General features: G+C 42.8%; 1 protein-coding gene and 1 non-coding gene across 2 annotated transcripts; both read right to left on the bottom strand.

The window, feature by feature from the left end:
- Positions 1–25982: 25982 nt before the first annotated feature.
- LOC143032088 (small nucleolar RNA SNORD24) lies at positions 25983–26059 on the bottom strand. Its single transcript, XR_012967071.1, has one exon. It is a non-coding gene; the product is annotated as a small nucleolar RNA SNORD24 (small nucleolar RNA).
- Positions 26060–27087: 1028 nt separating this feature from the next.
- LOC143030232 (uncharacterized) lies at positions 27088–29596 on the bottom strand. Its single transcript, XM_076193392.1, has 6 exons — positions 29546–29596; positions 29226–29310; positions 28048–28125; positions 27817–27868; positions 27515–27546; positions 27088–27372 (listed from the first exon to the last, which is right to left on the bottom strand). Exons 1-6 carry the CDS (start codon positions 29594–29596, stop codon positions 27353–27355), a joined length of 318 nt encoding a protein of 105 aa, XP_076049507.1. The 3' UTR covers positions 27088–27352.
- Between the last annotated feature and the right edge of the window lie 42493 nt (positions 29597–72089).

The following is a 72089-nucleotide window of genomic DNA, read 5'->3' as shown; positions in this document are numbered from 1 at the left end:
AGGGGACGGGAGAGCGAGAGAGAGGGGGAGAAGAGAGGAAGGGGAGAGGAGAGGGAAGGGGGAGGAGAGGGAGGAGGGAGGGGAGGGGGAGGAGAGAGGGGAGGGGAGGGGAGGGGGAGGAGAGAGGGGAGAGGAGGGGAGGGGGAGGAGAGAGGGGAGGGGAGGGGAGGGGGAGGAGAGAGGGGAGGGGAGAGGACAGGAGAGGGGAGGGGAGAGGACAGGGGAGGGGAGAGGACAGGAGAGGGGAGGGGAGAGGACAGGAGAGGGGAGGGGAGAGGACAGGGGAGGGGAGGGGAGAGGACAGGAGGAGGGGGAGAGGACAGGAGGAGGGGGAGAGGACAGGAGGAGGGCGAGAGGACAGGAGAGGGGAGGGGGAGGGGAGAGGACAGGAGAGGGGAGGGGGAGGGGAGAGGACAGGAGACAGGAGGAGAGAGGGGAGAGGACAGGAGAGGGGAGAGGTGAGGGGAGAGGAGAGAGGGGAGGGGGAGGGGAGAGGAGAGAGGGGAGGGGGGAGAGGTGAGGAGAGGGGAGAGGGGAGGGACAGGAGAGGGGAGGGGAGAGGACAGGAGAGGGGAGGGGAGAGGACAGGAGAGGGGAGGGGAGAGGACAGGAGAGGGGAGGGGAGAGGACAGGAGAGGGGAGGGGAGAGGACAGGAGAGGGGAGGGGAGAGGACAGGAGAGGGGAGGGGAGAGGACAGGAGAGGGGAGGGGAGAGAAGAGGACAGGAGAAGGTAAAGGGAGCTCTCCTCCTCCTCCCCTCTCTTCTTTCCTCTCCTCTTCTCTCCTCCCGTCTCCTCTCGTATCTCCTCCCTCCTCCCCATTCTTCTTTTCTCTCCTCTTGTATCTCCTACCCTTTCGTCTCTCCTCTCGTGTCTCCTCCTCCCCTCTCGGAAGGAGGGAGGAGACGAGAGGAGAGATGACAGGAGAGGGGAGAGGACAGGAGAGGGCAGAGGACATGAGGGAGGAGGAGGAGAGGAGTGGAGAGAGGTCAGGAGAGGAGAGAGGTCAGGAGAGGAGAGAGGTCAGGAGAGGAGAGAGGTCAGGAGAGGAGAGAGGTCAGGAGAGGAGAGATGACATGAGAGGGGAGGAGAGGGGAGAGAGGATAGGGGAGAGGGGAGGAGAAAGGACAGGAGAGTGTCTCCTCTCTCCTCCCCTCCCGGGAGGAGAGGGGAGAGGAGACGAGAGGATAGGATAGGGGGGAGAGGGGAGGAGAGAAGACAGGAGAGGGGAGGAGAGTACACGAGAGGGGAGGATAGGACAGGAGTGGGGAGAGGGGAACAGAGACGACAGGAGAGGGGAGGAGAGGGGAGTAGAGAGGACAGACGAGAGGAGAGAGGCGGGGAGAGGGGAGTAGAGAGGACAGACGAGAGGAGAGAGGCGTGGAGAGGGGAGGGGAGGGGAGGAGAGAGGACAGGAGAGGGGAGGGGTTGGAGAGAAGAAAGGGCATAATAAAGGAGAGAGGGGAGAGGAAAGGAGAAGGGAGGAGAGAGAGGACAGGAGAGGGGAGGGGTTGGAGAGAAGAAAGGGCATAATAGAGGAGAGAGGGGAGAGGAAAAGAGAAGGGAGGAGAGAGAGGACAGGAGAGGGGAGAGGAGAGGAGGAGAGGACAGGAGAGGGGAGAGGAGACGTCAGAAGAGGAGAGGACAGGAGAGGGGAGGAGAGAGGACAGGAGAGGGGAGGGGTTGGAGAGAAGAAAGGGCATAATAGAGGAGAGAGGGGAGAGGAAAGGAGAAGGGAGGAGAGAGAGGACAGGAGAGGGGAGAGGAGACGTCAGAAGAGGAGACGTCAGAAGAGGAGAGGACAGGAGAGGGGAGGAGAGAGGACAGGAGAGGGGAGGAGAGAGGACAGGAGAGGGGAGGAGAGAGGACAGGAGAGGGGAGGAGAGAGGACAGGAGAGGGGAGGAGAGAGGACAGGAGAGGGGAGGAGAGAGGACAGGAGAGGGGAGGGGAGGAGACAGCACAGGGGAGAGGAGGGGAGATGACAGGGGAGGGGAAGAGAGAGGCCAGAAGGTAAAGGGGAGGAGAGAAGACAGGAGAGGGGTGGAGAGAGGACAGGAGGGGAGAGGTGAGGAGAGAGGACACGAGAGGGGAGAGGGGAGGATAGGACAGGAGTGGGGAGGGGAGGAGAAAGGACAGGAGAGGAGAGCAGAGACGAAAGGAGTGGGGAGAGGGGAGTAGAGAGGACAGACGAGAGGAGAGGAAAGGGGAGGGGAGGAGATAGGACAGAAGAGGAGAGAAGACAGGTGAGGGGAGGGGGCTGAAGAGAGGAGAGGGGAGGAGAGGACAAGGGAGGGGAGGGGAGGAGAGAGGACATGAGAGGGGAGGAGAGAGAGGAGTGGAGGGGAGGAGAGAGGACATGAGAGGGGAGGGGGGAGGAGAGAGGACATGAGAGGGGAGGGGGGAGGAGAAAGGACATGAGAGGGGAGGGGGGAGGAGAGAGGACATGAGAGGGGAGGGGTCGGAGAGAGGACATGAGAGGGGAGGGGGAGGAGAGAGGACATGAGAGGGGAGGGGGAGGAGAGAGGACATGAGAGGGGAGGGGGGAGGAGAGAGGACATGAGAGGGGAGGGGGGGGGAGGAGAGACGAGGACATGAGAGGGGAGGGGGGAGGAGAGAGGACATGAGAGGGGAGGGGGGAGGAGAGGAGATGAGAGGGGAGGGGGGAGGAGAGAGGTGAGGAGAGGGGAGGGGGAGAGAGGACATGAGAGGGGAGGGGGGGAGAGAGGACATGAGAGGGGAGGGGGGAGAGAGGACATGAGAGGGGAGGGGGGAGGAGAGAGGACATGAGAGGCGAGGGGGGAGGAGAGAGGACATGAGAGGGGAGGGGGGAGGAGAGAGGACATGAGAGGGGAGGGGGAGGAGAGAGGACATGAGAGGGGAGGGGGGAGGAGAGAGGACATGAGAGGGGAGGGGGGAGGAGAGAGGACATGAGAGGGGAGGGGGGAGGAGAGAGGACATGAGAGGGGAGGGGGGGAGAGAGGACACGAGAGGGGAGGGGGGGAGGGGGGAGAGAGGACATGAGAGGGGAGGGGGGGAGAGAGGACATGAGAGGGGAGGGGGGAGGAGAGAGGACATGAGAGGGGAGGGGGGAGGAGAGAGTAGATGAGAGTGGAGGGGAGGAGAGAGGACATGAGAGGGGAGGGGGGAGGAGAGAGGACATGAGAGGGGAGGGGGGAGGAGAGAGGACATGAGAGGGGAGGGGGAGGAGAGAGGACATGAGAGGGGAGGGGGGAGGAGAGAGGACATGAGAGGGGAGGGGGGAGGAGAGAGGACATGAGAGGGGAGGGGGGAGGAGAGAGGACATGAGAGGGGAGGGGGGAGGAGAGAGGACATGAGAGGGGAGGGGGGAGGAGAGAGGACATGAGAGGGGAGGAGAGAGGACATGAGAGGGGAGGGGGGAGGAGAGAGGACATGAGAGGGGAGGGGGGAGGAGAGAGGACATGAGAGGGGAGGGGGGAGGAGAGAGGACATGAGAGGGGAGGGGGGAGGAGAGAGGACATGAGAGGGGAGGGGGGAGGAGAGAGGACATGAGAGGGGAGGGGGGAGGAGAGAGGACATGAGAGGGGAGGGGGGAGGAGAGAGGACATGAGAGGGGAGGGGGGGAGGAGAGAGGACATGAGAGGGGAGGGGGGAGGAGAGAGGACATGAGAGGGGAGGGGGGAGGAGAGAGGAAAAGAGAGGGGAGGGGGGAGGAGAGAGGACAAGAGATACGAGGGGGGAGGAGAGAGAGGACATGAGAGGGGAGGGGGGAGGAGAGAGGACATGAGAGGGGAGGGGGGAGGAGAGAGGACATGAGAGGGGAGGGGGGAGGAGAGAGGACATGAGAGGGGAGGGGGAGGAGAGAGGACATGAGAGGGGAGGGGGGAGGAGAGAGGACATGAGAGGGGAGGGGGGAGGAGAGAGGACATGAGAGGGGAGGGGGGAGGAGAGAGGACATGAGAGGGGAGGGGGGAGGAGAGAGGACATGAGAGGGGAGGGGGGAGGAGAGAGGACATGAGAGGGGAGGGGGGAGGAGAGAGGACATGAGAGGGGAGGGGGGAGGAGAGAGGACATGAGAGGGGAGGGGGGAGGAGAGAGGACATGAGAGGGGAGGGGGGAGGAGAGAGGACATGAGAGGGGAGGGGGGAGGAGAGAGGACATGAGAGGGGAGGGGGGAGGAGAGAGGACATGAGAGGGGAGGGGGGAGGAGAGAGGACAGGAGAGGGGTGGGGGGAGGAGAGAGGACATGAGAGGGGAGGGGGGAGGAGAGAGGACATGAGAGGGGAGGGGGGGAGGAGAGAGGACATGAGAGGGGAGGGGGGAGGAGAGAGGACATGAGAGGGGGAGGGGGGAGGAGAGAGAGGACATGAGAGGGGAGGGGGGAGGAGAGAGGACATGAGAGGGGAGGGGGGAGGGGGGAGGAGAGAGAGGACATGAGAGGGGAGGGGGGAGGAGAGAGGACATGAGAGGGGAGGGGGGAGGAGAGAGGACATGAGAGGGGAGGGGGGAGGAGAGAGGACATGAGAGGGGAGGGGAGGAGAGAGGGGAGGGGAGGAGAGAGGACATGAGGGGGGAGGGGGGGAAGGGAGAGGACATGAGAGGGGAGTGGGGGAGGAGAGAGGACATGAGAGGGGAGGGGGGGAGGAGAGAGGACATGAGAGGGGAGGGGGGGAGGAGAGAGGACATGAGCGGGGAGGAGAGAGGACATGAGCGGGGAGGGGAGGAGAGAGGACATGAGAGGGGAGGGGGGAGGAGAGAGGACATGAGAGGGGAGGGGGGAGGAGAGAGGACACGAGAGGGGAGGGGGGGAGAGAGGACACGAGAGGGGAGGGGGGGAGAGAGGACATGAGAGGGGAGGGGGGAGAGAGGACATGAGAGGGGAGGGGGGAGGAGAGAGTAGATGAGAGTGGAGGGGAGGAGAGAGGACATGAGAGGGGAGGGGGGAGGAGAGAGGACATGAGAGGGGAGGGGGGAGGAGAGAGGACATGAGAGGGGAGGGGAGGAGAGAGTAGATGAGAGTGGAGGGGAGGAGAGAGGATATGAGTGTGGAGGGGAGGAGAGAGGACATGAGAGTGGAGGGGAGGAGAGGAGAGAGGACATGAGAGGGGAGGGGAGGAGAGGAGAGAGGACATGAGAGGGGAGGGGAGGAGAGGAGAGAGGACATGAGAGGGGAGGGGAGGAGAGAGGACATGAGAGGGGAGGGGAGGAGAGAGGACATGAGAGGAGAGAGGACATGAGAGGGGAGGGGAGGGGAGGAGAGAGGACATGAGAGGGGAGGGGAGGGGAGGACAGAGGACATGAGAGGGGAGGGGAGGAGAGAGGACATGAGAGGGGAGGGGAGGAGAGAGGACATGAGAGGGGAGGGGAGGAGAGAGGACATGAGAGTGGAGGGGAGGAGAGAGGACATGAGAGTGGAGGGGAGGAGAGAGGACATGGGAGGGGAGGAGAGAGGACATGAGAGGGGAGGAGAGAGGGACAGGGGAGGAGAGAGGACATGAGAGGGGAGGGGGGAGGAGAGAGGACATGAGAGGGGAGGGGGAAGGAGAGCGGATGAGAGGGGAGGAGAGGAGAGAGGACATGAGAGGGGAGGGGGGAGCAGAGAGGACAGGAAAGAAGAGAGGAGAGGGGAGCAGAGAGGACAGGAAAGAAGAGAGGAGAGGGGAGCAGAGAGGAGAGGGAAGAAGAGAGGAGAGGGGAGCAGAGAGGACAGGAAAGAAGAGAGGAGAGGGGAGCAGAGAGGACAGGAAAGAAGAGAGGAGAGGGGAGGAGAGAGGACATGAGAGTGGAGGGGAGGAGAGAGGACATGAGAGTGGAGGGGAGGAGAGAGGACATGAGAGGGGAGGAGAAAGGACGGGAGAGTGGAGAGGGGAGCAGAGAGGACAGGAAAGAAGAGAGGAGAGGGGAGCAGAGAGGACAGGAAAGAAGACAGGAGAGGGGAGCAGAGAGGACAGGAAAGAAGACAGGAGAGGGGAGCAGAGAGGACAGGAAAGAAGACAGGAGCGGGGAGAGGGTTGGAGAGAGGAAAGAACAGAGAAGAGAGTACAGGAGTGGGGAGAGGGGAGGAGAGTGGACAGGAAAGAAGACAGGAGAGGGCTGGACAGAGGAGAGGTCAGGAGAGAGGGGAGGAGGAGGGAGAGGGGAGGGGAGGAGAGAGGGAGAGGTGAGGAGAGGGGTGAGGAGGAGAGGGAGAGGAGGAAGGGAGAGGGGAGGGAGGGGAGGAGAGTGGAGGAGAGAGGATAAGGGAGAGTGGAGGAGAGAGGATAAGGGAGAGGGGAGGAGAAAGGACAGGAGAGGGGAGGAGAAAGGACAGGAGAGGGGAGGAGAAAGGACAGGAGAGGGGAGGAGAGAGGACAGGAAAGGGGAGGGGAGGAGAGAGGAAAGAACAGAGGAGAGGGGAGGGGAGGAGAGAGGAAAGAACAGAGGAGAGGGGAGGGTTGGAGAGAGGACAGGACAGGGGAGGGTTGGAGAGAGGACAGGACAGGAGAGGGGAGGAGAGAAAACAAGGGAGGGGTGGAGAGAGAGGACAGGGGAGGGGTGGAGAGGAAAGGAGAAAGGACAGGAGAGGAGAGAGGAGAAGACAGGAGAGGAGAGGGGAGGAGAGGAGAGGGGAGGAGAGGAGAGGGGAGGAGAGGAGAGGGGAGGAGAGGAGAGGGGAGGAGAGGAGAGGGGAGGAGAGGAGAGGGGAGGAGAGGAGAGGGGAGGAGAGAGAGGACAGGAGAGGGGAGGGGAGAGAGGACAGGAGAGGGGAGGGGAGGGGAGAGAGGACAGGAGAGGGGAGGGGAGAGAGGACAGGAGAGGGGAGGGGAGAGAGGACAGGAGAGGGGAGGGGAGAGAGGACAGGAGAGGGGAGGGGAGAGGAGAGAGGACAGGAGAGGGGATAGGAGAGAGGACAGGAGAGGGGATAGGAGAGAGGACAGGAGAGGGGTGGAGAGAGAGGACAGGAGAGGGGAGGAGAGAGAGGACAGGAGAGGGGAGGAGAGAGAGGACAGGAGAGGGGAGGAGAGAGAGGACAGGAGAGGGGAGGAGAGAGAGGACAGGAGAGGGGAGGAGAGAGAGGACAGGAGAGGGGAGGAGAGAGAGGACAGGAGAGGGGAGGAGAGAGAGGACAGGAGAGGGGAGGAGAGGACAGGGGAGGGGAGGAGAGAGAGGACAGGAGAGGGGAGGAGAGAGAGGACAGGGGAGGGGAGGAGAGGGGAGGAGAGAGAGGAGAGGGGAGGGGAGGAGAGGACAGGGGAGGGGAGGAGAGAGAGGACAGGGGAGGGGGAGGAGAGAGAGGACAGGAGAGGGAGGGGAGGAGAGAGAGGACAGGGGAGGGGAGGAGAGGACAGGGGAGGGGAGGAGAGAGGACAGGGGAGGGGAGGAGAGGAGAGGACAGGAGAGGGGAGGAGAGGGGAGGAGAGGAGAGGGGAGGACAGGAGAGGAGAGGGGAGGACAGGAGAGGACAGGAGAGGGGAGGACAGGAGAGGGGAGGAGAGGACAGGAGAGGGGAGGAGAGGACAGGAGAGGGGAGGAGAGAGAGGACAGGAGAGGGGAGGGGAGAGAGGACAGGAGAGGGGAGGGGAGAGAGGACAGGAGAGGGGAGGGGAGAGAGGACAGGAGAGGGGAAGAGAGAGAGGACAGGAGAGGGGAGGAGAGAGAGGACAGGAGAGGGGAGGAGAGAGAGGACAGGAGAGGGGAAGAGAGAAAGGACAGGGGAGGGGAGGAGAGAGAGGACAGGGGAGGGGAGGAGAGGACAGGGGAGGGGAGGAGAGAGGACAGGGGAGGGGAGGAGAGAGAGAGGACAGGGGAGGGGAGGAGAGAGAGAGAGGACAGGGGAGGGGAAGAGAGAGAGGACAGGGTAGGGGAAGAGAGAGAGAGAGGACAGGGGAGGGGAAGAGAGAGAGAGAGGACAGGGGGGGAAGAGAGAGAGAGAGGACAGGGGAGGGGAAGAGAGAGAGAGAGGACAGGGGAGGGGAAGAGAGAGAGAGAGGACAGGGGAGGGGAAGAGAGAGAGAGAGGACAGGGGAGGGGAAGAGAGAGAGAGAGGACAGGGGAGGGGAAGAGAGAGAGAGAGGACAGGGGAGGGGAGGAGAGAGAGGACAGGGGAGGGGAGGAGAGAGAGGACAGGAGAGGGGAGGAGAGAGAGGACAGGGGAGGGGAGGAGAGAGAGGACAGGAGAGGGGAGGAGAGAGAGGACAGGAGAGGGGAGGGGAGGAGTGAGGACAGGAGAGGGGAGGGGAGGAGTGAGGACAGGAGAGGGGAGGGAAGGAGTGAGGACAGGAGGGGAGAGAGGACATGAGAGGGGAGGGGAGGAGAGAGGGGAGGGGAGGAGAGAGGACAGGAGGGGGGAGGGGAGGAGAGAGGACAGGAGGGGAGGGGAGGGGAGGAGAGAGGACAGGAGGGGAGGGGAGGAGAGAGGACAGGAGGGGAGGGGAGGAGAGAGGACAGGAGGGGAGGGGAGGAGAGAGGACAGGAGGGGAGGGGAGGAGAGAGGACAGGAGGGGAGGGGAGGAGAGAGGACAGGAGGGGAGGGGAGGGGAGGAGAGAGGACAGGAGGGGAGGGGAGGGGAGGGGAGGGGAGGGGGAGGAGAGAGGGGAGGAGAGGGGAGGAGAGAGAGGACAGGAGAGGGAGGGGAGGAGAGGGGAGGAGAGGGGAGGGGAGGAGAGAGGACAGGACAGGAGAGGGGAGGAGAGAGGACAGGACAGGAGAGGGGAGGAGAGAGAGGACAGGAGGGGGGAGGAGAGAGGACAGGAGAGGGGATGAGAGAGGACAGGAGAGGGGAAGAGGGAGGGGAGGAGGGAGGAGAGGAGAGGGGAGGGGACGATAGAGGACAGGAGAGGAGAGGGGAGGAGGAGAGGACATGGACAGGGAGGGGAGGAGAGAGGACATGAGAGGAGAGGGGAGGACAGAGGAGAGGAGATGAGAGGGGAGGAGAGGAGAGAGGACAGGAGATGAGAGGGGAGGAGAGGAGAGAGGACAGGAAATGAGAGGGGAGGGGAGGAGAGAGGACAGGAAATGAGAGGGGAGGACAGGAGAGGGGAGAAGAGAGGACAGATGGGAGGAGAGAGGACAGGACAGGAGAGGGGAGGAGAGAGGACAGGACAGGAGAGGGGAGGAGAGAGGACAGGGCAGGAGAGGGGAGGAGGGAGGAGAGAGGACAGGACAGGAGAGGGGAGGAGAGAGGACAGGACAGGAGAGGGGAGGAGAGAGGACAGGACAGGAGAGGGGAGGAGAGAGGACAGGACAGGAGAGGGGAGGAGAAAGGACAGGAGAGTGGAGAGGGGAGGAGAGAGGACAGAGATGAAGGAGGTGGAGAAGACAAAGAAGAGGAAGATGGGACGAAAGAAGTATAAATGACTTCAAGTGACATTATGAATGCTGACCACTTTCACATGCGTACAAATCTACCTTGGCTGACTACCTCCCTCGTAAGGGGGACGAATCCTATTGTTATAGCAAAACACTATTCTCCCCCCTTATCAGGAAGGTGGGCCACCCAAAGCACAACCTAGTAAATACTATGTAACCACAGGTCACAAGAGACGAACAAAATCTCACCTCCAGGGACAAGCGTCGTTCTTCTGGACTGTACTGATGCACCTCGACTAGGAATTGGTAAACCTGGACCAAACCCTCACTTTCCTGAAGACAAAAAACAATGGCAGAGTTCTTCAACTGTAATTTCAAACAAGGATCTTCCACTAAAATATATGGCACACTCTCTTCTCTCTTAAAAAATAAATAAATAAATAAATGATAAATAAAAATAAACAAATAATGATACATACATACATACATATACCAAAAGCTTTTTCCCCTTTACAAGGGAGGTAGTAGCCAAAAGACAAAGGCATAGAAACCACTCCCACCCATTCCATCCCCAACATACTCCACCCCCATTCACCCTCCCTCCCTCCCTCTTATCTTGGCTCCTCCTGGATGAGGGGTCATCCCTGTATCTCCCCATCACCCACGGTCAGGAGCAATGCAGCAAGACACAGTACATCCATAGCAAGGGCACTGAATGATAATGATGAAAAATAAATAAAATAAAACAGACATAAATATATACTTATCTTCATCCTGACCCTGACCTGAAGCTTCAAAGATGCAGATTCCACGAACTTGTTTGCCTGTCCTAACAACTGCCTGTAGTCAATCACGTCTGGTGGCTTCTGATGGCTCTGTCAACCTGCGGAGGGCAGCTGACTCTCTCTGTCCTCTGTGGCTGCTGTCAGCAGTTGTTCGTCCTTACGGCAGAGAGTTAATCCTCGCTGGACAGATTCGAACTTACAAAACCGTTCTGAGACCCTCTGCCTTACCTTCATGGTCGTCATCACATGCTCCAACACACTGTGCTTCTGCAGAGAGGTGAAGGAGAGTTTGACCTCTTCAATATGAGTCAAATATTTGCACGCACGTCAGGTTGCCTGATGTATGACGATTCATCACAATACGCGCATTATAAAACATGTAGAAGGCACATGTAAAGTATGTTGTATTTATACATACATGTATAAATACATATACCAAAGGCTTTCCCCCCCCTTTTTCCTCCAGTCTCTCTCCCTTGATACTCACCTCCAATTTGCTGCCACATTCTCCCCTTGTACATCTCATCAACTTACTTTTACCCAAATTTACCTTCAACTTCCTTCTTTTGCACACCTTCCCAACTGTCACTAAATTCCTCATTCCCTCCTCTGATCCTGCTACAAGCACAGAAAAAGAAAAGACAAGGAGAAATCCCTTCAGGCTACATCAAATTATTAGTCACACACACACACAGGATGAGGAAATGATAAACAATTTCTAACTACACTAATAAGACCAAAACTTGAGTACACAGCAACACTATGGACACCCAGTACCAAAAAGAATATAAAAAATCAAAAAGAATACAAAGAGCAACCAAAAAACTGGCACCAACTATTTCCAAAATGACGTATGAACAAAGACTGTCCAAGTTAGAATTACCAACTCTGGAACAAAGAAGGGAAAGAGGAGACCTATTATCTATAGAATTATGAAGGAAATGGAAATCTTAGATAGATAAGTGATTTATTGAAATGGGACAATGGAAAAACAAGAGGCCATAAAAAGAAACTCAAAAATTAGCTTCCAACACACTGATAGATACCTGGAACAAGTCAAAGAAACTGTGTGTGCAAACACTATTCAAGATTTTAAGAAGAAACTTGATGCTGAAAGTTACAAAGACTGGTCACCACGAGCATAGCTTCCTTCCTGTATAATACAACTAGGTAAATACACACACACACACACACACACAAGAAACTAATGAGGAAGATAGAGTCAATAGGTGGTATCAGAGGAATATTATAGGAATGGATGAAAGGCTTCCTGACTGGGAGGAAAATACAAAGGATTACAAAGGCGGAGCATGCCGACAGGAGACCTTTTGGTCCATATCTAGGTCGGATGCAAAAAAAAATAATAATGAAAAAAAAAAAAACTATAATAATGTTTGCAACAAACAAAATACATAGATAAATGCATAGGTATAGTTGAATAACAAACAGGTAAACAGTAAATAATAATAAATTGACAACTAATAATAAATGAAAATCAAACAGACAAATGATAGCAAAACAAAAACAAATAATATAAAATAAATTATAATCATTACAGCATCTTGCTTAGGTGTTTATCTAAATGAGTCTTAAAGCTTCGAACTGAACTACATTGCACTACCTGTGCAGGAAGTTTATTCCATTCATTAACTACACGGTTGGAAAAGTTGTTTCTACCCACTTCCAAACTGAATCTATTTCCGGATAGTTTGAGACCATTGTTTCTTGTCTGATTCTCATTCTGTGTGAAAATGTTGTCACTTTTGATGTTGTCAATTCCCTTTAGAATCTTAAAGACCTGTATCAAGTCACCTCCGAGTCTACACTTTTTTAGGGAAAACAGCTTCATGTGCTTTAGTTGATTTTCGTATGATTTATTTTTGATATTTGGAATCAGTTTTGTGGCTCGACGTTGTACTTTTTCCAGTCTGTCAATGTCTTTAATGAGATTCCGTGACCATTCGGAAACAGCATATTCCAAATGTTAATGAGTGATGTACTTTTGAAATCAAAAGATCGCGCGATCAGTCCTAAAATCTTATTTTCTTTCTCAGAGGCTGAAATACACTGCTTGGATGATTTGAGGTCGTTACTGATAATTACGCCGAGATCTTTTTCACTATCCACTTTTGTTAATGAATTTCCAAATAACTTGTAATCGTACTTATTGTTGTTTTTACCTATGTGCATTACCTTGCATTTACTCGTGTTAAATTTCATTAGCCACTTTTCAGACCATTGCTGTAATTCCTCTAAATCTTCTTGAATATCTAACTGGTTTAAGTGATCATTTGCCATTCCGCAGAGTTTTGTATCGTCAGCAAATTTGGAAACAGTAGATTTTAGTCCATGATCTATATCATTTATATATACTATGAATAGAAGTGGCCCAAGAACGGAACCCTGAGGAACTCCACTTGTAACATTTTCCCATCTAGAAGTTTTCCATTTAAAACAATTCTGTTTTCGACCATTCAACCAACTGCTAATCCAACTTAATAGGCTACCACTTATTCCGTGTAAAGCTAATTTAGTAAGTCTAGATTTATTAAATCTATATTGTTTCTTTTGTCATAATCCGAGATAACTGTGTTGTAGAATTCGAGTAAGTGAGTCACGCAAGAACGTTTCCGTCTGAAACCATGCTGGCTATCATTTATCAAACGGTTACTTTCTAAATGATGTTCGATAGCATCTCTGATGATAGTTTCCATTATTTTTCCTATGATTGAAGTCAAACTTATAGGCCTATAGTTACTTGGTTTCTTTTTGTCACCTTTTTTGAATATGGGAGTAACGTTAGCTAGCTTCTATTCTCTTGGGACATCTCCGGATATGATGGATTTCTTGAAAATAATTTCTAATGGAACAACAATCTCATTTTTAATTTCCTTTAAGATTCTTGGATGCCAACAGTCAGGCCCTGGTGTTTTATTGACTTCGAATTTATTTATACACCTTTTAATTTTTTCTTTTGTTATATTTACCGTAGTGAGTAAGTTTACCCTAGACATTTCACAGGTTTCAGTTTTGAGTTCATTTTGAGGTGTTTCGTTTACGAATACCGAGCTAAAATAATTGTTTAAGATATTACACATTCCTTCATTTGAATATTCAAGTTGACCGTCAGCAGATAATAGTGGACCAATGTGATTCCTAACAACCTTTTTATCTCTAATGTAACTAGAATTCTTTGGGATTCTCTTTGGATTTATCAGCGATGTTCATTTCGTACAGTCATTTTCTTTTTCTTATCGTCTTTTTTAAATCTCTCTGTATTGATACATAACTTTCATAGTCATTAGATGCACCTGAGCACTTATATTTCTTATAAGCCTGTCTCCTTTTAGCAATACTTTTTTCAGTTTCTTTGTCGAGCCACTTTGGGCGAGCCTGATCTGGGGGACGTCTGTCTTTAAAAGGAATGTAAGTTTGAATCATCTTAGTGAGCGTATTTTGAAATATTTCCCACATTTGATCTACAGGTCTTTCGTTTAAATTTGCCTCCCAATCTGTAAGCTGAAGCTCCTGACGTAGTCCTATGAACTGAGCTTAACTGAAATTGGGTATTTTAGAAACACAAGTATCTATTCTAAAATTGTTTAGGAGTTTGAATCTAACTAGGTTGTGATCGCTATTTGTAACAGATTCACAGACTTCTACATCAGTTACCATGCTTTCGCGGCTAGTGATCAATAGATCGAGTAAGTTTCCATATCTTGTGGGCTCTTTTACATGCTGAATTAAGTAATTGTCACCAAGAAAATCAATCAAGCGACTACCTATATGGCCATGTTCAAGGGTCATCCAATCAATGTCAGTAAAATTTAAATCACACATTATCAATAAATCCCGGTTGCAGAAACTAGACACTTCTTGAAATAACAGTTTGTCGTCTGCTAATGATAATGTCTTTGGCCTACATACAGTATTACACCTATATTCATTTTTTGTCCATTTGATTGGGTTAGTTCAACCCACAAACTATCATATGCATCCTGTTTCACTTTCTCTAAAACACAAGCATGAACATTGTTTTTAACGTACAACAGAACACCCCCACCTTTCTTGTGGTTTCTATCCTGATGAAAGTGTTTAAATCCCGCAATATTAAATTCACCTTTGAACTCTGTACCATTTAACCATGTCTCAGTTATTCCTATCATATCAAGATTTTCGCTTTTGACATACGCCTGTATTTCTTGAAATTTGTTTCTGATACTACGAGCATTAAAGTACATGGTTTTAAGAAACTCGTGATTATTTCTTTTTGACACATTTTGAGTTTCAATATCATGTCTTACATTATCATTTTGTCTTTTATTTGTACCTTGCTCTGTATTATCATTTGGTCCTTCGTTGACATTCAATGCCTCTCATTTGGTCCTTCGTTGACCAAGGCTTGTTCCCCATTACCAGGGAGATAGCCAAAAAGAAAAAGGCATAAAATCATTCCCACCCATTCCATCCCTAAATACACTCCACTCCCCTCCACCCTCCCTCTTATCTTAGCACCTCCTGGATGACGGGTCATCCCTGCACCTTGTCCACTGCCCTGGGTCAGAAGCAGTGTCGCAAGAAACAGCACATCCACAGCAAGGCCGCTTCATAAGGCGGCGACCCCCCCTCTCCGTCCCCCCATGCATAAACGAGAAGAAAGCGAAAAATCCCTTCAGGCTGCATTAAAATTTGCTCACACATACTACCTCATCCCCATCCCCCCACCCATTCCACCTCATGCATCACAACATCATCCATATACAACCATTCTCCATTCACCCGTCTTCTGTCCTCTCCCGTCCTTCCTCAACAGACATTCCCCACTTTCCCAAAGCCCCCTTCACCACATCCATCCACCTCATCCTAGGACGTCCCCTCATGTTCACTCCCTCCACATCTGCCTTCCATACCTTTTTTACTAGTCTTCACTCATTTTTTCCATGTGTCCAAACCATCCTAATACTCTTTCATCAACCCTATCTCCCAACTCCCTTTCCACCCCTGTTCTCCTCCTCACCTCCTCATTTCTCGCTATCTAGCCTAGTAACCCCCATCATACATCTCGGACACCATCTCAAACACATTCAAACTCCTCTCTTCCTCTCTTATGTTCCAGGTTGCTGCCCCATATAGTGCTGTTGGCACAATCACTTCTTCATATAGTCTCATCTTAGCATCCATTCCCAAGTGTCTATTCCTCATTACACTTTTTAATCCACCAAGGCATTTACTTGTTCCTCTCAATCTACATTCTACCTCCACCTTCACTCCACCTTTTCCTGCCACATTTGTACCCAAGTATCTAAAACTATCCACTTCCTCCAGTTGCTCTACCTTAATGCTCACTTTCAGTCTACTGCCACTTTCACCCCTTGTACATCTCATCACCTTACTTTTACTCACATTTATCTTCAGCTTTCTTCTTTCACACACCCTCCCAAACTCTGTCATCAACTTCCTCAATCCCTCCTCCGATCCTGCCACAAGTGCAGTGTCGTCCGCAAACAACAGTTGGCTCACCTCCCACTTTTCTCCATTTTCTTTAACCATCTCCCCGTCTGGGGTATTGGCTGCTTGTTATTGTGGCAAAGTAGCATGCAGTTGATACTTTAGGGTCTATATGGGGCGCCCCTACGGACCAGAGCCACACATCATTTTGTCTATGATAAGAGGAAACTCTGTTCATAGAGAAATGATGACACTTTTATACTACGACTGTCCCTCCGTTATGCTGTCCCCCAACCCCTTGTTGCTGTCCTGTATCATTTCTCCAAGTATTCTCTTTCTGTGATGGGGGAATTCCCTGTGGTGGGGGAAAAGAATACTGCCACCAAGTATTCCCACTTGGATCGTATGAGGCGAGAAGAAAGGGACGGGGATTGGGACTAGGCATCCTTCTCCTTGTAGCCCCACAGGGCACATTCCTAAAAATAAAAGTGAAGGCATAAGAGGGTCTGGAAGGCCTCGGACCAGCACCCTAAGGTTTGGGTCTTTTAATGTGCGTGGATGTGGTACAGATGAGAGTAAAAGGGAAGAGATAGGTAGTATGTTTGTGAGAAGAAAGATGGATGTGTTGGCTTTGAGTGAGACAAAGTTGAAAGGGAAGGGTGAGTGTAAGTTTGGGAGTGTAAGTGGGAGGTTATCAGGAGTGAAGAGAGGGCGAGGGAGGGAAGGGGTGGCTATTCTAGTAAGTGAGGAGATAGGTAAACGGGTAGTGGAGTGGAAGAAGGTTTCCTCAAGGATAATGTGGATGAAGGTGAAACTGGGAAAGGAGATGTGGGTCTTTGTAAGTGCATATGGGCCTGGCAGTGAGAAGAGTGTAGAAGAAAGGGAGGCTTTTTGGATAGATTTAAATGAGTGCATAGAGGGTTTAGGAAGAAATGTCAATGTAATAGTACTGGGAGACCTTAATGCTAGGGTAGGAAATGGTCCAATTGGAGTGGTTGGGAAATGTGGAGTTCCAGGAAAGAATCGTGGTGGAGAGTTGATGGTGGAAATGTGTCTAGAGAGTTGATGATAGCAAATACAGTGTTTCGGAAGAAAGTCGAGCATAAGTAGACATGGGAGAGGGTGGTGGAGGGAAGGGTGGTAGATAGAGCGTTGATGGATTATGTAGTGGTAAATAGGACTATGATAGGAAGAGTTAAGGATGTACACGTGCTAAGGGGAGAGGGTGGGGAGTGTCACACACACATTTCCTTCTATTTCCTCCCATCCTCCTTGTTCCACACACCATCTTTGCACACCTTATGACTCCCTCCTTGAACCATCCCCATTCCTCCTCCACTCCTAGTTCTACTCTATCCTTTACTCTCTCCCACTCCTCTCTCAACTTCTTGTACTCATTCTCCTTTTTTTCCTCATTTAAGCAGTTCACTCTAAGTACCTCCCTACCTTCTGCCCTTTTCCTCTTTCTCCACCTATACTACACTCTCAATTTACCTTCCGCCAGGAAATTATCTGATATTCCCCCACTCTCTCCCCTTAGAACATGTACATCCTTAACTCTTCCTACCATACTCCTGGTCACCACTATATAGTCCATTAATGCTCTATTTACCACCCTTCCATCCACAACCCTCTCCCATGTGTATTTATGCTTGACTTTCTTCTTAAAGTATTTGCTATCATCAACTCTCTTTCAAGACACATCTCCACCATCAACTCTCCACTGCGATTTTTGCCTCTAACTCCATACTTTCCAATCACTTCATTGATTGGTTCATTTCCTACCCTAGCATTTAGGTCTCCCAATACAACTACATTGACATTTCTCACTAATCCCTCTATGCACTCATTTACATATACCCAAAATGCCTCCCTTTCCTCTATGTTCTCACTACCAGGCCCATATGCACTTACAAAAACCCACATCTCCTTTCCCAGCTTCACCTTCATCCACATCAACCTTGATGACACCTTCCACTTCACTACCCGCTTACTTATCTCTTCACTTACTAGTATAGCCATCCCTTCTCTCCCTCGTCCCCTCTTCACTCCTGAGTACCTCCCAGCTACACTCCAAAGCTCACAGTTGCCCTTTCCTTTCATTTTAGTTTCACTCAAAGCCAGTACATCCATCTTCCTTCTCACAAACATACTGTCTATCTCTTCCCTTTTACTCTCATCTGTACCACATCCACGTACATTAAAAGACCCAAACCTTAGGGTACTGGTTGGAAAACTTCCAGACCCTCTTATGCCTTTACTTTCTTTTTTAGGAATGTCCCCTTTCGGGGCTACAGGTAGTAGGACTCCTAATCCCATCCCCAGTCCCTTTTTTTATTTTATTTGATTTGATTTATGGAATTTTTGGCTCAAGGGCCAAGCGCCGGAGCCGTTAGGCCATTCAGTGCATATTTATCTTATGGATAAAATTCAAGTAAAACAGTTAAAACAATAAACATTCACGAACTCACATCAACAACATACACTCACAAGCATTCATATACACAATTTTAGAATTCATAAAATAAATTTGTGTCTTTTAAAAACTTTAAAACATTCTTCCCTAAAATTTCTTTAAAAGATAAATCTGTTAAAAAATTTGCCCTGCGCTTATTAGAGAATGCAGAGCACTGAACTAAAATGTGTTTAATTGTCAAAACTACTTGGCAAGTGGGACATTGGGGGGCCAGCCTTTCTGCTCCACTTGCCGTCAAAAATCTATGAGTGATGTAGGAATGGCCAATTCTTAATCTTGTCAAGACAATACTTGACCTGTCCATAGGAGGACACTTCCAAGGGTTCACCAAGGGGTGAATCTCTTTAAGTTTATAACTACCGTCCAGCCTTGTCCATTCTTCTTGCCACTTCCCCGTTGTGTAACAATGAATCACTTCTTTGAAGTCCGTATGTGGGACTTTAAGGTCTGTTACATGGCTGAGCCTAGTGGCGGCTTTGGCTGCAGCATCAGCCTGTTCATTTCCCGAGATACCCACATGGGACGGCACCCAGCAAAAGTTTACTTTTATCTTCTTTCTGTTGTTGATTAGAATTAACCAGTCCTGTATTTCTTGGATTAAAAAGTGAAGAGGCAAAAATGTATTTACAGATGTTAAAATGCTCATGGAGTCTGTAAAAATAACATTCTTGTTGCATGGAACAGAATTAAAAACAAATTTGAGGGCGTTGCTGACTGCCTGCAGTTCAGCCGTAAAAACAGAGCTAAAATGGGGCAATTTTCTCTTTAAAACTGTGCTATCACATACAAAAGCACAACCAACACCATCTTGGGATTTTGATCCATCTGTATAAAAAAAAAATTGAATCAACATGTACTGATAAATGTTCTAAAAATTCACTTTTTAGCTCTACAGCAGTTCTATTTTTCTTCTTTTAAAGAGGACATATTTCAGTGGGGCATTGGTTCCAAGGAGGGAATTTGGGAGGCGTGATCTCAGCAATTGTATTAGGAACAAGTCCTACCTTCTCTGTCCCAACTTCACATCTCACTTCTAAAGGTTTTGGCAGAGTACTTTTCCTTGGAGCTCTGTCTACCGGCTGCTTTACAAATTTGAAGTTTGGATTCTGTTTGGATGTCAAGACACGAGATATATATCTAAGGCTTAATTCCTCCCTGCGAATATAGAGGGGAGGAATTCCTGTGTCCACACACAAGCTATCCACTGGAGATGTTCTATAGGCTCCCGAACAGATCCGTAAAGCCATATTGTGGACTATATCAAGTTTCTTCAGTGAACTTTTACATGCCGATCCATAAATTTGACATCCGTAATCCATTTTGCTAAGGCACAATGTTTGGTAAAGCCTTATTAAAGTTACATGATCTGCTCCCCAGTTGAAACCAGACACTACCTTTAGTATATTAAGTCGCTGTTTAACAGTGTATACAACCTCGTTTATGTGATTTGTGAATGTCAACCTTTTATCCAAAACCAGACCCAAGTATCTTACTTCATCTTCATACGGTAATATGACACCCTCTAAGAATAGTGTTGGTATCTCTTCCTTGTGTCTTAGTCTGGAAAACCTTATGGTTTTGGTTTTTTCAGCAGAGAATCCGAAGCCCCTGCAATTAGCCCATGCTGTTGCTAAGTTAATAACCTCTTGAATCTTTTGGCCCGTTTCTAATGTTGTCGATTTGCTGCACACAATAGCGAAGTCATCAGCATAAGCCAATCCATGAACTCCTGTGGGAGCTTGTTCTAACAAACTATTAATGGCTATGCTGAAGAGTGTAGGACTCAGAACACTTCCTTGGGGAATCCCTTCCTCTTGAAGATATGCACAAGAGAAAGAAGAGCCCACTCTGACTTTTAGATAACGGTCAGACAAGAAGTCCTTTAAACAATTGAACATATTACCCCCGATACCCCACTCTGCAACTTGCTTCAGAATGCCTTCCCACCAGGTAGTATCGAAGGCATTTTTCAAGTCAAAAAACACACCAATGCTAGAGTTCTGAATTGCGAAAGCATTCTGAATCTCACGAGTGATAAAAAGTAAGGGGTCCAGAGTGCACTTATTTCTTCTAAATCCAAACTGTTGGTTAGATAGCAGATTTTTAGATTCCAAAAACCAAACTAAACGTGTATTAACCATTCTTTCATAGATCTTACAAATGCAGCTAGTGAGAGCAATAGGTCTGTAACTTTGTGGGTCATGAGAGTCTTTTCCTGCCTTTAAGATTCCTATGATGATTGAAGTCTTCCAAGATTTAGGAGAAGATCCAGAAGACCAAAATTTGTTCAGCACATTTAAAAGGAATTTCTTTGACGATATGGATAAGTGACCAACCATGGAATAAAGAATGTCATCCTCTCCAGGAGAGGTTGGGGTGGATAAAGATAAAGCATGATCCATTTCATCCATGGTGAAGAGAAGATTATATGCCTCCCAGTTCGTAATGGTAGGAGGAATAATCGTGGTCTTGGCTCTAATTCTTCTGAAATTATCTGAATAATGTAGTGGGTTTGAAATATCAGCATAATGTCTTCCAAAAGCCTCTGCTACTTCTCTTGTATCTGATATAAAGGAGTCATTTATCTTCAGAATGGGTAAAGGAGATGGAGTAAACTTTCCTTGTAATTTTCGAATCCTATTCCATACTAAGGTAGGGGAAGAGTCATATTTCAATTCACTAATATATTTAATGAAGGATTCCCTCCTTGCTTTCTTGAAGATTTTCGTCTGCTTTGCTTTAGCTCTTCTGTATGTTATCTTATTGACTAAACAAGGGTATCTCCGATATCTCTTATAGCTAGTTCTTGTAATTTTTCTGCTTAAAGCACATTCATCGTTCCACCAGGGGACTACTGGGTGTTGAGGTTTACCAGCTGTCCTAGGAATGGAAGAGAAAGCACCAGAAAGTATCATGTCTACCAGGTATATGCATCACAGTTACTACCAAAATCACTAGTCTTATAATTAATCTCTGTGGTTCTCCTAAATAATTCCCAATTAGCCTCACCTATCTTCCATTTAGGTAAGCAAGAGGAGGGAGTGTTCTTTAAGTATTTGATATGGATAGGCCAGTGGTCGCTACCATGTAAATCTTCATCTATTGACCAACTGTAGTCTAATCTTAAGGATGATGAACAAATAGTTAGGTCTGTAGCAGAACTTGAGTTGTGAAAGACATCAAACCTAGTTTTGGAACAGTCATTCATCAAAATGACATTGTTATTATCAATAAATTCTTCAATTATATTGCCCCAGGGGTCACACCTTGATTCACCCCATAGAGGATGCTTGGCGTTAAAGTCACCCATTAGATTAAAAGGCTCAGGGAGCTGGTCAACCAAGATTGTAGGTCATATAACTCAAACTGACGAGGGTGGTTATATATGTCTACGAGTCGATCTTCCAGTTCAGGTTCCAAATACAAAGAACACAAAGTGATCCATTTAGTGGTAAAGATTTGTACTATACAAGCCTGCAACACCAAATGTAGGTGGACACTTCTGTGGTTTACACATTTCTTAACAATGATACCAGTACCTCCATGGGCACGGCCCCCAATCATAGGAGGAGATCTGTAAAATTTATAATTAAGTCCAACATTAGGGGATAAATTGCCAAGCATAGTTTCTTGGAGACAAAAAACAGACATCATGTTCTTTAAAGAGAATCCCAACCTGCTCTTGATGAGAATCAAAAACCTTGAATATTCCATTGAATTATGGACATTATACCGTTTTCTTTTTCTTTTTTGGGTCTACTGGTCTGGTAGAAGTCTGGGAGAGAGGGGGTTTACAAGGTGGGTTCTTTTCTAATTTCTTTGCTTTCGCGGGTGGCACTTTGTCCCTTGCACATCTGCGGGAAGGATGGCCAAAACCATAGCAGTTGAAGCACTGAAGGGGACGGGGCTTAAACTGCTTCACATAAACAATCTCTTTTTCTATCTCTACATAATGAGGTAGATCTTCACCACAAAAACTTAGGATAATCATAGAAGAATGAGAAATTTTAGCAACGTTCCAAACATTAGTTGGGCACATTTCTAAAATTTCTTCTTCATCAAAGTCATACAGATCTCTATTAAAAATTGCCCCTTTGGCATAACTAAAGGTGTAGTGGGGTTTAACTTCCTTAATGTCAGATTTCTGTTTCAAGTTAAGCACCAAGGCAGCTTGTTCATAAGATTTTACAGGAATTAAGAAGGAATTTCTTCCAAATCATGATACCTGTGAGTTATTCAAATTACCAGAGCCAAGGTGACTCTTCAACAATCTTCTAAACTCGAACAAGTTAGCACGTTCTTTTGCAAGAGTGATAATGAGCCACTTAGGTGGATTGGGAGGTCTCTGCACACTTTCCTTCCTTTCCTCTACCGGGATTTCTGGATAAAAGATATTCAGATTGATTGGCACTCTAGCAACAAGTTGGGCTGAAGATTCATTCTTATTACAATTATTATAATCCAAGCAGGCAGCAGCTGCATCCTGATTAGAAAGAAATGAGATCCAGACTAGCCAAGCTTTAAAGTTGTCAGTTAGTTTAACCTCTTCAGTACGGGCCTTAAATCTCGCGGGCAGCAGCCAATGCCAGCCGTACGACGTGTCGTAATAATACTCTCATCATAAAATATAGTCACCGCTTATATTGATCGTTCTCTCTTTCACCCGTGAATTTTGAAAACCATAGAGAATGCGATTAAGGGCAGACTAGGGGAGAATTTAAAAAATAGGGGCGACTACAATAAATATAATCAAGACGCCGATATGGCAGCGTTGCATATTCAATTGCTCATGCTGCCTACATGTGCGGCACCATATGGAAGGGGTTAACTCTGATCTCTTTAATTTGTCCAAATTTACGGAACTTTTCATATAAGTCTGTATAACTCTTATCAAGAGAGACATTGTAAATGTAAGATTCTATGACTATTAGGGGCAGTAGTTGATTGATTGATTTGACCAAAGTCCCTTTTCAAGCCGGAGTTGTCAACTGGTGGTTTAATTTCTGTTGAGTCAATATTGTCAACATTAAGATTGGCAATCTTAGGAGAGGGATCGGGGGGTTTAGGAGGAGGATCAGGTAGTGGTGGAGGTTTAGAATATTCAGTTTGCACAGCTGCCATGAGGCCACACCATATATTAAGAAAGAAAGAGCAATGCATGGAAGAAGATACTGCAGTTGCCTGATGCCGCATGCAATAAAAGAAAAGTCTCTGCAGAGTCGGGAAGTTCCAGAAATGACTATTTACACATGCAGGGCCTCGGAGGTGAGTTAGAGACTTTGTCAACCCGGGGTTTGTCCTCTTTTGTTTAGTCCCATTTAGGATGGGTCCGGCGTAGTCACTCTGCATGTGTACTGGATAGGGAGAAAGGAAGTCAGCAGCCTAGTACCTACCTCACAAACATGCATTCCCCAGTCACTGGGCTTTCGGCCCTCGCAGGGAGTAGTGACCTCGCAGTATACATCCCCACTTGACTGGGTTCAGACATGTAGCTTGGAAGGCACCAAGATACCAGAACCTTCCTTAACAAGTATTAGAGAAAGATGGTGAAAAAGGAGAGTAGGGTAGCAAATATGAAGAATAGGGATAGGGAAATTCACAAAGGAAAAGGGTGAGGGACCCCCTATCTATTCACTACCCCAAAAACCTCATCCTAAAACAACTGTCATAGGATGAGGGCGGCAAATCCCAGGAGTATTCCAGTCCATAATCAAAGACAAGCTAGGGTCGTCAACAAAAAGACTCTTGGCTCAGTTTTCGTCTGGTAGCTTGGGGCTGACCTCTCCAGTATGGTTGCACCTGGCTGGCACAGCTCAGCCCGTCCTTACTACGCGGAAGCCCCCCCACTACATCAAAGTACTGGGCCTCGGAGGGGCTGTCCCCTTTTTTTGTCGCCTTCTACGACTAAAGTGGAAATACTCGGTGGCAGTATTCTTTTCCCCCACCACAGGGTAGGTAGGCGAAAAAAGGAAATGAATATTCAGAGAAATGGTACAGGACAGTAACAAGGGGTTGGGGGACAGCATAACGGAGGGACAGTTGTAGTATAAAAGTGTCATCATTTTTCTTTGTACAGAGTTTTCCTCTATCACAGGCAAAATGATGTGTGGCTCTGGTCCGTAGGGGCACCCCATATAGACCCTAAAGTATCAACTGCATGCTACTTTGCCACAATAACATGCAGCCAATACCCAAGACTGGTAATGGCTGCATGTATCTACAAAACAGGTTCATTCATACACCTCTTGTGCATGGACCTGTCAAATATATAAACTTCACTTACATGCAAACAAAGTTCTTAATGAAAATGTACTTTTGTTTTCAGTAATGAGGAATTATGTCCACAGCAGTTATTGAGACAGGGATAACAATCATCATTTCTTAAATACCTTTTGCATTAAATAGGGTCAAACTAACCTCTCTGGCAGCACCAACATCACTTCCACAACCTCCATGACAACAGTGTCCACTGGTGTTCCATGCAACCTCTACCACTTGCAAAATGTTGTGCTGAAGCGGGAAGTGGTCTTCCAGTATTAGGACCTGCAATAATTCAATAATGTAGCAAAAATTGTCAACAATTACAATGTCTTAACTAACAGTATAATCAGACAACACATTGGCCTTCATGGGATAAACCTCCGGTGGAAACCGCGAATGTGAAACAAAGTGCTTTCATCATACAATTGAAAACCTCCAATCCATACTAGTTTTTCAGCAGTACAACACCTGCAGAATACAGGTGTGCATTCATACAGCCCTCCAAAGAATTGACATTACTCAAACTTACCTACCAATGGAGAAGTCCAGTCCATTATGCACCACACATTGGGAGATTCATTTGAGGACCTAGCCAATATCGCCATGATTTATTTTGCCTAGCTCTTTGAACTACTTCCTAATACACACCTAAAATAAAGAAAATACGATGTACATAAACAATTTCAACCAGTTAAGAAGTTCAACAATTCCAGCTTCAGACAGCCTTATGGCAGGTAAGCACAATTCCCTGGATCCACAACAGTGGGTTCTGCCATTGCTAACTCTGTTGCAATCCTGGGGTTCACCCTAGAACTTCATCATTTAGGTCAACCGTGCAGCACAACCTCTTTAAATTATACATCTACCACCCCTTTCCCATTCTCAAACACCTACACTTCCCTGTTCACATGTTTAAACAGCAACACAACATGCATTCAAAGAGGTGGTCAACCTTGACAACACACTACTGTGGCCTAGGGTACAAATCTCCTGTAAGACACTTTGCAAGACTGATCATCACTCCCCCATCCCCAACTTCATTCAAACATTGCACATACAACCCTTAAAGCTTCACCAGTATTACCAAACAAGAGATTGTGTAGCAAGACTACTCACCCACAACAGGGTCCAACAGCCGAACTTGGCTCATCCTTGCTGGTCCACATGTGACAAATCACCTAACCTTCATCCACTGAAGATGTGGATAACCCGTCATGCAGACCTGATAGGCTCATCACAAGAGACACTACCATCTCCTACATTCAGGCAAAGCTAACTATAGCCCATCTCCCACCCACTGCCCTGGTTCAGCAGCAATGAGGTACATCCACAGCAAGGCTGCTTCAACTGGCAACATCCCCTCCATCTCATGCAGCAAATAAAGACAGGGATCCCCTCCCTAGTCATCCCCATCCTCCTATCCAAGTATCATCCATACACAGCCATTCTCCACTCACCCTTATCTCCTGCCCCCATTTACCTCATCCTCTATCATCCCCACAAGTTCACTCCATCCACAGCTTTCTACACCAATTCTTTCCACATGTCCAAACCATCCCAATACTTTCATCATCCCTATCTGCTCACTCTCCTCACCTCCAAGTAATCTTTTTCAAATCCTGGACAATTTCATCTGATGGGTGTTCCATCTTGTATCCTCAGCCTCTCACTATGTTCAGTCCTAGGAAAATAAAGATAAAACATTCAGCCCCATCTTTGGCTATCAAATTGTATGCTTATTAATTCCATTCAGAGATCTTGGTGGTTATACATCGTCATACAACTGTCAAGAGTAGCAAATACAGTGTCATCATTTTCGAAAAATCATTTTTGATTCCAATAACTTTGTGCCCTACCATAACGGGTTTGATGCTGGTGTGCTAATCCATCTTCATCCAAAATTAGTGTCCACACATTTATGCTGGTGTGCTAATCCATCTTCATCCGAAATTAGTGTCCACACATTTAGTGTTGCACCCATACAATTACAATTTTTTTTCCATCATTAACAGCCACTATCTGCAAGGTTTTAGCCAAATTATACCAATATTGAAAGCCAGCCCTGCTATGCATTCACATTTAACTTGTTCATTATTATTTACTTTCTCAAAATAAAACATTGGTGATGGCACATCTTTACTACAGTTCAAACACCAACCATCCATTGATTGATTGAAGTCTGGTCAAAATCAAACTCGTCCAAACACATTGGTTCAACAGCTGAGAGGAAAATAAAAACAAAGTAAGTCAATTCCAAAAGAAAGGGAAGTATATGAACCTTTATGAAAGCTGTCAGATTATAAATGGTTAATCATTATTCTCTCATTTAAGAGGTGTCTAGATTCTCATCATGATCATCAATACTCGACACTTTAGAATAGACACCTACCTCAATTGTGAGGCCAGCTTCAGCACTTGCCCAGGCAACTACCAGCACACTTCCACCTGAAAATTGGTAAAATCAAACATGTAAGGCACCATCGCCACACTTCTCCGGTCTGTTCTTGATTACGACATTCAGTCAAATGCCTCCGTCCACACCAAATGACATGCGGGTAAGCCTGTCTTAGGTCTCGTCATCTAACTCATCATTTATTAGGCCATTATCCCAAAATAAGTTATTTTGCCTTCATCTTTTCAAAGAAAAGAGAAGGAGAGAGGGAGGGGTGGTGAATGGGAATTGAGTGGGTGTGGATGAAATGTGTAGGAGAGGGATTATGCCTACCTCTTCTTTTATAGGGGGAAATGCCCTTGGCATCTTCTCAAAAACTTATCCCTAGAACAATAACAAATCTTACCTGTATTTGCATCCTGAATCCAGTATCTTTGGCATCTTCACTCATGCATGGACCTGTCAACAATTTAAAAAACATGCAAACAAATTTATTACTGAAAAATTATTACAACATTCAGTCAAATGCCTCCGTCCACACCAAACGACATGCGGGTATGCTTGTCTTAGGTCTCGTCATCTAACTCATCATTTACTATTTGGTTATTATCCCAACATTATTCTGCCTTGATTTTAAAAACCCAAAGACTACAACTAAAACGGCAAACTACTAACCAGCATTTGCATCCCCAAGAGGCAAATCCAACATCTGCTGAGCAGCTTCATTCATACATGGCTCGACCTGTCAACAATTAAATAACCTTACTTCCATGCCAACCAGTGTATTAGTTTCAGTAACAAGGAATTGTGTCCACAAGAGTTGTTGAGACAGGGATAACAATCATCATTTGAGAATCATATTTTGCAAATATAGTAAAACCAACCTTCCATCAGTGAGGCTACATGCCAGCATGAACTGTAAAGAAATTTCCATCTCAACAATGTCCATTGCACTTGGTAAACAGCAAAAGGTATTTCAAGTGATCACTTCCAACAGGAATCCCTGCTTTCAATAAGTAATGTAACAGCAATTGCCAACAATGACTATGTTTTAGCTGACAGCATAATCAGACAACACATTGACCTTCATGGGATCAACCTCCGGTGGAAACCGCGAATGTGAAACAAGACATTTTCATCATGAAGCTCATGAAAAAAATCATTCCATATATATATAATGCCTCACCTGAGCAATCTTTCAATCCTGTAATTGAGCCAGCACATAACTGCAGCAATCCCTGCAATCAAGAAGAAATGTAACAACAATTGCCAACAATGACAACGTTTTAACTGACAGCATAATCATACAACTCAATGACCTTCATGGGAACCTCCGGTGGAAACTGCGAATGTGATACAAGATATTTTCATCATGAAGCTCATGAAAACAACATCCCATATATATATAATGCCTCACCTGAGCAATCATCCTGTAATCGACTCAGCACACAATACTGCAGTATGACAAATTCCACAGACCAGTCTTCCAACATACCTGCAATCAGTAAATGATGTGATGCACTATTACAATTTTTTGATCGTAAGAGGGAACACAAGGGGGCAGGGTTGCCAATTAAATGAAACTGCCTTGCTGTGTATGTGATGCGTCTTTTGGCATTGCTTCTGACCCAGGGTAGTAGGAGAAATACAGGGATGACCCATAACCCAGAAGGAGCCACGAAAAGAGGGAGGGAGGGAGGGAGGGAGGGAGGGAGGGAGGGAGGGAGGGAGGGAGGGAGGGAGGGAGGGAGGGAGGGAGGGAGGGAGGGAGGGGTGGTTAATGGGAGGGGTGGTGAATGGGAGGGGTGGTGAATGGGAACGATATAGGGATGAAATGGGTGTTGAGAGTAGATTTATGCCCTTGACTTTGGCTACCTCCCTTGTATGGTACATACAAGAATGTACAAGGTCAATGGGCAGAATTCCACTCCCACCCATTTTATCCCCATCCACTCCACTCCCATTCACCACCCCTCCCTCCCTCCTTTTCTTGGGTCCTCCTGGATAGCAGGTCATCGCTGCATCTCGCCTAATGCCCTGGGTCATAAACAATGCAGTAAGACAGCCCACCAACAGCAATTAAGGCTCCTTCACTAAATCTGCAACACCCACCACCTCTGTCCCCTCATGCCCTTTGGGCTGCATCAAAACATCATTCACATTTAACCACTCCAATGCATCACAATCCACATCTCCACTCAATGGATAAATTTTCTACAGAACCCACAATGCAATACAAATAGCTTTCAAGCATCTTTTCAATATATCAATCTGGTCTTCATCTGAATTCTAGGCAATCCATCAATACATTAAGACACATCAAGTGCAACATGCAAGGCTTTAAAATCACAACCCTGGTGCATCCCTACATCCATCCAAGACAATTCAATCAGTCCGTTACCGATCCTCACGTTCACTAGTTATCAATCCTCCATTCCGTACAAAATCAATACAAATCCTCAATTCTGTACAAAATCAATACATTGTCCATTCCTCTCATTGCTTCTACTGACATTTCTCCATGCAGCTCCCAAGTTTGCTACAATCTAGCATGACCCAACTTTCTTACACTACGCTACTTTGACACACACTTACCCTTTGGCCACTGGTGTCCAAGATGAGCAAAATGGAACCACTTCACTTTGATCTCCAAGCCAAAAATATAATTGCAGAGACTGTCCTATCACTGAAATTAAGACAATGGTAATGTTAGAAAAAAAACTTTCTATAAATCACCAATCTTCTTGATCAAAATGTCAGATACCAATATTATTCCACATTTTTTTCAGAACAGGTCTGTGGTAAAAATCATCATTACAAAAACTCGCATTAACTTGTACACGCACCCTTTCCATTCTATTTCCCCCCCAATTGCTAACTATTCTCCCTAGTAACCATTCAATTGCACGCCTTACCAACAAGTCAACACACTTCCCATTTTCTTTGTGCAGGGGAACTACATCCATTACTCCACACTTCTCTATCCTAAGTACAAGTTCTCACCACCCATTACACAACTACACCCTTCCTCAGACACCTAACTGACAACTTCCCAGCCTTCAATGCTCTCACCTCAGTGCTACCCTCCTTTCCTACCAACTACTGCCACTAAACCACCTTATCCCCTTCTAAATCTAAGAACCCCATGATACTCTGTCCATCTCTCTTCACCGTCATACCTGTCCAACAACATCCTTTGCTTTCTCTCAACCCAGCTAACCCCTGTTCATTCTTCCCTCCTTTCCAAAAACAATTCAAATTCCTCACCAATCGCTCACCCTACTTCATTCTCAGACTCCATGTCCTCTAGTTTCACTTCCCTCATCTGTACATCTTGTATGTTATCTAGTTCTACTTCGACATCAAACTTTATATTCTTTTCTGCCACCACCACCAATTGCCTCTTAATCCTACCAACTGTGCCCTCCCACTTTCTAACTTAGTGTACTGTACTATCTCGAAATGTACCCATTCTTCATCTAGTTTCTCTTATCCTTCACAACTTCCCATATTTCTCTTATGGTTTGCCTGGTATTTTTCCCTCAGTTGCTCGCCAGCACTTTTCTGCACAACTTTTTCTCCAAGCAACCTGAAACAAACCTATGACAAATTGAGGCCACAGTACCAATACCTCACATAATACATTATATAATCTTGTCAGAATCCTTTTGACTTACTCTCACTGATATCAAGGGTTTAAATTATCATCATTTTTAGATGCATTGAAATTAAACCACAGCACAAGTACAAACCTTATTGCAGACTGAAGATTCACCACATTCTGAAAGGAAAAAATATGCAAGTGAAATTTGAGTGCAACTTTGATATTACAAGCAAATGGCCCAGTATTACAACCTACAGAACCCTTAGGAGGTATCACATCATGTAACTATTACAATTTAGGATTTGTTCAGTGGTATCAATAGGTATGGGACAACAATGGCCTTTGGCAAGAGGTGGTCCTGCAAGGAACTAGGAGTCACTCCCCTGCTACCTTCAACTTCTTCAGACTTGTCCCAAGATCTCTCATCAAATTGCTCTACATTTCTTCCACCTTTGAATGCAAGAGCTGACAGGTATCAAGAGCCCTCCTCCAACTAGCAACAAACAAATTTTGACTAATGTAACACTTCTTTCTGGTAATTAATGGAGGTTCCAAGGACCCACTGCCAGCTGCTTTGGGACTGCACAACCAAAATAGTTTTGGGAGATTTGGAAGATTTATGAAACTTTACTTACCCATGAGCTAATATGTGAGGGGAGAAAGGGTGGAGGATGAAAGCAGGTATGCACCTTTGATTTGGCTACCTACCCTATGTGGGGGAAAAAAATCTTGGCAGTGAGATTTCTATTCCATGCCTGAAGACTATTTCAAGTAAAGTTAGTGTAAACTGCAGATGGCTTCCCATTCTCATCACTTCAAACCTGCAGATTTCAATCTTCAAATTTTTACACATTCACTTCTGCAAAGGGATTTCTCCCTGTCTTCTCCTTTCCCACATGAGGGGGTGGAGAGGGGGGGTCGCCGAATTTATGAAGCGGCCTGGCTGTGAATGTGCTGTGTTTTGCGACACTGCTTCTGACCCAGGGCAGTGGACAGGATGCAGGGATGACCCGTCATCCAGGTGTCAAGATAGGAGGGAGGGTGGAGGGGAGTAGAATATATGGGAAATTAAATGGGTGGGAGTGATTTCTATGACTTTTTCTTTTTGGCTACCCCCTGTGTAAGGGAGAAAAAGCCTTTGGTATATGTATGTATGTGATTCTGCAACTTTACTAATGCTAAACTATATGATTGGCATCATTTAATCACATATGCTTGTCAATATTCTCCTCGTTTAAGGTCAAATCAGCTCAATATTCTATAAGCTTCACATATGCCTTACTTGCACCAAAGCTACTTTCCCTCCTTAGAATTAGGAGTGATGGGTTAAGCACACTTTCACAAATCCCATTTACCACTGCTTACGGATAAAGTTATCCTTCTGCCATCACTACTTGGGTTTAAGACAATGCATCAGAACCCTCCTCACCCATTTGATTCTTGCTGGCCAGTTCCCTGTGGAACTCTACACTCCTAGCATCTCCCAACTACAACCATTCTTACAACCTTATCTTACATTAACTCCTAGTACATGATGATGCTGACAATGTTGTAACGAGGTGCAATTGGGTATACAAGAATGCAAGCATCCGGTTTATATTTGTAGTTGTAGCTGAGGGACCCCCATATTCTGTAAACAAACTTCATTGTATTTTCTGGGGTTAACATACAGGATGAAAGAACGACTATTACATCTCCTTGTGGATGGAGGGCCATCCCTGTCCCCAAATCAGAAGCAATGCAGCAAGACCATCATTTCATCCAACAATGTCTCAATCTCAGGTCATGGCACATTTGATCTTGGTTGTCTAGAGCAGATTTTCTCATCCAGGGTTCCCCAGAACCCTAAGGTTCTGCAAAAGGTCCTTAAGGGTTCCGCGAGAACAAGACATAACCTAATGCACTATTTTTTTTATTTAATTTCATAAACAAAGGTTTTTCCCCCTTACAAGGGAGGTAGCCAAAAAGAAGAGGCAGAAAAATCATTCCCACCCATTCCATCCCTAAATACACTCCACTCCCCTCCACCCTCCCTCTTATCTTAGCACCTCCTGGATGACAGGTCATCCCTGCACCCTGTCCACTGCCCTGGGTCAGAGGCAGTGTCGTAGGTCAGAGCACATCCACAGCAAGTCTGCTTCATTAAATCAGCATCCCCCTCTCCGTCCCTCCATGTAGAAAAGGAGAAGACGGGGAGAAATCCCTTCGGGCTGCGTCAAATTTTGCTCACACACACTACCTCATCCCCCATCCCCCTGCCCATTCCACCTCATGCATCACAACATCATCCATATACAACCATTCTCCATTCACCCGTCTTCTGTCCTCTCCCGTCCTTCCTCAACAGACATTCCCCTCTTCCCCAAAGTCCCCTTCACCCCATCCATCCATCTCATCCTAGGACATCCCCCTTCATGTTCACTCCCTCCACATCTGCCTTTCATACCTCTTTTACTAGTCTTTCTTCACTCATTCTTTCCATGTGTCCAAACCATCCCAATACTCTTTCATCAACCCTATCTCCCAACTCCCTTTCCACCCCTGTTCTCCCCCTCACCTCCTCATTTCTCACTCTATCTAGCCTAGTAACCCTCATCATACTTCTCAGACACCTCATCTCAAACACATTCAAACTCCTTCTCTCTTCCTCTCTTATGTTCCATGTTTCTGTCCCATACAGTGCTGTTGGCACAATCACTCCTTCATACAGTCTCCTCTTAGCATCCATTCCCAAATGCCTATTCCTCATTACACTTCTTAATCCACCAAGGCATTTACTTGCTTCTCTCAATCTACATTCTACCTCCACCTGCATTCCACCTTTTCCTGCCACATTCACATCCAAGTATCTAAAACTATCCACTTCCTCCAGTCACTCTCCCTTAATGCTCACTTCCAGTCTGCTGCCATTTTCACCCCATGTACATCTCATCACCTTATTTTACCCCCATTTATATGATTCAACAGACACAACATTCTTGGTTATTGTAATAATGTAATATAGACATCACCTGATCTAACCTATTATTACAATGAAAAAATTAGAAAGATATGATACTTTTGGGGGGGGGCACAGGGATTCTTTGAGACGTAATTTATTTTAAAGGTTATGCGAGGGTAAAAAGGTCGAGAAATGCTGGTCTAGAGTATACTTCTCTTCCATGCCAAGGAACCAACAATCAGTACATTTACATTTAGTATAGTCACTCTGGGATATGCTTGCCTTGATGACATGTAGGAGTCCCAGGTTCTGCTCAGACCTGCAAAGATTTCAAATGTCAAATTTCCTACACATTTGCAAAAAAAATTTAGTAAAACACTTAACTCAGGTTAAGAATTTAGCATCATGTTATCAGACATATGCTTGTCAATATTCTCATCATGTAAAATTTGGATCAAGCATTTTCAAGCTGATCCGTATGTGACACTACATTATGGCCCGTGTGCATGTGACGTGTATGGCAGGCATGTGTATGTGAAAGCCTATCTCAATTGGGAGAGAAGAGAACGTAAGCACAAGAGTTAGGTAAGAAGAAATGGCTGGAAAAAAAAGAAGAAAAAAAAATGCACTTAGCCTATCAAAAGAAAGTTTCTGCACAAAAAGGAAGTGAAAATTAATATGCATCTCCCTAAGTGGGGGAGGGGGTGATGAAGGGAGAACACATACATATACCAACAGTCTTTCCCCCTTACAAGAGAGGTAGCCAAAAACAAAGGCACAAAATCCACTCACACCATGTTTGACAAGAATTATGCAAGAAAAATATTTAATAGACTGAATAATTTGAAAACTTGCATTGCCACCACCATAGCTGTTGCCTCATGTATCATTGTAAAACCCACTTCAGGTAGTAATTGTCCTCATTCCCATACTTCTGTGGAATAAAATTTGTATTTCTATACCTATTGTATTTGTGTGGAATGGTTTCTATGCCACAGACAGAAGAGGGGAGAGATGGCTGACAAAAGGCAAGAAATACTGATCTTGGGCCTAGGCAATAGCTTTGTAATGCAGATCAAAACTCACCTGATGCTCTGTCCATTGCAATATCAACCATTCCCCTTTCAACTTGCTAACAAAAATGCCTTTTTTCTATTTAAAATCTGCAAAAATAAAGTAAAATCAGTACACATGGGTCAAATGAACTCTAGTACACAATGTTCATCTTCGGTCAGAAAGACTAATCAATCACCAGCAAAAGTTAAGTTAGGGGCGAAACTTTGTCATCAAAATTTAAAATAAAATTCACATAATCAATACATGCTTACTCTACCTCAAACATTGCAGCAGCTACATGCATTCCCCTCTGAAAATAAATAAATCCTAAAATAAACAAGATAATCATGAAACCAAATATGAAAAGTTTTTAACACTATTCCCAGCGAGCAAACCTTGGCCGAAACAATTAATCATGTAAGCAGTAGTATGAGCGTATATTCTCACCATTTCTAAACCCACTGTGTTTTTTTTTCTGTTAGAGCCATATCTTGGCTTAATATCCACACTCCTCTAGTATTCAAGGTCCCGCTGGGCACCTGCAAAGAAAGGAACTGGATTATTATTGGCACAAGCTGACCAATCATTACCAGTGAAACATGTTCTTCAGTTAAGAGTAATGGCTTCATAAACATTCAGACCTCTAAGGAAGGTATTAGGTCATCATATCACCTTACTACTCATCTGGGAGGAAAATGGCTTACTTTTCATATGGTTTGCAGCATCCACTCTTCTTTTAACATGTTGCATGGCCAGTCTCACTTCAACCACAAGTCGACAGTACATCATCACCCTGACGAGAAAATTAATGGTTATGCATTACCAAGACATGTATGGGTGGACAGTAGATGTGTGCTTGCATGTGCATGCCAGTGTGTACACACTTTTGCATTTGTGTAATAGTATACTCAAGAGGAGCACTGCACAGTAGGTCCTGTCTTGCTCTCTTTAATTGTTGTACCTTGCTTCAGCTTAGTTCCCAATTTATGTAGAGACAGGGACAGCCAACAATAGTGGATTGTTGTTGGTGGGTGTGTAGTGTGACAAATCACATCAGTCTGCCACAGTAGACATGTTTGCTAATCGGTAACCAGAGGCAACAATGCAACTGGGGCATAAGAGTAGCACAATAGTCTTTGATACACCTTTGCACCAGCATGGCACACAATCCAAGCCAGTGACTGTGGGATCAATTTCAATATTCCATAGTTTACTTGCTATCTGACACTTTGAAGCTCCTATCCACTGCAACAATACTTATGTAAATACATATACCAAGAGCTTCCCCCCACCCCCTTACAAGGGAGGTAGCCAAAGTCAAAAGACAATTACACTCCACTCCCATTGACCACCCCTCACTCCTCCTGGATGATTGGTCATCCCTGCATCTTGCACCCTACCCTGTCAGAAGCAATGCAGCAAGACATAGCACATCCACATCAAAGCCGCTTTCTTTTAACCAGCAAACCCCACCTCTTGCCATCCTCTCATGCAGAAGTGGAGAAGATTGGGAGAAATCCCTTCATGCATCATCAAAATATCATCCACACAACCACTCCCCAACCCTCCCCCCCACTATGCATCACAGCGTCCATGTACAATCAAAATCCCCTCAACCCTATCTTGTCTTCTCCCTTCCTTCAACATTCTTAAGGGGGTACGCGACACCTGGAGGTCATTTTCTAAACTATTTATAGTAAAGAGCTGAAACTTCTCAGGTAAATAGGTATCCATGTTGCCTACATTTTAGGTGAAACAGAATGATGTATGTACACATGTACGTATACCAGTAGCAACATTTAAAAGTGTACAGCACCATAATACGTGGACCAATTTGTTTTATATTTTGGCTATGATTAGTCAGTAGGTACACCTAGGGCCGGTCATTGAGTAATTGAACAATTTCCTTTATACTTTTGCATACAGGCATTTCAATTTTAATGTTCGGCAAAAATCGTGAAAAATAAAAAAAATTGCGTCTTGTTTCCATTATTACTCCGAACTATTTCATCCTATTCAAAATATTTGAACGATCGTCCTTAGCAGTTACTAAAAGTAATATTCCCTGTAAGTTTCATCTAAATCTGATGTATTTTAGATTTTTTATGATTAAAAAAAGTAAAAAAACATCGAACGGAGATATGGCAACTTGAAATATAAATATATCTGTAACTTGCTTATAGTTTCACCAATTTGACTGATTTTTTCATGGCATAATTCTTATTATATAATGAGTAAGTACAGTAAAAATTATCAACATATTTTAATTATAAGTACTTTAAATACTGAAAAACTAAAGTATAAGTATGTCACAGTAGTGACGACGCACAGACGACACCATCATATAATTTGCTTTTTTGTACCTTTGGCAGTTTCTTCATATGAAACCTCTCTGCTGGGGGTCTTCAGGGTATCTAAATCATTGGAAAGAGGTTTATTTTCCAGCATTGGGCGCCTTCTCTTTCCTCATCAGATTCCCCTCACCAATCTATGTTGGTAGGGCACCCCCTCCAGCATCATATGATGTCCCTTCTCTCTTCTTCCTGTATAGCCTTGATCTTTTTCCTCTTGCTTTCTTCTTTGGATTTAATCTTCCTCTTTGAATTGTTTAGTCTAATGTTGTCCTTTACCTCTGTCACTGTCACAGAGGTGCAAGTGAGGGCAGTGGTGGAGTGAGAGGTGGTGAGGTCTTGGCTAGTCGTCTTTGACTGCTTGCCATCTTTAACTGCTGTTTTTTTTTTTGTCATTGTGATGTTCTTTTGTTCTTTTTGCTACCCATGATGACTGTACTAAAGAGTAATATGTGCTAGCTAAAGTAATAGATTGCAATGAGAGCTCATGAGACATGCGCATTTTCCTTCTCAGAGCTAGCCGGGAACTAACGCTTAGCTTCGCACAAAGTTGGCAAAACTTCTCCCTCTACCTTCCTCCCTTCCCCTCCACAATCGTACTTGCCGTTCATACACTGGGCGAGCGTAAATTCAATCAAATTTCAACGTTATTCGGTGAGCCTGAAGGTCCTAAGTGGCACGCCTCCCTCTAGTGTGGGTTGCGCCTTTAACTCTGTCCCTTTAAACCTCACCCAAGACCTTTAAATTGCGCGCGGCTGGAAAATTATTTGTCGGGATTTATTTCTAAGTGGTATACGAACATTTTGAACACAGTTTTGAAAAATGCCATATCTTGACCAAATTCACCCCCCCCCCCAGGTGTTGCATACCCCCTTAAAGCTCCTTGATGGAAATTTAAAAAATTTGACCTCCCAAAATTAAGTTACTTCAACCTCACTACTCATGAATTTCACAAGCACCACCAAAAGCATAAACCTATGGAATTTCAGTCTTCAACCATAGAGATACCCATAATAATCTATTACCCAACCAAGCACAACTGAAAAATGAAGTACAATACCTGATAATGAACCTGCTGTTTGTGACCACTGCAACATGTCATCCACCACTCCTTAGCCAAAATACTTTTTTGCCATTCACATTCAAGGCAAATTCCACTGCAAATGAAATAAAGTTAGTTAACATGGGTCAAATAAATCCAATTACACAATGCTACTTCACGTCAGAAAGACTAATCAATCACCAGCTAAAGTAAGATAGGGGCGAAAATCTATCATCATTTTGACACTAATACAAGATTGTGACTATTAACCTTACATACCTCATTATTGCAGCAACAGCAATGTGTGCCTCAATCATTTCCATCTGCAAATGAAAAAGTTGACATAAATTGCAAGCTTTAAACAAGAAATTAATTACAATCTCCAAACAACTAAGAACTGTAAATTTCCACAACCTGGTTTCCAACAATCAACAGAACATCCTTTACAAAAGAGAATAGAATAACAGGATGAAAAGTGGTGGTGAAGGGCATTATTATTAGTTTTCAGGTGGTGGAAATACTGATGAAACTGATGATCTAGTCCATACAAAAAAAATGACTGACCCAGCTAACTCCACAACTAATTACTAGTTTGTCAATGTCAATTTTGTTCATAACCATCTATCAAACTAACCCATCCATGATGCACAAGTCCAGTGTTCACAGGCGAGCCCCACTGCCTTTTATCTTGCAGACCAGCTCCCCACATTGAGTTCACAGGATTTGTGCTGCAATATAAAACAAAAAAGATAGCATTGCTATCACAATGCAAAAGCAGAGTTCTAATTTCACCACTCGTCACTCAGACAGCCTTGTGGCAGGTAAGCACAATTCCCTGGATCCACAACAGTGGGTTCTGCCATTGCTGACTCTGTTGAGATCCAAAGATTCACACACAAAATACATCATCCTTAGCCATCTATGTCTTCATAACAAGATAAAACTCACCCAATTATGATTATCAATTGAACTGTAACTGCAGGAGAAAACGCTTTCAATTGAATGACCCAAGAATTTTTTTTTTCATAAATCCCACTAGCAGCCACAATGTTCATCTGAAAAAAAGAGGGGCAACTTAATACACTAGAAAATTGCCAACACATCAGCAAGTGTGTATATCAGAAGCCTCTTAGAAGGGTAGTCAAGAAAAAGCACAACCTACCAAACAATTCAGCAACCCCCACCTTGATTTTAAGTATCTTTGGTACCACTTTGATATGACAACGCCTACATAGGCATCATGCGTTGTGAGTGCGTACATGAGAATGCTGGCATCGACATTTTTATTAAATACATTTTAGTAGTTTCACACAAGTTACCCCCGGATTCTGTGAACTGGTTTGATCACATTTTCTGTTTATCATTACTCATGGTAAAAGAACGAGTAAAACAGCAGGACTTTATATTTCATTATGTGATACACAGGCTGAATGGTCCCCAGTGTAGATATCAATCTTTCAACCACATTAACTTTTCACTTTATTTCCATGTCATCACAATCGAGACTGACATATGCGGAAACTGATACGTAGAGAAGCCAAGGACTTGAACTCTGCTCAGACGTACCAAGTGAACAGGGACTAACCATTGCGCCATCAATCTCTCTTGATGGCACAGTGGTTAGAGTCACTGTTCACTTGGTACGTCTGAGCCGAGTTTGAGTCCTTGGCTTCTCTACGTATCAGTTTCCGCATATGTCTCCATCGAGCTCATTGTCAGTCTTGATCGTGATGGCATGGAATTACAGTGAAAAGTTAATATGGTTGAAAGAAGTGGTCAAGAGAACCCATCTGCCACACTATCTCCACTGAGAGAAATGCAACGAGGTACCCCTCCCACAGCGAGACAACATTCACAATACAGGTAGTCGTCGACTTACAACCGAGTTCGGTTCCGACAGACAGGTCGTAAGTCGATCTGGACGCAAGACGGACTTTATATTTATATATTGTATATATTACCATTTAAATATTATTTTTGTTACTGTATATATATGTATTGTATATCATATTTAGCATACTGAGATAATCTTAGCATCTTTGAACTATGTTATATAGTATTTTTTAACCTTTTTATAATTTCATCTGATTTTCTTTGGGAAACGTAGCCTAGGCCTAAGCATACTGAATAAAATCCTATCATCACCTATGATATTTTGTACTGTATTTTTTTACATTTTCATAATTTTATCATCAGACTTTCTTTAGGAAACATATGCATACTGAATAAAATCCTATTATCTTTGAGCTACGTTGTTTAATATTCATTAATATTTTTATAATTGTCTTTAGGAAACGTAGCCTAGGCCTACGTATACTGAATAAAGTCCTGTCATCTTTGCCCTACAAATACTTTTTTGTTGGTTAAATCAAAATCATTGTACTGTATAGTTTACATCTTATCAATTGCAAAACATTAGAAATACACAATGCAAGGCAAAATTAGGAAAAAATTATTTCAAAACACATTCTTTTCGTTTACGTACTGTACCAAAAATATTTTTATCGACACCAGACTAGGCATAAACAAAGTTTACTGTTTCATTTTATTAACTGCAAAACATAAAAATACACAATGCAAGGCAAAATTAGGAAAAAAATTATTTCAAAACACATTCTTTTTGTTTACGTACTGTACCGAAAATATTGCAAAACAGAAATACAAAATGCTGTACCGAACATATTGTTATCGACAACAGACTAGGCATAAAAAAGTTTTATTGTTACATCTTATTAATTGCAAAACATATAAATATAAAATGCAAGGCAAAATTGGGATCCTCTCTTTGTCTTTCAAAATTATCGACACTGTAGAATGTGATAACTGAAGTTCACGTGCTATCACATTTACTTTCTTCCCTCCTTCACAATGTTTTATCACTTTAATTTTCATGTCAAGATCAAGAGCCTTTCTTTGTTTCTTGGCAGGCTTGGAAATATCGAAAGATAATTTTCTTTTAGACATCTTGATGGGGGTTTGAAGCACAAAAAATCTAAAGAATGAATGAAGTCAGAAATACCACATGCTCCTGAATGAGAGGGAAGCTGACGCTGCCGGCAGCCAGCCAAAACTATCATACTCGGGTCTCGCGGCGTGCAAAGTAATTGCAATTCTATTACTCTATTGAATGTTAAATATTGTTGCACTATCTCGTGGTCGTAAAGTCGATCAGTCGTAAGTCGACGACTACCTGTATAGCAACTCCTCCCACCTGCACAAATTAGTAATTTCCTTCCACCCATTCATAATCTCTCACCCCTACTAGTTAACTCCCTTGTATTTTAAATCTTACTCCATATCAACAAAACCTTTACATCCATCCTCAAATACCTACATTTCTATAACATTTTTCATCCATACCAAGACATTGTTTGCTCTACAAATTGCTTCAATAGCCGCCTTGAACTTCATTAAATATTCAAGCCCCATAAACCAGACCGATTAGAAAAATTTGGAAGGTTATGATGTATCGGTGCAACTTGCTAGCTGAATGTGGTACGTGGGGAACAGTTGCCTGTTTTAAGCATTCCCAAAGTGAAAGCCAAAGTTGTTCTTCAGTAGTATAGGAGTTTGACATATAGACAAGGCAGCAGTTAATTCAGTCTTGCAAGACCAAGCTTCATCAAGCATCCATTCCTACATTCACTGCCAAATGCATCCCCAACACTTACACCCCTCATCTCAAACATGCAACACTCACCTCGTCTGCGATTACTGTAGAGAGCACCGACCCTTTCAACAGAACCTGCAAAAACAAAATACTGTAAACCAAATATATCCTGTATGGTATTGAGAATACAATCATTCGGTCAGAGATCCGTAACTAAGCATCACTTAGATCAGTTTCGGGAAAAAAGTCTCATCATTGACTAAAGTAGGCACTCTCACCATCAGATACAACTTACCAAGTCTTCAGACTGGTGGGATAATTTCAGCATCATTTGCAAAGTACGAATGCCAAAACTGGATTGCTACCTGTAATCAATACAGAAAAACGTTAAAATTCAGATTCAATAACTACAGGAATAATCATGCAAAGATTTCTTTGGTCAATGCAGACAAAATCATCAGTGAAAAGGGTGTCCGGACATTTAGTCATACAAAGGCTTTTCTCCCTTACTCTAGCCTTACCCAGTCAATACACCATCTTCCTTGAATGAATTGTGGGCAGCGTCCACTGGTTACCTAGGGCAACAGATTAATTGACCATTTAACATTAGAAAGTTAATACTGTTCATCTCCAGTACGTGAAAAACTGGGTACAAGTCGGAATACCAAGCCTAAACCAACACAAATGGTCTGGGGGAGGGAGGGTGAAGAGCAACAAGAGAAACATTGATTACCACATTGCATCCTTATTTCGTCACTGCCAATATCCTTTCGGAATCTTCCACTTTCATACATCCACTTTGTCCAACAGCTGGTGGTTGTTCTTTACCAAGACTTACTTCAAATACTATACAGAAGACCTGATCTATGAAATAAATTCTTGAAAATATTCTTGAATATTGTGATACTATTCCCATTTCCAATCTTGTTGCTAAAATGATGCTGTGGAAAATTATAACTCTGATCATGGAAGGATGGTGTGGTAGAGCTTTTAGTCATCCAGCTAAATCTTTCTGGCATTGACATCCTGCTCACCAACACCCCTGCAAATGTCCGATGCTTTGTTGTGTTGTGTAACCGTACATCGGAACGACAGAAAATAAACAATACAGCATGGCTTGATCAAGTAAACCCCCTCATGTTTATTGACATTATTCATAATTACAGCAAATTTTGATTTTGTAACTTGTTTGAATTTTAATCTTTTGTTATCATACAAGATACTTGTAAGGAACATTCTTTTATGTCATTTCCAAGTTCACGTAGTTCTGTGCATTCCATGACATGGTGTTATAATGATTGGCATTTATTTTCGTGACACTTTAATGCAATCTCACCAGTATTTTTATCATATCTATTCCCAGCTGTCAAATAGGTTCGAACAGTAATACTCGGAAATTTGAGAAGGCGAGAGAGAAACACACGTCACACCAACTAAGATGCGTTTATTCGGAATAACACAGGCTGAATCTAGCTTACACAAAAATTGAATTATAAAAATTGTAACTTTCCTGAGTGGGGAGAGAGGCTGAAGTCTCCTGCTTGGGAAGCAGACAGGTCTCTCTTGTCCTTCGACGACGACGAGCGTCGGAAAAGAAGTGCCTCCCAGGTTCTCCATGCCCTTCCTATGCACGTCCGGGAGGGTGAGGAAGAGTGGGTGGTGGTGATCTGCGCATGCGCACAGCAGTAGTGACCCCGTATAGTTGGCAGCACTGTAGGCTAAGCATGACCTCAGATTCGTTCGGCCTGGGGTCAGGTGCTGAGCGCGCCAACCAACTCCAAGCTCCATCTCGGGCCAAATCACGTGGTCAGCAGTGGACGAAACGTCCTCGCTGACATATACAACCATCCTCCATTCACCCCTGTCTTCTGTCCTCTCCCATTCTTCCTCGACAGACATTCACCTCTTCCCCAAAGCCGTCAATTCTAGTTGCGGTAAAGCAATTATGGTTTTGTTCTTCAATGGAGCAACCCGGGCTTTTGAGGTCAAAATAACCAATTGCTTTCCATTAGTAAGATAACTGATTGCACCATAGGCTAAGGTGCTAGCATCAACAAATACATGTAATATCACTTTATCAATGTTACCACAGGATATGCGTCGGAACTTGAAAGAGGGTAGCTCCTTAATTTCCTTGGCCAATTCATTCCACCTTTCCAGATAGGAAGTAGGTAAACATGAATCCCATCCCACCTTTTCTGTCCATGCTTCTTGATTAAATAGTTTTCCTTGAATAAGAATGGGGGAACAAAGTCCTAAGGGATCAAAACAAGCGGATACCAGCAAAAGTTGGTGTTTGGTCACATATGACAATGACGTAAACCTACATTCCTTTAAGGATGGTGTGTCATTAATAATGTCCCATTCTAGACCCAATACTATGACTAGGTCCGTAGGGGGAGAGACCAAAGTATTGTCCTTTTGGATTCATTCTCCTAACATTTCCGAGTTGCTGTTCCATTGGGCTAGAGACATGCCAGCAATAATTAGCTCCTTGTTAGCTGCTTCATATATCTTTACTATTTCCGTCTCACTATTCGTCATCCCCATCAAATTGTCTACATAGAAGGAAGAGGACAATAATTCTGCACAAGGTGATTTGGAAAGTTTGAAGTGATGTCTCAAAGTCATTTGTAACAGGAAGAGGCTACATGTGGCTCCAAATAACACAGATGCAAAACGATAAGTTTTGATTTTGCTACTATCATCCTGAGGGTTTGCTGGCCACAAGAACCTTGTGAAATCTCTATGATTAGGTTGCAGACCTATACGTAGAAAGGGCTTTTCAATATCTGCTACAAATGCAAACTGGTTGATCCTGAACTTGATTAGGGCATCACCTAATTTTTCTGTAAGTGAGGGACCAGTTAACAAACAATTGTTCACCGAGGCATTTGTCCTTGAACTTTTGGCACTGCAATTGTACACAATCCGTAAAGAGGTGGTTGCAGATTCCTTGTGTACCACATGATGAGGTAGATAATGAGTATTAGTGCTCACTATTGGATCAAGAACTTCTTCAATAACTCCGGCTTTTAATTGTTCCATGATAATGTTGTGATAACATTGTAGTAGCTCCGGTTGATTTTTAAATCTTTTCCTTTGATGATGCATTTGCCCTAAGGCAAGTCCATAGTTATGGGGGAAGAATGGATGGTTCGTCTTAAAGGGAAGTTCCACCCAGTATTTTCCTTCCATATGCTTTAAAGTTCCTTCATAATGTTTGAATGCCTTTACATCATTTGGGGATTCTTGGTTCGTGTTAATGCCCATGACATCTAAATCCCACAATTTATGTATGGGATTACAATCAGTCACTACTGCCTCGCATACAGTGCGTGGTTCACTCACCTGCGGGGTCAACAGGTTGACCGAGCAGGATGCAGGAGTTTCATCTCTGTGATCAGGTATGATACTGTAGATCAAGTGCCCACCTGGGGACTGCATAAGATCCACTTTATTCACAGTAGTCGTCCCATACAAGAAAAGTCCGATGAAATCTACTCCTATCAATAGTTGGATATTATCTATCACATCGGAGTATATATCCTTATCTGCCAATTGAATGCCTAATTGCTCTAACTTATTGGCAGTTGTCGTCCCATACAAGAAACGTCCGATGAAATCTACTCCTATCAATAGTTGGATATTATCTATCACATCGGAGTATATATCCTTATCCGCCAATTGAATGCCTAATTGCTCTAACTTATTGGCAGTTGTCAGTAAACAAGAGAGTTTAGATATAGGCAGAGAAATTAGATAATGTAATGCATTAAGAAATCGCGAAGTAAATGACTTAATGGAAGAAATCATTGATTTAAAACTGGATTACCGAGCTGTACACAGGGAACTGATTACATTGCACAAGAGTAATGAGCAAACGATTAAAGAATTAAGTGACCTAAAGAGTGAAATTGAAGTTCTTAAGAGAGAAAATGATAAGCTGAAAAAGGCCAAAGAGCAGTTGCAAGTAGTGACCGGAAAAAGTGGCAGAGTCAATCAAAGAAACAGACCTCATTGAAATAAAAAATCAATGGAAACAAGAACAAGAAAATCATGAAGTCTTTTGCTGATGATACCAAATTACTCAAGAGATTACGAACAGAAGAAGATTGCAGACCGCTGCAAGATGACCTGGAAAAAATATGGGAATGGAGTCGGAGATATGAGATGAACTTCAACATTAAATAATGTAGCATAATGGAATTTGGAAAAAGTAAAAATAGAGTTTCAGGACAATATCAAATTAGAAACGAAGTAGTCAAAAAAGTCAACTCAGAAAGGGACCTAGGAGTAACCATCTCAAGTGACTTGACACCTGATAAACATGTAAATAAATTATTTGGAGAGACTTGTAACTTATTAAGATCAATGAAAGTGGCCTTCGACTACATAGATGAGATGGTCAAAAAATAGTTGTTACACCTATAAGACCGAAATTAGAATATACTGTAACAATGTGGGCACATAGCACAAAGAACATAAAAAATTAGAAATAATCCAAAGGGCAGCGACAAAAATGGCACCTACACTGTCAAATCTGACATATGAACAAAGATTGAAGAATTTACATTTGTCAACACTAGAACAGAGATTTATTGACCATATTCAGAATTATGAAAGGGATGGAAATTCTTGATAGACGACTTATTAAAGTGGGACAGAAGAGAAACAAGAGGACATGAAAAGAATCTAAGGACAGTTACTGAAGAGACCTGAAGGAAAAAAAAAAATTGCTTCCCACATAGAGTAATCGATGTCTGGAACAAACTGAACAGAGAAACAGTGAATGCCAGAACTATACATGATTTTAAGAATAAATTGGATGTGGAAAGATACAAAAACGGGTCACTACAAGCATAGTTCTCGTCCCATATAATACAACTAGGTAAATACATTTAAACTTTTCCTCTCTTATGTTCCATGTTTTTCCCCCATACAGTGCTGTCAGCACAATCACTCCCTCATGCAATCTCCTCTTAGCATCCATTTCCAAATGTCTATTTCTCATTACATTTTTTAATTCACCAAGGCATTTACTTGCTTCTTTCAATCTACATTCTACCTTCGCTTCCATTCCTCTCTTTCCTGCCACATTTGCACCCTAGTATCTAAACTAGATACGGGCACAAATTAAAAAAGGAAATGTATCCCTTAAATTCTTGTTTCATATGAAAGACCATTTCATTAGAAACAAAACATTTTTTTTTTCTAAATAGCTTGAAAAATAAGGGAGATGCAATTTCTTAATTATTTTTCTATTCTAATTTTTTGGCTAAACTTTACCATAACAAACTGAGAATTATGGGTGGTAATTTGTAAAGATTTTGGTAAAGAAATACACAAACTAAACCACTGGTCCAATTTGGAATACATGAATATTATGGGTCAACAAATCATCTGAGTATGTCAAAAACAATGTGAAACATCTCCATCACACCAAATTTGCCTTTTCATGGCAACTATCAAGTTCTCAATTCAGAGATGATCATCAGTACAATCCAAACCCCAAGCCCAATTGACGTACAACTTGGCATGTGAAGGTTTCATGGGTCAACAATCACCTGAACATGTCAAAAATAATGTAGGATCTTCCTTTTATACCATTCTTACTAGCACCTCTCATGTTGCCATGGCAACTGTTGTCAGTTTAGAGATAATCATCCATAAAATCCAAACCCCTGGCATAACTGACATGCAACTTGGCATATAAAGGTTTTATGGGTCAACAAATCACCTGAGCATGTCAAAAATAATGCAGGACCTTCCTTTTATAATATTCTTACTAACACCTATCATGCTGCCATGGCAACTGTTGTCAATTTAGAAATAGTCATTAATAAATTCCAAACCCCTGGCCCAATTGACATGCAACTTGGCATGTGAAGGTTTCATGGGTCAACAAATCACCTGAGCATGTCAAAAATAATGTGGGGGACCTTCCTTTTACACTATTCTTACTAATACCTTTCATGCTGCCATGTTAACTATTGTCAGTGAAGAAACAATCATCTATAAAATCCAACCCCCTGGCCAATTTGACATGCAACTTGGCATGTGAAGGTTTTATGGGTGAACAAATCATCAGAGAATATCAAAAACAATGTAGGACCTTCCTTTTATACTATTCTTAATAACACCTTTCATGTTGCCATGGCAACTATTGTCAAGTTAAAGATAATCATCCATTAAATCCAAACTGCTGCCCCAAATGACACAATTTGGCATGTAAAAGTTTCATGGGTCAAAAAATCAACTGAGCATGTAAAAAAGAATGTAAGGCATCTACATAATACCAAATTTGTATTTTCATAGCAACAATTAAGTTGTCTATTTAGAAATAATCATCCATTAAATCCATCCCGCTGCCCCAATTGACATGCAACTTGACATGTGAAAGTTTTACGGATCAACAAATCACCTGAGCATGTCAAAAACAATGCAGGACCTTCCTTTTATAATATTTTTACCAACATCTATCATGTTGTCATGGCAACTATTGTCAATTTAGAGTTAATCATCCATAAAATCCAAACCCTTAGCCCAATTGACATGCAACTTGGCACATGAAAGTTTTATGGGTCAACAAATCACCTGAGCATGTTAAAAACAATGTAGGACCTTCCTTTTATACTATTCTTACTAACACCTATCATGTAACATGTTCCATCAATGTAATGTATGTGCAATGTAATGTTTGTGCAGCTAAAAGAACTCTACCAACACATTAAAAAGTGCCTATATAGGTGCCTTAGCCCTTACCCTTAGATTGCCTCTCGGTACACTAACCAGTCAGTACCGCAACTATCCTAAGACCTAACTTAAATTTACGTTGAAATCAGTGAATTATTTGTTACACCATCTTACTGAACTAGAAAAATTAATAGTACTTTTACTTTCAAAGGAGTTTTGTTTAATCATGTTATCTATAATCATGGCAATCTGAATAAACAGCCTTATTTCAACAGCTCATACCTATTATCATGAAACCATAGTCTTGAAACTTCTCATGGTCATGGACATGGTCCATGACATGGAATACTGACCATATTATTAATAGTTATTTCATATGCTTGCTATCATAGCTATAGCTGGCTATGTAATAGACATAGCATAGCCTGTCCATCTTAGAATTCATACCATAACAATGTATTATTTGTGAACTACACCGTCTACGACTACTACGCGTAGTATCTCCGCCATGTCATACGTTACCAAACAGGACTAAGTATCAAAAAATATGCCTACATGTTGACGATTTAAGGGAGCATTGGAGGTGCTTTTAGGTGAGCGTGTCATAAAAGTTGTTCAATTTCTCTGGTGAACTTATATATATTTACCTTTTACAATTGAGAATTATTGCATACTAAATTGTTTTAGTAATATGGATATGTTATGCGTAGTTGATATTTTTCCTTTCTTTTTTTATGATAGTATCTGTGATAATGGAAGTATCCATAGGCATAGATAATCAGCCTACTATGTAGGAAATGAAAGATTAGAGTCTTGGGAACAACTTCCATAAAGCAAATTTCCTCTCACTCTAGCTTTTTTTTTTTCCTTATTTATCTAAGTACTCAAAACTTTTGTGAAAATCTGCTAGGATAAATCAGGGTTCCCACATAAAATTGAAAACTAAATTCCAGGACTTTTCCAGGATATTCCAGGATAAAAATCATCAAATTTCCAGGACTTTGAGCGGAATATCTGAAACAATTTTCAAATACAAACTGATCTTTCTGGCCTCCTCCACCCCTTACAGCCAGCCGATTCCACTCACTTTATTACACTATGCAGTCTTCCTCTGTTAGATTACAATATATATATATATATATATATATATATATATATATATATATATATATATATATATATATATATATATATATATATATATATATATATATATATATATATATATATATATCAGAGTATCAGGTATAATTCATTCTTTGCTCTTTCTTGAAAATAGTCACTCCATTGATTTCAGTTTCTGCTTAAGGTCTTGTAGTTTCTTTTCCAGTTTGAGATTTTCATCCGCCTTCTCAGAAACTTTCAGTCTGAAAGCATTGGACTTAGCCAGCAAAGTGAAGTCATGCTCTGTTTCTGCCTTCTTTGCCAGCTGGTCTGCTTCCTTGGTCATTGACTCCATACTATCTTTCAAGAGCTTCCTCTTTTTCTCTGCTGACTGGATATCCTCTTGTATATCCTCTTTGAGGATTTCTCATTATCTGTCTGTGACTTCTTCTGATCCGCGAGGTACTGTTGGTATCTCATCCTCGATGCCCTGACATGCCTTTTCAGTCTGGGAGTGAAGGGTAACTCAGTGAAGTGCTGGCCCGTGGCTTGGATACTGTCATAGAATGTACGAAGAGTTACAATAGTCTTCTCCTGCATGTTCTGAACCAGGAGGTCCTTGTTCACAGAATAACCCCTTTCTACTGATGCCTGACCATGGGAGACTGTGAGAAGCATCTTGAAAACAGACCAGAGCTTGCTGTACTTGTGGTCTTTAAAGTACTGGCCCAGAAATATGTCCAGCCTCTCACTATCTGGGGTGAAGTTCTTGAAATCTGCTGCATGTTCCTGCCTCATCTCACTGCCAAACGCCTTGTACTGAGCAAGGAGCTCATCGCACTCTTCCCCGGACAGCCTGTGGGCATTCAGAAGCATCTGGAGGATTTTCTGGAACTTCGTCGCCGCACCTGTAGAAGGAGCAACTAGTTTATCTGGAGCCAGTGCAGAGAGATATCGAACCAGGGACAGTTTCAAGGGACTCTTGTCCAACATCTTGGATGTGAGCTCTGATAGCAGTGTCACACACTCATTCTTGAATGCCAGGACCTTCAAATCACTGACCAGTTTCTTCTCAGCAGCTTTCTTCACAGACTCTCGAGCAGCAAATCCCAGATCTACAAGTTTTGGCAGCATCTGGTTCTTCTGGTCCTTGGGGTCCAGGTTGGCCAGTTTCTGCATGGTGTCTGCTTTGTCCAGAACTTCTTTTTTGATGAAACGTCCCATGAGCGCAACAACCACTTCCTTTAGCTTCTGTCCCAAGAACGGTGCCATGGGTGCATCTGTTTGAAACCTCTGAAGGAATGGCTGGAGTTGTTTAGCTACAGAGATGAAGAATTGTAGCTTTGCGACGGAGAGTGGGTCCTCACAGGCAGCTTTCACTGATGCAAATGAGGCAGTGCTAGGGGCCTTCTTGGGGTCTTTGAAGGATGCCACAAATTTCTCCACGTTGGGCCACATCTGCAACGCACGCTCTGCAACCTTTGCATCCTCAACCCATCTGTGCTGGCAAAATTGCAATGGGTACAGCTTGCTCCCTGTGATAGTGGTGAAATCCTCTCTTCTTGCGGGGGTATCATGGAAGAGCTGCCACAGAGACCTTAGCAGGTTTCCAATCTTCCATCCAGTCTCGTTGGCCCCTTTCTGCAAGCTTCCGTGGACAGTGTGGAGTCCACAGCTTCCGATGTTCAGAAGTTCTGGGAGATCCTGTGTTTTGCACTCCTGTTGCAGGTCATTGAAAAATTTCCAATTGACGTTAGGTCCATCCATTGACACCTGAAGCAGACGCTTGGGATCTAATTGTTGTGTCCCTTCCTTGAAGTTGTAGAGTAGGTCGCTTGCTCGAGCATGCCCCAAGAACTGTGACCCAAAGTACCTTACACTGACCTGACCAGAATCATTGTCCCAGTAACGGACTATGAAGTCCATTTGTTCATTCTGTGAAACAGGGTTCATGCACTCATCAAAGGATACGGTATAGCACTCCGCACTTCTGACTTTCTCCACTAGCAGATCATGGAAATATGGAGACAGGCCAAAACAAACTAGATAAGCATACTTTGTAGCACCACATGAGAAAGTTTTGGCAATTTGGCTGTCCGGAAACATTCTTGGGAACAACATGCCCACATCAGATGATGTATTGAATGAGTAGTTGCTCATAACAAGCTTCAGAGCCCAGAGAACCTCTGTGTGGAGGGCAGCATCTGACACAACAGCTGCAACCTCTGATCTTTATGGAGCTGTACTTGTACTAGCAACTGGTGCACTGGAGGTGACATTGGCTGCAGCATCATCTGCCTTTTCGTCTTGCTTCTTTCCAAAGAAGTTGCGGATTGCTGATGGGTTTTGCCTTGACTGGCTGATCCTGTTATGCAAGTTGCTTTTCATGTGACTTCTCAGAGCGGAAACTCCCATGTTTGCTATGTCAAAACGCTTCTTGCAAAGTTTGCAGTATGCTTTGGTGTCATCCTTGGGGTCTTCCTTGACCCATGCTGAAAACAGTGGATCCTCCACCCAGAGTGGATTGAAATGACATTTCTTGGATGCCATACTACTGCAAAAAGAAAAATTAATGTTAAAACCCAGACATGCATCTTCAACGCTATAAAAGGCGAGACATAATTGCTTGTCAACTTCATTACTATATCTGCCTCCTATGTATACATAACTACAAATAATTTCTAATTCCCATGAAAAAGCTTATTGCAATTTCAGTTCAACATACAAATTTCTAATTCTCACTTGAGAATGAAAACTTTGCCAATCATGTCCCTTTTGCTTCTTTCCTTTTTTATTTAAATCGCTCACCTCAGAAAAAGCCTGAAAAGTTCAGGCAAGCTAGAAATCAATGATGTCTCGCCTGATGTATTTGTACAACCACCACAGACAGTACAAAGACTAGAAACTGGAAGAATGCCATAGCCATGTGATAGGTGCAGACACTGCACACTAGAATATTGAGCACAACCAACATCCATGCAACACTGAATTCAAGGACTTTCAATGACTTTTTTAGCTGGTAGTCCTAATTCCAGGACCACTTGATTTTTGGCAGAATTTCAGGACTTTTCCATGACTTTCCAGGATCACTTTTTTTTCCAGGACTTTCCAGAATTTTCAAGGACCATAGGAAAAATAAAGGAAACTGTAACTTACTTTTTTTTTGTTTCATTTATCCGAAACAAAAAAAAAAGTAAGTTACAGTTTCCTTTATTTTTCCTATGGAAATCAAAGAATTACTATTTCTCTTCACAAATTTGAAAGAATGAATAAAATCAGACAAATAGAAACAGAGATTATCTATCTAAATAACAAAAAAGTCAACTTTTCAGGAGAGACATTTAAAGTTTAAAGGGATGCCGCACAGAATTTAAGTTATATTTTCCTTTATTCTTTTTTTATTACCAAATTAAAGTTACTATTTCTCTTCACCCCTCCCACAGTTATTGTTGGTAGAATAATGAATATCGGTTATTGGTTATTGATTATTAGTAGAACAAATGAAATATTTATTTGATGTGCAAGAGTGAAATACTTGCCAGATGTCGCCAGTAAGTTATCTATTTTATTTTATAAGAACAGAAACGGAATTGAGATGTAATTTTTGGTCGAAGTGTTACCACTATTGTAGAGAATCTTTTGAAATGCTTATCTGTTGGAAGAATAAGAAACAAAAAAATGATACGATCACATGCATGAATAGCATGAGAATATGACGTCACCCTGCTTTTGCACTTCGACAGTTACTACAGTCTCTCCTTTTAGCATCGTTCTGTGGGTTTAGTCAAACTGCCAGATACCTCCATATCAAGCTGCTACATATCTCCATAGATATTAATTGCAGAAAAAAAAAAAAAAAAAAAAAAAAAAAAAAAAAAAATTGGCTATCGAAATTTTGACTTATTTCAAATGCTTTTTATGCAATGGGGTTGCCAGAGGTTGCCAAAAATTTATCTATTTTATCTTATATATAAGAAAAGAAACGGAACTGAGCTCTAATATTTGGTTTGAGTGTTACCACCATCATGGAGAACCTATTGAAATGTTTATCTAAAATTCGTTAATTTTCCTGAATTTTTTTAGTTTTTGCGTCCATGGCTCCCTTAAGCACAGCTATCTCATTACAAACGATCTTGAAGTTGTTCATTTCTGAGAGAAAATAGGCTAAAAAATATGAATATATATAAATATTAATATATAGGTGCCTCATCTTTAGAAATTTACTTAAAAAACTAATTTGCATTGGCTAATAGCCAAATTTGCATTTAATTCGGTGATTTTTTTTTTTAAGAAATGGGCATACACTTGCAGAACAGCAAGACAATTTGATAATTTTGCACATGAGCTGAATGCTACAAGCATTCAAACTGATGTCTACCCATTCAAACAGGTCGCAAATGATGGCTGTGTAAACATTACATCCATGATGGTGGCACCAGCCACAGATTCGTTCGTACTTCATCTAAAGCTATCCACTTCCACCAGTCTCACTTCCAATTTGCTGCCATCCTCTCCCCTTGTACATCTAATCACCTTACTCTTACCCACATTTATCTTCAACTTTCATCTTTTGCACACCTTCCCAAACTACATCACCAGCTCCCTCCTCTGATCCTGATACAAGTGCAGTGTCATCCGCAAACAATAGCCGACTTATCTCCCACTTTTCTCCATTTTCTTTAAACATCTCAAATCCCTGACCCATTACCCTTGCATTCACCTCTCGCACCACCCCATCCATGTATGAATTGAACAGCCAGGGTGACATAACACATCCCTGATGAAGTCCCACCAAACCACTCACACTCTCCATTTCTACCAAACCTAACATGTCCCACTGCTCTCATAAAAAAATCTTGACTGTTCTTAAATGCTTTCCTCCTATCCCATATATCTGCAAAACTTCCCACAGTGCCTTCCTGTCTACCCTATCATAAGCCTTTTCCAGATCCATAAAAGCCCAAAAACCATCCTTACCTTTTCCTATAGCATTTTCACATATCTGTCTTACCACAAAAACCTGATCTACGCAACCCCTACCTGTCCTAAACCCAAACTGTTCCTCACCAATTACTCCCTCTATTCCTCTCCTAATCCTTTCAATCAAGACCATCCCATAAACCTTCCCAACTACACTTGACAAACTGATCCCTCTGAAACAGCTACACTCACATTTGTCCCCTTTCCCCTTGTAAAGTGGAACTTTACAGGCACTCCTCCAGCACTCTAACCTCTCTTAAACATTAGATAACCTCAACAGCAAGTTACCATCCACCATCACGGTATCCTCTTTTTTTTTTTTTTCTTTTTTTTAATACAACAATGAACCACTCACTAATCCAGCACATGGACCTCATATGGATACACTTCAAGCCTGGCAGTGGTCGAGTACAGACCTACTATGAACAGAGGTGAAGAGGAAATGAGCATAGCCAAGTGACCAGTGGTATGGGTAAGAAACAACGAACGACACCAGGATGAGAACATGTAGCAGTATAAGGAGCAAGAACAATAAAATGGTGAAAGAAAGCAACAAGAACAATGGAATAGAGAAAGAAGACCAAAACTATACTTCCCTGCACCTGATGCAGAACTAAATCTGGAAAAAGAAAATCAAGTGGACCCTAAGGCAATTCAAAAGACATCATCAATAATAAGTGTTGTTTAAGGAAGGGAAGAATAGACCATACATCACAGTTAAAGACAGTCATGCAGTGGAACATTTAACAACCAAGGGTTTGAAAATATAAAGATGGTGGTTCCAGACAACTGAAACTTACAAAATTTATAATTTTCCTGTTTATGTACATCATAATGATTATTTGGATGATGAGTAATTTGTATGAATTAAACAATCATTAAAACTGAAAGGGAATTGGTGAAGAAACCGCAACTTATCGCACTCATGAAGGACCAGTGACTGACAAAATATTTGTAGTGTTTAGGGTACAATAAAATTTATATTTACAAAGAGGAACCTGTAATATGCTACAAATGTAACAAAAAGGGGACATAAGTCATGGAAATGCAGTGAAAGCTTTAGGTGTGGTTATTGTGGTGAAAGACACGAGTCAAAAGTATGCGTTGATAAAATTAACGAAAACAATCATAACACCATGATGCTGCAACTGTGGAGGCCTGCACAATGCAAATCAATTATGTCCTGAACGACACCAGGTAGAGTCCCAAAGAAAAACTTGTACCTCAGAACTAGGTTGAAAACAGTCATTTCATTCAAATTCCAAGTATACCTGTAAATGTTAGGGGAAATAGGGCTAGAGTAGCAGCACTTAAGAGCAAACAACCATTAGAACAAAATGCAGTAACTCCCCATTTACATGGAAAGGAATATGGGATGTTGAAAGTCTCAAGAATGAAATAGACTGTTTGAAAGAGGCAATATCTGAAATCAATCAAAGCTCTGGTAAATACAAACAAGTAAACTTGAATACCCATTGTTAATGATAAAATGAGAAAAACACAAACGACAACTCTGTGTTATAAGATCAATCAGATGTGGAGATGATTATCTTAAAAAAATTGTAGACAAAATAAATAATGGTGAAAAAATTGCACTCTGATGAATGCTTAAGCCAAAAACATGTCTAGAATTATAAATAATTATGATGTAACAAACTGATGTGTCCCCGATTTGACAAAAGAGCTCGTCTGCCCTTGGAACAATGAACCTTGATATTGAAAGAGAACAGATTACAAGTAATGTGAATATGAGAGCTCACAGTTACATCAGATATTCCTTTGTAAAGTTTCAATGTACCCAAAATTTAATGTAATACATTTTTACTGTGATGGGCCTGTTGTTGGTGAAAAAGCTGAATGTGGTATTGTGATTAGGGAATTCTTTGAATATTGTGCTCTGATGAATGCTTAAGCCAAAAAGCTGAATGTGGTATTGTGATTGGCTGAATGTGGTATTGTGATTAGGGAATTCTTTGAATATTGCGCTCTGATGAATGCTTATGCCAAAAACATGTGTAGAATTATAAATAATCATAACATAAACTAATGTGTCCCCGATTTGACAATGAGCTTGTCTGCCATTGGAACAATGAACCTCGATATTGAAAGAGAACAGATTACAAGTAATATGAATATGATAGCTCACAGTTACATCCGATATTCCTTTGTAAAATTTCAATGTACCCAAAATTTAATGTAATACATATTTACTGTGATGGGTCTGTTGTTGGTGAAAGAGCTGAATGTATTGTGATTAGGAAATTCTTTGAATATTGTACAAGTAATGAAGATAGATATTCCAAAAGAATAGAAAGTACAAACTCCAGCACCACTGCAGAAAATTGCTACATAAATTGGTAACAATAGGAGGCATACATGGAAAACTATTGAATTGGATGGAGGATTTCCTACATGGAAGAAAAATGAGAGTAGTGCTCAAAGACGATGATTTAAAATGGGAAGAAACGAGTTGTGGTGTCCCACAGGGGTCAGTACTAGCTCCGATAATGTTTGCTATATATATAAATGACATGGACTAAAGTATTGAATGTTACATGAACTTCTTTGCGGATGATGCAAAGTTATTAAATAGAATAAACTCCGAAATAGACTGTGACTCATTACAGAGTGATCTGTACAAAGACTCAGAGTGGAGCAAGAGATAGGAAGTAGAATTCAACATCAATAAATGCATAATAATCAAATTTGGGATAAACAAGAATAGGATATCAGGACAGTATAAAATTGATCGAAAAAAGTAAAGAGAGTAAATTCTGAAAGGAACCTAGGAGTAATCCTCACCATAGACATGTCGTCAGATAAATAAATAAAATAGTTGAAGAAACATAAAATTTGTCGAGATCAATAAAGGTGGCCTTTAAAAACCTGGATAACAAAATCATTAAAAAAAATATTACAAACACTGATATGGTCACCCAGTACAAAAAAGAATATATGAAAATTTGAAAGAATCCAAAGAGCAATGACAAAGATGGACCCAACACTTTCAAACCTGATATATGAACAAAGACTGGCCGTACTGGAATTGCCGACCCTAGAACAAAAAAGACAACAAAGGGACCAACTAACCATCTACAGAATTATGAAAGGAAAAGAATGCCTTGATAGAGAGGACTTATTAAAGTGGGACAGAAGAAAAACAAAAGGACATACAATGAAACTCAAAGGAAAACTACAGAGGAGACCTAAAAAAGAACAGCTTCCCACACAGTGATAGATATATGAAACAAATTGGATGAAAAAACAGTGTGTGCAAACACATTACAAGAAGTTAAGAACAAACTTGATCTTGCAAGATACAAAAATGGGTCACCATTAGCATAGCTCCCCTTCCTGTACAATACAATTAGCTACAACTAGGTAAATACACGCAATTAATGAAAGTTTAAAACTAACGTCCAACAGAGGCAAATCATTATATTCATTTGTAGATAGAGTGCATTACTTGCACTTAATCAAAAAATTCCTTAAGTGATGACAGCCTTGTTTTTAAGTGTAATAATAAGTTAGCTAGGTCAACATGAAAATGGAATTCATGATATTTGAGCTGAAGTAGTTCTCATGGGATGCAAAAAGTCGCTATGAGTATAATGCAATTTGAATTATCCATCTAGCTGTCCTTGTTCTCGAGATATTGCATTTTGAATGGAATTAAATCGGGCCTATTTTCTCCCCGGAAATCGGGCCGAAACGTGCGGTCTGACGAATCGCCGATCGAACGTAAACAATGACGGTTTTTGCTGACAGGCACAATTTTATATAAAAAATTAGCATATGGTTGCATTATTTGACATATTTTCTTTAAGATGTGTGATTTCCATGTAACTTGATCATAGAATTACGTTTTTATCCTCTGCAAAATTACCCACCACAGCTACGAATACCTTCAAATTACATGAAAATCACACATTTTAAAGAAAATAGTTTGAATAATTCAACTATATGCAAGCTATTACACTAATAACACAATAGTAACAAACTTAATAGTGTAGTTTGATCCATACCACCAGTGATCATAGATAGCGGGCAGGACGAATCGTAGCTGTGGTCCGTAATATTACGGAGGATAAAAACGTAACTTCTCTTTGATCAAATTACATGAAAATCACACATTTTAAAGAAAATAGTTCAAATAATTCAACTATAAGTCTATTACGCTAATAACATAATCGTAAGAAACTTAATAGAGTGAAGTTTGATAAGATGGCGGGTTGATGTTGATGTTGTTATCCGATAATCCGACCCGATAGAAAAAAAAAACTAATTAATACCTCAGATTTCTCAGCTCTACCGTAACACGCTGCCTTTATTTTGGTATTAGAATAATCCGCGATACTAGTAGTTTTTCTTTATTATGGTCAGTTGCCACAACCGTAAATATGTTAGCTCATCTTTTACGTTGAAACATATGCCAATTTTCGATTTACTGCTGAATGCAGGCCGCCATGTTTATCTTATGTTTTTATTGACCGACATGTAACTGATGGTGTGAATGTTTGAAATTTACTACGATCGTAGTAAATACACTCGCACAACATTTTTATTAATTAACTTTCCCGCGGTATATAAATTTGGCCGTTTGAATGGCGTGCGCATAAAATGACGCGCTATTGTGCTCGTCATCGACGGTGGCGCCTCTGGTGGTGTTTGACCTACCTAAATAAGTTAATCAAGTACATGAAATCCATTAAAATCAATCTAACTTTTGTATGGATATCAATATCATTGCACTTTGGAATATATATGAATGATGTTGCTGACAATTTGGCCAAACAAGGAACAGAGAAAGGCATCATTGATATCAAAAGTGTCCCAAGTAAGGGAGGAATAAAACTGAAAAACGAGATAACAAGGAGACACTTGGGACCAGTCTCTCTATTACCGACCAAACACAACCAAGGGTAGTTTTTGCTCAAATGCACAATTTCATGTAAAAAAAATTAGTATATGGTTGAGCAAAAACCGTCCTTGGTCGGGTTTGGTCGGTTATGGTCAGTTATTATTGAGACACATTGGGACCTAGTCTAGGTCCCAAAATTTTACTTCCTTTTGTTATTTTTTTTTTCTAGGTCCAAGAAAAAAAATAACAAAATGAAGTAAAATTTTGTTACAACTTGCACTATTGACTATATATGCAACTGAAAACTGTAATTTCACTTATGGACGTCGCAGCTGCACGTATGAGAAAACACTGTAATGAGATTAAGGTTAAGGTTTAGATATTGCTGGGAATAAACACTATTTATAATCACTGCTGGGATTGCATGTAAACCCAAAACTGTCACGAAAATAAATGCCACTCATTGCAACACCACGTAATGGAATGCACAGAACGATGTGAACTTGGAAATCATTATATGAAAGAATGTTCCTTACAAGTATCTTGTATGATAACAAAAGAAATGATTAAAACTCTCTTTAAGTGAAGTCAGGAGACTTATCTTATGATTATTGATTATGCATCATTCTCATAACAAACAAATGTATTGTTTTTAAAGATGCAACATTTCATTTTTTTTGAGTGGGTGTACTAGCAAGCTGTGCACCCCTTTCGCTGTAATTACGAATTATGTTAATGAAGACTATTAATAATGACTTACTTGATCAAGCCCTGCTGTCTTGTCTACACTCTGTCGTTTCAAACTTCCAATGTACGGTTACACAGTTCAATGGGCGTTCCGCTGCATCGCATGTTGACTACCAATTTTTCGCTGCGTAGTTCAGCCGTTTCCCTACACTGATAAGAGGAAACTTTATTTTGAATATAAAAATATGTGACCAATATAAAGGTGGAAATAAAAAATGACACTGCAATCAATGCACGCGCATGCACACGATGTATGAGTAACTTGTTGTAAAAAGCACGCGTCCATAAATTCAAATTCCAATAGTGGCACCTGTGTCACTGTGTGACTGCGCCCGTCAACACTGCACTTTTCACTCCCAGGAGTCCCAGCATCAGATCATGACCATTTGTATTTTTAAAATTCATGTTGCATATGTTCCTTCCTAACAGTGTTGTATTATTTTATTTACTAATTATTTAAATCATTAGTATTTATAGGAATATGAGCTGCTTTATTAAACATACTTTTTTCTTTTCCTTAGGGCCAACAGAAGCTCTGTTGGATGGCATGGGGGCGCGTGCAGTTGTGCATAGTACAAAATCATGTTCGGTTTCAATAAACGTAAATGTAATTTGATAAGCCGCACCTACGTCATAAGCTTACTCTTTGCGCTAAATGTAAGCCCTGGCAACATAAGTGGAATCCTGCAACCTGATTGGTTCGGAATGTTTTGAATTTTGAAGTTTTTATTGCAAAACACTGGCAGCTCAACCGATTGTGTTTCGAGGGTCTAACGACGCGACCTGAGACTGGAGGAAGACCCTGGGTACTACGAGGTTGATGCCCCAGGGCCATAGTTAGCCAGGAATTAAATTTTGGGAGCCAATCATGCTTTGGGGCGGGGGGGGGGAGCTGCCGTTGTATTGTACATACACAACTCGTGGCGCAGTTAGTAGAGTTCCCGGCTGCTACTACGGAGGTCCGGATTCGAATCCCACCCAGGGCTGATATAATTTCAGTATCGATGCGCTGCGAGTTGTTACTCCAACTCTCGTGGGCGGGGAGTTGTGTGTGTGTGTGCGTGTAAGGTCACAACATTACCCATAGCTCGGTCATATACGAGCTCTGAGCTCTCTTACGGGCAGGAAATAGCTGTCTATCACAAGTCCAACATGTGATCCAAAGACCATAGTGAATTCAAAGACAATGGTGAATCACACGCGCGCGCACGCGCACACACACACAGTAATAGACATTTGGAACAAGTTAGATGAGAAAGTGGTGTGTGCAAAAACTATACACGAATTTAAAAACCGTCTAGATAAAATGAGATATGAAGACGGGACACCACGAGCATAGCACCCCTTCCCGTAAAATACAACTATAGTCAGCGCAAGGAGAAATGACCGATAAGGCGGGGCTAGGAGATTTCCCGGTGTTGCCACATGTGGGCATCCATGGCGAGAACGTGCATGTGGATGCAATGTTTTCTGAATGCAGTATGTAGACTTAAAGAAACGAAACCTTTTTATAGAAAACATTGCTTTGATTTTTACCTCAGTGGTGGTGTGTGACAAAAAATTGTAATATAATCATATGAGGCAACATTATAGAATTATAAAATAGAATTATAAAATAAAATGAAATTATAGAATAATTATATGTGGCACCACAGGGGAACTCCCAGTGCTCCGCCCTAACGGCCAGATCTCAGTGCAACGAGTATAGGTAAATACACAAACTAGGGCTCCACCCCGCCAGCCTCAAGACCTTCCCTTCCGCTCCCAGTGCCCCTCCCCCCCCGCTTCTCTCCTTAACTTTTCTCATCCGTTTCCCTCCATTTCTTCTCCTTCTTTCTTCTCCTTCCTTTTCCCCTTCTCTCCCGTTCCCTTCTCTCCCTTCTCCTCTACCTGTATTTTCCCTCCCTCCCTCCCTAGTCTGATCTTCTTTGATTTTCCTTCTCCCCACCGGTGCCCTCCCTCTCAGTTCGCCTCTGTTGACCTCCTCTCTCTCGCGTCCCCCTTTCCCTCCTCCTCCTCCATCGTTGTTCATATTATTCCCCCGAGGCCTCCTCCTTGTGCTTTCGCCCCTTTCCATTTCTTCCCGTTGTTTCTAATCGTTTACCCTTCTTCCCCTCTCCTCTTCTCGATCGACCCATCTTCTCCTTCCTTTCCTTCGTTCTTCTTCCTTGGTCAGTCAGTCTTCCTGTTGTCCGCTCGCTCGCTCCCTCCCTCTCACTCTCTCTCTCTCGAGGGCATCTCAGCATCGGGAATGACTCCTTCATCTTTTTTTTTTTTCTTCATCATCACCATCATCATCATCATCTGCGTTCTTCATCTCCTTCGCGACGAAGTACATCCCTACCTACTACTTGTTCTCTCTCTTTCTCTCTCCAGCGCACAACGTCCAGCTTCTCTTTCTCCTCTCTGTCTGTCTCTCTGTCTGCCTGTCTGTCTCTTCTGTCCGTCTGTCTGTATGCCTCTCTGTCTCTATTTGTTTGTCTTTCTCTCTATCTTTATTTGTCTGTCTGTCTCTCTCCGTTTCCCTGTCTGTCCGTCTATCTGTCTGCCTGTCTGTCATTCCGCCTCTTTCTATCATTGCCCGTCTATATGTTTGTCTGTCAGTCCGTCTGTTCGTGCTTCTGTCTGTCAGTCTGTCTGTCTGTCTGTCCATCTGTTTTTCCATCTCTCTGTCTGTCCGTCTTTCGATCTCTCTGTCTGTGTGTCCGCCTCTGTGTCTGTCCGTCTCTTTGTCTGTCTATGTCTGCCTGTCTGTCTCTGTCTGCCTGTCCATCTATCTGTCTGCCTGCCTGTCCATATATCTGTCTGTCTATATGTATTTTTTTGTGTGTCTGTCTCTGTCCGTCTGTCCATCTCTCTATCTGTCTGCTCGTTTTTCTGTCTCTGTCTGCACGTCTCTCTCTCTGCCTATCTTTTCATCTCTGTATATCTGTCTCTCTGTCTATCCCTCTCTCTGTCTGTCCGTCTCTTTATCAATCTTTCCGTCTATCCATCTGTCTGTATGTCTCTGTCTTTCTGTCTGCCTGTTTCTATGTCTCTCTGTCTGTCTCCCTCTGTCTGTATGTCTATCTGTCTCTCCCTCTCTCCCACCCTCTCTCCTTCTCTCTCTCCCTCTTTCTGCAAACGAGTATGCCTCAAATGGTGTGTGTGTGTGTGTGTGTGTGTGTGTGTGTGTGTGTGTGTGTGTGTATCCTTAATTATTAATAATCACCCACCACGCACGAGATCCACATGAGTGAAACAGAGCGAGACTACCTCTAGCTAAACTTGCACTTCCCACGACATGCACCCCTAACACAGCATAATTTGAAGACAAACAAGTATAGATACCTAGTGTCACCATACACGTATCATAAATCCTTTTATTATAACTGCCCTAGTGTATTACGCATAAACTAACATAGATATAATATACCTAACAATATCCACCAATTATACAACTAACCCTTATATATCTAAACCGTCCCCAATCCATAGATTAACGAGACTAACGCCCTTGCTTACAGCAACCCTTCTAACCCTATATATTCTATGACACCCATGTAATGTTGCCAGAGCTGGAGTAGGTGAAGAACCTACTGCCAGAGGCCGGGTAGGTCACGAACCTACCGGCCGGAGGTCAGAGCTATCGTGCCCTAGGTCAAGGCCTGGCACTTATTGTATTTAGCCCAAGGGGCATCTGATTTGTAGTTTAATCTCAAATGTGTTCTTTAAAATAAATAGAAAGCTCCCGCTTTGGAGTCTATCTCGCCACATTAAGACTTCCCTACGTAACCATATATAACGGTTACTCAACCATATATAACGGTATACACTGGTATACACCAGGTATACATGTGTGTGTGTGTGTGTGTGTGTGTGTGTGTGTGTGTGATTCACCATGGTCTTGAATCCCGTGTTGGACTCGTGATCGACAGCTACTACCCTCCCGGAAGAGAGCTAAGAGCTCATATATGACCGATCTATAGGTAATTCTGTGACCTTACACGCACACACACACCCAACTCCCCGCTCACGAGATTTGGAGTGACGACTCGCAACGCAGCGATACTGAAATTATTTCAGCCCTGGGCGGGAATCTTGCCCGTGCATGCGCGCGCGCCTGTGTGAGCGTGATACTGTTTTTTTTTTCACCCCTGCACCTGGGCGGGATTCGAACCCGGACCGCTGGAGTAGTGGTTGTGAACGGTACCACTGCACCATCGAGCCGAGTGTATAGAGGTACGTATGTATATGCATATATGTATATGTACATCTAAGATCTCTAGAAATCCAGCTAATGGCCTCAAATTAAAACTGAGCCGCCTAATTCGTAGAAGCAATGCACTTGCTGGAACTCCCGAACTACCACTCGCTGAGGGGGATCATAACCTTGGTTACTACTTGATTACATATAGGGGAAATGTAACACACACACACAAGCGCGACCATCCACTTTTTCCTATCATTAGCCAGGTACCGCTAGTTAATCACAAACTGGTTAAGCGTCTACGTGCACTGATCTCACCCTTCACACCATCTTCATTCAGTCCCAAGTCTACTGAAGAGTTCCTTAATATTATATAGACAACACGACCATCTGGAATCATAGCATCGATGGATGTTGAATCCCTCTTCACCAATGCAAATGTGGATGAGACTACACTTTATCTGTAATGGACTATATCACTCAGGAGAAACACAGTTCTCGATTTCCGAGGACGTACTCTGTCAATTATTTCAAACCTGTACTAAAGAAATAATGTTGTACGGACCCAAAAAGAATATGTATGAGCAAATTGGTGGTGTTGCCATGGGTTCCCCATTAGGTGTCATATTTGCCAACTTACGTATGGGCTCAGTCGAAGAGAGGATATTTACACAACACCCTAAACTCAAACCCTACAATTTTTGTTGATGATATTTTTTATCAGCGCTACGAGTAATACCGAAGAGAATGATTCTCAAATTATTGAGGTGGTCAGGGAAAAAATTTCCCTCAGTTTTACACAAGAACTTGAGATTGACCATAGACTCCCCTTCCTCAACACCGTTGTACACAAAGGCACAGGCAGTTTTTCTACGGAAATGTACGTAAAACCTACCAGTCCAGGATTCCGCTTAAATGGCGTCAGCGAATATCCTGAGAGATAACGACGCGGTGTAATAAACTCTTTTGTCAAGCGTGCGTTCTCACACTGCCCCACATGGACGGCTACCAACGTTGAATTAAAAAGAATCTCTCAGCTCCGTACTAACAACGGGTATCAGAAAGAAGAAATATATAAAGTTGTACGAAGACGATGCTTGCAAGCAAGACGAGAAAGCCGTGAGAAATGTCATCCAGCGTAATGTCCAGCCCAATCCTAATGCACACATTCTCACAATTTATTACAAATCCCGTCGAACCTCCAACCTATTTATAAAGAACAGCTGTCTCCCACCAACAAATACACTTCAGGATGCGAACCTAGTATACCAATATACTTGCAATCTCCTACCCATCAGGTACATAGATTTCACTGCCACTGCAGTAACCAAAAGAATCTCAGCACACTTGCAGAATGGAGCAATACGCCGTCATAATGGCAGAACCCACGGACAAGCACTGAGTAGGAATGTTCCACCCCCTTTGTTATCACCACTGGTTTTTCCCCCTCTTTGCTGTCTTTGCTCCTTTTCAGAAATTTTCTAGAGTTTTCTTGTTAATTCATAAGTTTCATTCAAGTCCCGGTTCTTCTTGGTAAGTAGGCCCCCTGCCTAAGTTCCGATTGAGGGTGAATGAAATGAGGGTATAATTTTCAGTGAACGTGTTGGTCTAAATCAGTACACCCGAGAAAACCCCTAGAGGAAATTCTCAACGTCACGTCAAGCCACCTTCGTTCTGACGTCACTTTTTTCCATTCAACAGTCTTTTACTTCTCAAACAAGTGCCACACCTCAAGGGCGTAACGTGTCTTTTCTGCATCAATGATTTTTCTACTCCTCCACCTTTTTCTCCAATTGGAGAGGCTGTTGTACTCTTCTAAACTACGTCACAACGTAAGTATTATGTCGTAACAAAATATGGCTTGTCGCTTACAATTTTGGTTACATCAGCATTAGTACAATCACTCACCTCTGTGCCAACATGCACCAACTAACCCTTCCCTTCGATCGTTTGTTTACCTAGACAGGACGGCGCCTATACCACTCCCCAATTCAGCACTCGCAGTCGGCGCGGCCACTGAATCAAAACAACCTAATAAAAACAGACTAAAAAAAATTCTTCCAGTCCTTCTACCTCCTCGATCTACCTCCGATCTACCTTAAATGTTTACCATTATCTACCGGCCTCTTACAAGGAAGCAGATGGAAGATCATACAATCATCCAACACAGAGAACCTGTGTTGGATGCTGTATGCATGTATACGAAAGCCGTATACATGCACAACCTAAAACCCATTATGAACCCCCAATAACTGCCCGAATCCACTCTCCCCTCGGCAACAAGGTCCTAAGGATTACAAAGGATTACAAAGGCGGAGCCTGATACCGACAGGAGACCTTTTGGTTCATATCTAGGTCGGATGCGAAAAAAATCATGATAATAATAAAATTATAAATAAAAACTATAATAATGTAAATAACAAATAAAATACATAAATAAATGCATATGTATAGTTAAACAATAAAACAGGAAAATAGTAAATAACAATAAATTGACATTTAACTAGTAATGAATGAAAATCAAACAGACAAATGATAACAAAACAAAAAGTAATAATATAAGACAAATTATAATCATTATAGCATCTTGCTTAGGTGTTTATCTAAATGAGTCTTAAAGCTTCGAACTGAACTACATTGCACTACCTGTGCAGGCAGTTTATTCCATTCATTAACTACACGGTGAAGTTGTTTCTACCTACTTCCAAATTGAATCTATTTCCAGACAGTTTGAGACCATTGTTTCTTGTCTGATTCTCATTCAATGTGAAAATGTTGTCACTTTTGATGTCAATTCCCTTTAGAATCTTAAGAAGTAATCGTGAGTGTCGTTTTAAAGTGTTTAAACAAGAAACAAGAAGATTGATCAAGTTAAGGTAAGTGTCTAGGTATTTCTTAAGTTATTCCTTACAAACTAGGTTATATGTGTTGTCTTGGTGCATAGACTAGAGCAAATTTAGATGGATATCGGGCTAGGAAGCTATATATAGGCAATGTCTACTGTGAAGTTTCGAGTCAAAGGGAAAGGCTAATTAGTATGAATTTGAATAGTTAGAGGAAACCTTGGTTACATTAGTTTAGACCTCCCGAAGAACATTCCAACACGGTGTCTAACTTTTGTAAAGATTTTCCCTTTTTTTTTTAGTTTGTCGTTCAGTTTCTCAGTATATAAGGACCCAGTCACAACAAGCTTACGACCTGTTTCCGATCACCGGCGACCAGGTAGTCTTTGGAAGTCGCTAGTAGACGGTAATAAGATAGATAAATAGATAGATCGATAGATATATTATAACACACACTGAATAGTCCCCAGTACATAGATTTTCATCTTATCAACCACATTAACTTTTTCCATTTCAATTCCTTGCATAGATTTCGTGTCGCCGACCGATCGCTTGATTTTCGGTCCAAGGTGGTCGGAAACAGGTCGTAAGTTTGGTGTAACTGGGGCTTAACGCCAAGGTAATTTGACACTAGGATATTCGGGAAGCAGAAGATTGTAACCGTAGTCGTTTCTACTCAAACGAATTTATAACTGTTGACGAGAATCGTTCCAGTTTAAAGCGGCGTTAAGACGTTAGGCTAGGTCAGGAACCCTTGGCAATTGAGTAATCGACCACCGAGAACCCCAACTGGCTCACCAATTTCTTCATTGCCAAGAGACAAGGGTGTTTGAGAAATTATTCTTTTAGTATATATATATATATATATATATATATATATATATATATATATATAATATATATATATATATATATATATATATATACATATATATATATATATATGTATATATATATATATATATATATATATATATATATATATATACATTAAATTTAAAAACTCGTTATGATAAAATAAGATTTGAAGTAAAAGATTTTTTAACCAACATACATTCCACCAAGGACACGTCTCACGCGTCTCTTTCACTGTCCCCCTGTTCTGTAACCCTTTCTTAGGTATGTATTCTTGTACCTCACCTTTAGTAATCTATCTGCTGAAGAGGACCATAAAGTGGTCGAAATATACAAAAATAATCTTTTATTTCAAATTTTATTTTCTGATAGTGGGCTTTGAAGTTTTATACATATGTATCTTTCCGCAAAAAACTATAAACAAATCAGGATTTATTTAACAGTAATCTAATAAAACAAAAGTCACTTAAATGAATCGAAGATGTTTGAGTTTTACATGATCAGGGATTATTCTCAACTGAGTACAATTGAGTAGAGGGGCTGGAATGAGCACATGCATATTCGTATGCACACGTGCATGTATACCCATATGAATACACACACACAACTACATCCACACAACCACGCACACAACCACACGCGCGCGGCACACACAACCACAAACACACCCACACGCACAACCACACACACACACACACACACACACACACACACACACACACACACACACACACACACACACACACACACACACACACACACACACACACACACGTGGCGCAGTGGTTAGAGTTCTCGCCTGCCACTACGGCGGTCCGGGTTCGAATCCCGCCCAGGGCTGAAATAATTTAATTATCGCTGCGCTGCGGGTTGTTACTCAAACTCTCGTGGGCGGGGAGTTGGGTGTGTGTGTGTGTGTGTGTGTGTGTGTGTGTGTGTGTGTGTGTGTGTGTGTGTGTGTGTGTGTGTGTGTGTGTGTGTGCGCGCGCGTGTAAGGTCAAAGTATTACCCATAGATGAGTCATACGAGCTCTGAGCTCTCATCGGGGATGTTAATAACTGCCGATCACGAGTCCAGCACATGATCCAAGACCACGGTGAAATGGTGAATCTCTCTCTCTCTCTCTCTCTCTCTCTCTCTCTCTCTCTCTCTCTCTCTCTCTCTCTCTCACACACACACACACACACACACACACACACACACACACACACACACACACACACACGTACACGTACGCACACGTACACGTACGCACACGTACACGTACGCACACGTACACGTACGTACACGTACACGTACGTACACGTACACGTACACACACGTACACATAAACACGCACGCACACACACACACACGCGCACGATCACACATTCACACACACACGCACACGCACACACACACACACACACACACACACACACACACACACACACACACACACACACACACGTACACACACACACGTACACACACACACGTACACACACACACACACACACACACACACACACACACACACACACACACACACACACACACACACACACACACACACACACACACACACACACACACACACAAGATACAAAGGCGGGACATCACGAGCATAGCTCCCCTTCCCGCAAAATACAAGTAGGTAAATACAACTAGGTAAATACACACACACACACGTACACACACGCGTACATACACACACACACACCCACACACACACACACACACACACACACACACACACACACACACACACACACACACACACACACACACACACACACACACACACACACACACACACACACACACACACACGTACACACGCACGTACACACACACGTACACACACACACACACACACACATACACACACACACACACACACACACACACACACACACACACACACACACACACACACACACACGTACACGTACACATACACGCACACACTAACCATAGATCAAGTCCTCTTTGTTAGTAACCACTGCACAAGGATTCCGACATGTCCAGTCTGGTTGTCACCCAACAATTTTCGTCAGCTGGAGTGATCTCTGATAATAAGGGAAGGATCACTACCCAATTTTTTTTCTTTTAATAAGCTGGGGCTCTGCATGTCTAATGACCATTTTTAGGTCACATCGATATCGGATAAGACGATAACAAGGTACATTATTTCCAGGTGGGTCTCAGAAGGTTGACCCTAACCAAGTTCTCCAGTGATTGATCTCCGTGTCGCGTGTCAAGAAGTGCGCAAGATTCTTAACAACCTAAACGTGTAAGGTGTCTTGCCTTTGTTGCAATGCAGAATTGCACTGCTTAAAGGATGCACTGCAGTCAGGCTACACAGCAGGGGACGTGACCACAATGAAGAGCGTAAAAATGAAAATAGTAATAACAATAATAATAGTAATATAGTAAAAATAGTGACTATAATGATAGTAATGAAAATGATAATGTTGGTAATGATGTAGGTGATGATGATATTGTTGATGATATGTTGATAATGTTGGTGATAATTTTGGCGATAAATATTGGTGATAATGTTGACGATAATGTTGACGATGGCGGTGGTGATAAAGGAACAAGATAACAATACCCTCCAATTTTACCAAGTCAGGCTTTCCTTCAAGAATCCACCCCATAAATATATTTTTCCGATTAAAATCACCAAATAGACAAATAACATAAGATGAGGAACCTAGACAACGACGAAGTCGTAAATGCATTGTTGTCATTACCTTTGTTGAATAACGTCCAAATTGATATGAAATGGCGTCTACAAGAGGTGTCGCAATTTTCGAAATGACTATTGCTGTCAGGGTGATTTGTTTCACGAACCATCAACAACAACCAGCTGCTGCTGCTGCACTCTAAGAGAACAACAGACAAACCACATTTTTCCTGCAGTGCGCCTCAAGGAAGAAGAAGAAATAAAACATGAGTTAGCAAAGAAACGTTTTTCTCTAAATCTGTATTTAGACATTTTTATAATAATAAAACATCCTAAATATTTAACTGACAAAGTGCAAGTTTAGATTCATAAAAAAAAAAAAAAAAATTACAATTTAGCATCTTTTCCACGAAAAATGGCTTCCCAACCGCATTAACACAGGGTTGGTTAGGAACAGTGACAGCCAATACGTTGCCAGACACAGGACAACCGACTGAACACAATCGATAGTGACAGCAGCGAAGGACACAAAAACACCTTGAGCACTCCATCCTTAACTCGTTTCTTCCAGTTGCCGCCTAGTGATTTAATTATCTAAAGAAAATAACTCGCGAGACGAAACGGGTTAAGGGGCATTTAGACGGCCAAACGGTTTGACAAACCCGGTTTGTCAAACAAGTGTTCGAAGTGATGTTTGACCGTGTGAATAGGGTATTTGGTTGTCAAACGCGTTCGGCAAACGTGTGTGACGACCAAATACCCCATTCACACGGTCAAACATCACTTCAAACACTTGTCTGACAAACCGGGTTTGTCAAACTGTTTGGCTGTCTAAATGCCGCTTTAGACCGAGGATAGCTGCAGAGAGACCCATTAACACCCATAAACAGAAGATAAAATTCCCGCCACAACATCATTCATTAGTTTCAGTTCAGGGTTTTAAAGGCATCAAAGTAGCTCACTACGTCAGTAGTGTTATCCTTGTTTGTTTGCTTATGTTTCTATATATTTGTTTCTATGGATCTATACGGCGTAAGCTCCTTTCCCTCGCCTATCTGGCAGTGTATCTATGTATTAACACATGTGTATTTATGTAAATATATATTGTTTAGTGTATTTCAATTTGTATCTAAAGTTATGAACATTTAACTTCATCAATGTATTCTGCACTACAGAACCGTAAGGCTCAGAAACATTAAAAAATATGACGTTTCACGCTGTCACAATGAGAATAATGATGAGTATAAGAATATACATTTGATTTCGATCAATTAGAAATATAGAATATCTTCTTTCTCTATCTCTTATGTGAATTTGGAGAAATCAATAAGCGTGTTCAATATAGTTAAAAACTCTTACATTTTGTTCTGTGGACCATAAACAAAAGATATGTTTGCTGTAGCAAGTTAGAAGGAACTATTTTGTTTAGTATCTTTGTCTCGAAAAATTCTACGTATAAATTACTTAATACAGGGGGAGGGGGGGAGAGAGGGTTTCCCTTACTCTACCAAACTTGTACGAGTAAAAAGTTTCACCGAACTTGAATTTGCAAACTTCAACACATAATTTGATTAATTCAAGAAGACGTGTGTACTGGAAGCACATGCTTAGTAAATCATTCTTTTGAGAAAAATATTATAAGGAAACTCTTATGAATAACGAGACTACATCAAAACTAACCAATATAACTCATAGTCTGGTTGAACATGATTATGTTTGTCTAAAAGCTTTATAATATGGGAATATGGTATTTCTCCCACAAAAGGGCTCATACTGGTTAGTGAAATTTCCAGAGAGCTTATATAAAGCAGGTCCTATTGATGCAATGATACGTAGGTCTAGAACAGTACTTCCCAAACTTTTTTTTATTCAGGCGACCCCAATATTATCCTCATGATTATGACCGCAA

This window comes from Oratosquilla oratoria, chromosome 12, assembly GCF_046742065.1.
Source record: "Oratosquilla oratoria isolate Oo_2021 chromosome 12, ASM4674206v1, whole genome shotgun sequence".
NCBI classification, from domain to species: Eukaryota; Metazoa; Arthropoda; class Malacostraca; order Stomatopoda; family Squillidae; genus Oratosquilla; species Oratosquilla oratoria.
The sequence above is the reverse complement of the archived record's forward strand: the minus strand, read 5'-3'. Positions and strand labels throughout refer to the sequence as shown.

Coding starts and splice junctions, on each gene's coding strand:
- LOC143030232 (XM_076193392.1), bottom strand. CDS start 29,596: ATGGATGTAGTTCCCCTGCACAAAGAAAATGGGAAGTGTGTTGACTTG. Junction 27,869..28,047: donor ATTACAGGATGATTGCTCAG/GTGAGGCATTAT, acceptor TCTTGATTGCAG/GGATTGCTGCAGTTATGTGC. Junction 27,547..27,816: donor AGGATTGAAAGATTGCTCAG/GTGAGGCATTAT, acceptor ATTTCTTTACAG/TTCATGCTGGCATGTAGCCT.